Source organism: Homalodisca vitripennis, chromosome 1 (genome assembly GCF_021130785.1).
Source record: "Homalodisca vitripennis isolate AUS2020 chromosome 1, UT_GWSS_2.1, whole genome shotgun sequence".
In the NCBI taxonomy this organism is placed as follows: Eukaryota; Metazoa; Arthropoda; class Insecta; order Hemiptera; family Cicadellidae; genus Homalodisca; species Homalodisca vitripennis.
Window position 1 is genome coordinate 180,587,536 of NC_060207.1, and position 72,089 is coordinate 180,659,624.

A 72,089-nucleotide genomic window follows, 5' to 3' on the forward strand; every position below is an offset into this window, starting at 1 on the left:
AGGAAAAAAGAAGCTTAATGATGGAAAGTGGAAGTATGACATAAAAAAAAAAACACCAAGAGAAATGAAGCCCAGATGTTTATGCAAAAGTAAGAAAAACGGGCAAATACAGTGCTCTTCAATTACAGAAAATGACAGAAAACGAAATTTTGATGAGTTTTGGAGCCTAGATTGGCAAGCGAAAAAAGATTTTTGTTCAGTTCTTAACAAAAAAGACAGCAAACTGTACGACCAAGAAATAGAAAAGAAGTTGACGAGAGCAAAAGAAAGTTTTCAAGTATGTATTTTCTAAAAAAAGGAAATTCTACAGTTCGTGTTTGTAAAACACTTTTTTTAAACACTTTAGCTATTGGATCTTGGACAGCACAAAATTGGCAAAAGGCGCCTAATGAAGACTCAGAAGATGGTAACATTGATGAGCCAGAAGATGGAATCTTTTACGGCAGGGATCAAGAGAATGACCAATGTAAAAGTTTCAAGGCCAAAGAAAACAAGAAAATCGAAAGAAATTGAAAATCTGGAAGACTTCTTTTCTCAACATTGCCAAAAGTTGAGTCGCATTACTGCAGACAGTCATCTAAAAAATTATATGTCGAGGCCTAATTGGACATCAAAGAGGGAATTGTATATGTTCTACAAGAGTGATTGGTGCCAAAAGAAAAATGTAGGCCCAGTTTCTATTTGTACCTTTTCCAATAAATTTGATGATAATAATCTGGGATTATTTCGACCAAAAAAAGATTTATGTGACAGATGTGAGTTTTTTAAAACAGGAAACTTAGAGGTGACAAAATATGAAGCTCACATTATAAGAAAAGAAGAGAGTAGAATGGAAAAGGAAGAAGACAAAAAGAACAGTAAATATCTTACTTTTACCATGGACTTACAATCACTATTGATGAGTCCCAAATCAAAATGTTTCATCTTTATACTACAAAATGAAACTATCCATTCACAACCTAACCTTTTTTAATTTAGAGACAAATGATGGCTTCTGCTTCCTTTGGAATGAATCAGAAGGAAGCTTATCATCAAAATGAATTTGCAAGTATTACATCAAGCTTTGTTCTCTCGCTCCTTCCTTTGCCAGAAGGTAAAGGAGAAGATAATCCTATACAGTGACGGCTGCTCATATCAGAACCGGAGCACTAATATATCAAATGCCTTGCTCCACATTGCAGTTAAGAAGCAAATTGTCATAGAACAAAAGTACCTCGAAGTTTGGCCATACGCAAATGGAGGCTGACTCCATCCACTCTACGATCGAGCGATGGCTGACGACATAAAAACATCAACGTGCCAGCGGAGTATATTGCAGTGGTCAAGGAGGCTCGAATAGCTCAACCGTACTCCGTAGAGTACATTGAACATGGATTTTTCAAGTCCTTTGATGAACATTTGTTCTATAAAAGTGTCCGACCAGGAGTGGGCACAGGATCATCCTGTGTTACTGATATAAGAGCATTCCTGTACCTGCCAGAGGGAATTATTAAATTCAAACTCAACTTTTCTGAGGATTGGACTGAGCTTCCGCAGCGAAAAAATCTCGCAGTGTTGCCGATGGATTTTGAAAAATTACCAAGTCTCCACAAAACCAGACTCAAAATTAAAAAACGAAAGTACAACGATCTTCAGGACTTGAAAGCCATCGTACTCTCTGATTACCATCGATTTTATGATGACCTTCCTTTCATTGACAAGTAAAATCAGCTGTATATATATATATACGTCTATAATTCCTGTTCAAAGGAGTTAATTGTATATAAATAAACAATGTTTGTGTATAAAGTGTAACTTTTGTTTCCTAATATAATCCTCTAGTCCAATAGTTTAGTAAAATATGTTACAGTATGAAAACCTCCTATCTCCAATGCAAACTGTAGGAAAACCTCTTAACTCCTAGGAAATATATATAAATATTAAAAATGTATTGAAGATTAATCAGAATCAGGTTTAAATGGTTACTATTAAATAAAATTTTTTAAATAACTTTTAATAGATATATTTCCATTTACTACATTCCTGAAACAATACATTTATTGTTATACCTGTATATCTATCCATTCACTGAACGATATGCTGTTTCTTCCTCTATTCGAATACTTTTTTAATAGCAGATCCTTTCGTTCACTCGGTCATTACATCCAGTCGTTCATTTTGTTCAGTCAGCATGATGACTAGTAAAACACGCTCTAGCAGGAAGGCTTAGTAACTTCGTACTGACCGGTTCAACTAAACGGGTCGCAGCAGTGAACGATACCGACTGAGCCGGATTAGTCAGGTGATCAAATAGAGTGAGCGCCGAGCAGTGGTGGGGGTATTTGGAGGGGCGGCGGAGGAGTATTTACCCCACCCTGCATGAACTCAAATCAACCAAGGTTTTTTTGTTAGCGGTTTACCTATACCTTCCCCACTTCACTTAGAGAAGTATCCAGTTGTGCCGGTGATGGTTTTATTGTTCAGGATTTTGAGCCTAACTCCTTTTCAAGGATGTGATACATGTCGTGCCCATGGCTAACTGATATATTATTTTAAATGGTTTCTCGAAATTTTTCACTTTTGTGTGAGCGTTCATAAAATTTATTATTTTCTAAGATATATGTTGAGCAATTCTCCTCAAGCTCATCTTAGAGTAATAAAGCCTCAAAGCTGTTTGAAGTAAAACAGCATCATTACCTAAGGAAGCCAACTGTTGAGAGATGTGGTTGAACGAACCCTTGTCATCAAGAAGCTGTATCTGTGCTAATTCATTACTGTTTTTTGCTCAAACATTTTCTATATCAATATTTAATATATATTGTTATTCAAATGCAAAATTGTTTTCTTCAGATAGGTTTTTTAATAAAGATTTTGAACAAGCTATTTCTTCTGTGTTTTTTTTTTTTTTTGTTTCTTTGAAAGTTGGATCATTTTTATTCTCTGCATTAAGCAGCAAATCAATTGAAATGTTATCCTGTCATATATGTTTTTTCCTTCAAATACCATTATACAATAACTGTTGCATTTTGTTTTTATCATGAAGCTATGCCACCTTGGGTCTTGTTGAATAACAAATTTAAGTTTTGGATGATTATTAAAAAAAAAGAAAACATAGTACAACATTTTAAGAAAATTGGATAAATAATACAGACACTAGAGTGTTTTGCAGGCAATAGACTTTAAAATTTGTTCGCTGCTTGATGAGTGTTAGACTTCATTACTTCAGCCAATTTACTTCAAACAGCCAATGACTTCAAACAGCCAATATAGGCTGCTATCATTTGTTAAAAGATTACTAGTAGTGTAAGGTAGAAAACAAACTTTGGCTACATTATGTCACAAAACTTTTGATAAATGGCTGGTTTAATGTTTTTTTAATGATGATGGGAGATTTGAAAAAATAATAGTGTTTCGGAAATTTTTTAGAATTTGGAGTCCAAGCAGTTTTCAGGTATGTTTAACCGTTTTATAATTATATCCGCACCTGATGAAGAGAATCCTCGAAACATAGTGTTAAACATTTTGTAACATACAAAGATGGTTTAAAGTATTGTAATTGTTATAAAACTCACGAAATAAACATAAGAATAAAAACAAATTAAGTACAACTCTAACTGGGAAAATAACCATAAACACCTAAACATAACGCAACCATCATGTGAAATAAGGTTAAAATAACAGGACATTGGATCACTGAAGACTAAATGAGACTTACGAGATGAATGGAGAATTCTATTTTTTTTAGTAAAAATGTAATATTTATTATAAATAAATAAAAATACACATAACATTGAGTTACAATAAATAAATTAATCACAGTAAGTACTAGAAGGAAGCTGGTGCTCCATCGCCACGGGAGTCAGCCACTGCTGTAACAGTGTCTCCGAATTTGTGGATGATGTTGAGGGTGGGGTAGGGTCCTGGGGTCGAATTGACAGTGAGGTTGAGTGCTCCGAGTTCTGCTACCTGATGATCGTCCAGCCGAGGCATATGATCCTCTAGTAGAACCTGGACACACAATTCACACACTAATGCATCTGCACAACTACTTTACACTATGCAACAATAATATTTTCAAACTTATATACATCTCTTTTGACTGATTCCAGTAATCTTGACAAAAATAACACACCAGACTTCCTGGGAGTTTAAATTGAGGTATTTTTCAAATTATAAACACAATTAAAAATCTACATGAATATATTGTATAGTTTTGAACTTGTACATTAATATAAATAGTGGTTTAAAATTGCTTTTACCTTATATTAACCCAAAATGTAAATTTAACTGTTATAAACAAAAGCATTATGTCATTTTTGTGAATCCAATATGTGTTATAACTGTTAAACCATCATTTTGCTGAGAATATGGGTTTTGGTAAAGTTATACATAAATAGTTCATTAGTTTCGTTTATGTAAAACCTTATTTGGATTAGAAAAGTATGAAAGTAACAAAATATAAAGATTACATACATTTATTTATCACTAGATGTGCATGTAAATATGGTACTAATCTAGATAAACTGAATTGTTTGCTTGGTTACTGGCGAGCCTAATATAAATCCAAGCTGTACCTAAAAGTGTCCCAGCTATAGACAAACTGTCTTCACCTGAGAAGTGGCACATTTATAAACTGTCTGTTGTGTTACAGTGTTTTAGACCAACCATTCATATATTTTTCTAACTACGAGGAATTCTTCAAAAGTAACATAAAATATATTATCATTTGACACAAAAAGACACATATTTTGTTACTTCAGTACATTTACTTTGATAACATTTTGCAATGGCTCAAAAACTAAATATTAAAACACGCAACCTAGTATTATGGGATTGAATGCTGATTTTAGGAATACACTGTATTACTACATGTAAATACAGAATTTTCCATATATAAAGAAAGAAACAAAAATAAAATAAGTAATCAAAGCCTTAAAATTTATACTTTTACAAATAAGGAAAGAATGCATTCAATATAATGAAATACAATTACTCCCAAACACAAGAAAACATAGTGATTGTGTAACAAAAAAATAACTACATAGTAGTCACCAGCTGTATGCACTTCAGCTGTCAGTATTTCACAATCCATACAAGAAATTAAAATTACAAGAAATCTATTAATACCCGATGTTTGAGGGGTATGATTCTTCCCTTTTACAACCATATGAATTTTATGGCAATTTAATGATATTTACTCATTCGAGTGTTATGTAGGATGAAAGAATTTAAATGCACGATGTACGTAGTGATGCCACCTATTACAGTATACACACAGAACTTCCCATTTTCAGGATTAAGAAAACTATTTTTTATTTATTACTCAATTCCCAAAATGAGCATTGCTTTTACAATCAAAATCGAGTTTTTGACTCATCTTGAGATTTGTTACCAACATGATTTGTCTCAGAACAACTAAAATTTTCTCTAACAGTTAAAAAAGATTGCAGTGTAGGCGAAAATTCCTAATTACGTGTAAAATATGTGTACTATTATGTGTTGTTCCAATCAGTGGACCCTAGAAAAAGATAGTTTTCAAGGTAAGCATGTTGATTTTCCTGTCAACTAGTAAAAATTCTTGGCTTTCAGCCCTATTAATTCAAACCAAATTTTATATCATAGTAACTGTAAATAGATGTTCTATTAGGTAACATTTTAATTTATGTCTTAGAAAAAAAGAAAAAATACAAAAATGTTAAATAATATAAAAAAGTTTACTAAAAATGTGTTATATTTAAGTTGGTATTTCTTGTAACATAAATTCAATAATTTTTCCCCAATTAGTATGAAATCTAATCTTTGTATTGATATATACAAAATGAGTCACTGGTCATTATACAGTGAACCCAGAGGACCTCAAAATGAGTCGCAGGCAAGTAGAAGGATGAACTTGGGAGTTTGCCACAAAATATTTTAAAACATAGACAATAACACACAGTATTAAATTACAAAAACAAATCAGTCATCGTAAAATCTACCTTAGAGTGAAGTAGTCTGGCACGGGGATAGTCTGAAACTGTAGACAGCCAATTATCTGACTCAGGTTTGCCAACTGGGCGCAACAATTCCACCAGCAGCTGTGCTGCGTCTCTCATATCACTTGCCCCTGGACACCACACAATTGTTCTATATATATATATATATATATATATATATATATATATATATATATATAATTAAATACAATTTGTACATTCTATTAAGAACTGGAGCTAACATGTATGTGTGTTATAATGTTTTGTTGTTGGGGGATATAAAATAACCCTAATGAAAAGAAGGAAACATTTTTCACACAACTTTGGAAAATTAAATACTTTTAGGATTATTTTGTGTTGAAATATTGATTTAATAAGGATATTTATACAAATTTCAGGAGATTATAATACAGTACTTAACTGTTGATAACCGTATCCACCATTAGAAATTGTTGATAACAAGTCCTAAAATAACTTTTTTAGCATTATTAAAGTACAATTTTCCAGTATATTTACTAATGTTATTACTGCTAAACCACTTCTACTACTTCTCACAATTATTTGGAAACATAAAAAAACCATAACCCACATTAAATATGCCCCTGAGTTATTAACTAAATTACGTTCTTCACTGGTTGCTGCTTTTCAGGAGTATGTTATCAATATACACTTTTTGGTTCCAAATGGATTCTGGAGAAGCAAAGATAAATTAGAATAACAGACATAAAATTTGTACACATGTTAATCATGTGTAATCTGATAAAAAAAATGAAGCAACGTATTACATTTTAGTAGCTAGTTAGCAGCATAACCTTCAGTTACATTATGTTCTGCACAGGTCGAAACATGCGATCAAGAGCTTCTTTATCGGTTGTTGTCCATTAGTATTTCTCAGTCCACTGCAGACCATTACAATAGAGGTTACTGAAAGTATGTTATCATTGCTTCTGAAGAAACTGTGTCTAGTACAAAACTTATTACTAATTTTATTTTTTGTTAACTTCTAAAAAAATATTTTCAATATATTTATACATTGAGGGAGTCCGAGCTACCTCACCTCTACTTCTTTTGACTAAAATACATACTTGAATACTTTCTGGACAAATCTTATATCATACACCATCAAGAAAACTTAATGTATACCACCTGTATGTTGTGACCACCTACCCAAAACAAACAGGTTGCCACAGGCACTGCCGGTCTGGGTGGCAACTACAGGTGTGGCTAGAGTGTCAGGTCGATTCTCCTCTCTCCCACCTCTGGTAGAGCTGAATGCCATCATGTTGTTCATTACATATCATGCACCATTGAGAAAACTCTATGTGTACATTATGGTATAATGTAGGTTGTGACAAGTTGGTGTAATGTAAGTGAAATGTTATATTGATTGATATGTTATGAACACCTACCCATAACGATCCGGTTGCCACAGGCACTGCCGGTCTGGGTGGCGACTACAGGTGTGGCTAGAGTGTCAGGTCGACTCTCCTCTCTCCCACCTCTGGTAGAGCTGAATGCCATCATGTCGTTCATTACATATCCACCAGAGGTCAGCTCTAGTGAACCCAACACTGAGCCAAGTCCACTATAATAAAGTTTGATCTGATAGAAATTCATTTGTAATTTTTGTAACACATAAATATAACTGAGCAAAATGTTTACAAAAGAAGCACAATTATTCTTTTTTTTAAGAAGCTATCTTGTTAATACAATTTAATTAATTTTCTATGATGAATTGTTGTTATATGTTATTTTTAACCCATTGCGGATCGTATTGTTTTGGCGCGCGGGCACCAGCGAATTAATTTACGGTCAGCGGCCGCACGAACAGCAATGGTGCGCCACAGTATCGCTCGCTATCGTATACTAGAAAATTCAGCTGTGAAGGTATTCGTATCAGATGGGCCTGTTGGAGTATCCGTGATGTAGGAACGATAACACGCGAGCAAGGTTCCGGGGTGGCAGGGATGATGTATGAATCATAGTCTAAATAAAGCGGCTCAGGCGAAGCGATTACAACATCCAGGCAATTGTCTAAACTAAACCCGCCAACATGTACGTCTGCGTCTTTTCGTTGTGTCACTAACCTCAAAAGTATTATAATAACAACTGAGGAAAACACCCAATCAGAAGTGCTAAAAAGCAGAGAGTAAACTCATATGAATGATTTTTCAACTTCGACATACAACTGCGATCTGTAGGATATTTATAAAACTTTTGAAAACTCTAAACGTAGACCGTTGTTAAATACTCTTAGTTGACAAGTGAAGAGGATCGCCCGATCTATCAGACATTAAAAGAACTATTTTAAGGAAAATTTAAAAGCAGACCGCTTTTGCGACCTCGAGCTCGTCATCGTGCCGTTAGGCCCGGCCGCTGCGTGACGAGCCCAGCTCGTCAGTGATCCGCAATGGGTTAACTAAGTGTCCAAAATAAGCTTATATAAGTGCTAACATTCCATACATATATACTTCACAAACATTAAAAATACAGTTAATTTTGAAGACAGTACAATATTGATAAAAAATATGTACTAGATTTTAGGTGCAAAAGGCGTTATCTAAATGTGTCCAATAAATAGTCATAAAAATTACATTTACCATACAGCAGAGACATAGATGTCATTGTGATCTACTGCCACAACATTGACTCCACTAGAATATGGCTTCGATACTGCTGGTGTTTCTGGAAAAAAAAGAAAACGAATCATATTTCTCATTGGACAGTTTACCAATATACACATTAATCCCTAATAAAAAATAATAACTGTATAAATATCTTGCCATGCAGGTCTAATACACATAACCCCTACAGAAATCACATATTATAGACTTAAAAATTCTGAGGTAGGCGGTCACACTGGTTATTGCATGTGTCTTATTCTCTTTCTGTTTTGATGTATTATATATATCTTTTATTGTTGCAAAAGAGCATTTAAATTCTGCTGTGCAGCAAAGTCCATGGCAATTCGTGTACACATCACATCTCCACTTGAACTTTAGAGAATTTCACACAGTAGTGAACCTGTTCCAGTGATATCTCTCTCCCCTCCTCCGGTTCTTGTGAAAGGTGAGTAAAATAAATAAAAACTGGTTCAGTTGTATTACAAACCTTAAATAACCAGTAACTGTGTGTATATTTGCAAAATAAAAATAAAAAAATCAGTTATATAACCAAAAACTGCTGTTTAGTTTTCAACAAACACTACACTAACTGGTGGACATTGTTACAAACCTCTGAGACTGGAAGCCACGGTGAGGATTGGATTGTCACCAGCTAACGTCTGGTTGATTTTAAGCAGTAAGCTGAGAAGAGTTGGGCCGCCAGAGTTAGAACCGGCCACAGCCACCTTGTAGTGACCAATAGTTGTTTCCACGCAATTGTCCGATAACACTCTGTACTTGGCTAGATCTTCTGCATTCACAAATTGAGTCAACTGGCTAGACAGACTGCCACTGTACAGCTCTACAGACAGAGTTGCATTTTAAGAATTGCTCTTAGTTACAATTTTAAAAGTGCAGAAACCTCCAACCCTTCAGATAGCATGCAAACTCACAAAATTTAAGAGAAATTGTTAGTGTATTTCTATTGCTTATTTTAAACTCAATAAATGCTTTAAACTTATATAAAATACGTTTTGTTTATTTTCATTAAAAGTACATGATATTTTAGAACTATTTAACTCTTTTAAGACCAACTAACAATACGGTAAGTTTGTATTTTTGGTTAAAAAAGGCCAACACTGTTAATTAAACTCAATTCTAACAATCTGCATACACTTGGTCTCAATCATAGTTATAACCCTAGGAATAGATATGATATTTCTTTTAATTCCCATAAGTTAAAGCTGTAGAGTAAAAACCTAAGTATGCTAGAATAAAGTTATAATTTGCCACAATATATAAAAAATATTGAATGTTTCTACATAATTAAAAGAAAATTTAAAATTATTGTAATAAATAAAACCCTCTATTTTCTTGACGAGTTTCTAAATAATTTCTCGAATTCATAATTAAATCAACTTAAATTATTAGAAATATATGTTATTTTATTATATTTCATCACATCATTATATGTTGTAAATTATTGTTGTTATAATTTTGTTATTAATGGGCTATTGATGTTGATGCAATTCTGTGCTTTTTTTTTATAAAGTTGATTGATATTGATATTTAAAATACTATCTAAGTTTCATATACTTTTAGTGCAAATGCTGTAAAGAAAGCCTCTGATGTAAAGAGGTTCTAATTCAGAGGGAAGTATCACCAGTCCTTAATACAAACAGATCAACTATGTGAGATGAGATATCAACTTATTTATTTTTTAAATGCACACTTTTTTTATAAAAACTTTAAAGAAAGAATAAATGCTTTAACAAAGTTTTCTCTCTGTCAATATATTGAATCACTATTGTGCATGTATATACATGAAAGCATGTGTGCATGTTGCAAATGAAGTATACAGCAAAACATAAAATATTACAATAAATAAATAAAATAAAAAAATAAATAAAAACTACAATGAACTTACTACAGAGGTATGTTTTGTGGGGTTTACAACACATCTGGTCTCTAACCAGATTGTTTTCTCCAGAGTTTATTGAATTTTGTCCTTTTAAGGATAATCTACCTTTATAGGCCTACTATTACCAAATGTAATTTGAAGTAAATAGAATGCAAGAAAGGTTAGGAAGTTGCAATGACAATGCAAAAAGCTTGTGTTAAAAAAACATAAAATTTGCATTATTGAAATAATGGTTATACTGAAGTGTCTATTTATATAAATGTGTTGCATATATCACATGGAATATTGAACTTCTTACTTGTAGTAGCCTAGATTGTGTTTTAAACTAAATACATATTGCTAGAAGTGTCACTTTCAACTTGCAAAAGTCATAATGAATATGACACTTATAAACCTCAAATGGTTAACACCAAATAGTATAACACAATTGATATGTGTTTTAAAACATTATCTGTTAAGCTCTCTAAATAAAGAGTCTGGTATAAACTTGGTTGTCAGTTGCAGGTGTGTTAAACCATTATAATTGTTTATGGTTTATTTGATTTATTTGATCAGTTTCGTCAATTAATTTACCTAAACTAAGAAATTCAAAGCAATGTGTAAATATAGTATGAACTCACTGGTTTCAGTTTTTGCTATTTTTAACCTTTTGAGTGCAATAAAGAAAATTTCCAAGGTTTATTTTATTAAGCTACCATTTTTTGACCATTTCATAAAAATATTACATAAGTTAAAATTAACAAAATAAAAAAGGTAAAAAGCAACAATTTAATGAATTAAAAATTATATTTATTTATTATTTAACACAATCACAATGACAGTGTATTTCCAGACTTTTATTAGCCATAGATTTTTCAATAATAATGGCCAAAACAGTAGTTTTCTTTTTACATTAAACGTTTTAAGTACAACGAAAATAGTATGTAGGTTTATCAATTTTGCACAAAAATAGCATTGTGATGTTTTTAAATTTTTTCCATGTATCCCAAGAGATATGAAAAATATAAAAAATTCATTTACCTTAAAAATTAAGCAATCGTGTGCCCAATGGGCTACACGATTGTCCGAGGTATTTATTTAAGTGCAGGATCAAATTTAACAAACTACAAAGACCAATAAAAACGCAAGAAGGAATTTCATAGCAACGTGTATTCCATCAGGGGACCGGCGCATAACGCACTTTATGAAAGCCAAATGTGTACCCAATAGGGTACACGCCATCGTGAACGTGTTAAAATAATATTTTTGGAATGAGTTTGCATTGTAATCATTTCCTTTATTCAAGTAAATATAAAACAATACATCTTCTCAGAAATAATTTTGTTTTTTATCTTTACAGATATACAAAACTACATAACATTATGTTAATAAAATCTGCTGCAGAAATTTAAAAAATCAACTAAAACTGACATTTCAGACCTGGCACTACTTGAAATATTTAAAACAAAGTAAAAGGATAACAGTAACTTCATACAATTACAATGGACCATTAATATTATTTATGTTATGCTAGGAATTAATCTAGCTTCCGTAATAAGACGTGAGGGACAACGCTCTCATCCACTCGTTCTTCTGAAACAAGATTTTGGACAATTTTCCTCCCACAAATATCCGTAAAAAAGGTAAATGTCATGACATATCACCACAGTATTCAAGTACAGTTGGTCAACTGATGAATTAGAAAATATAATGAAAAACAGTAGTAAATATTGGTGATTAACAGGTGCTAAAAATTACGGTAAGCATTGCCTCATGAGAAAGAAAATTGGGATGGATATGGAAAATTCTGGAAACTTTAGAAAAGCACTCTGGTATTAGGATTTAACATTTCAAATGACAGACAGCAAAATAATATGTATAGAGATCTATAACTCATCAGTAATAACTATTATGAATACTACCATCTGTATTTTTAGGTTTTACAGTACAATTTACATGACTGCAACAAATTTTCTAAATACACTGGAGCAACACAGCAATAAAGACATTGTGTGAGAACAAAGTTTAAACAGTGCTACTGTGGTAACACAAGCTATTATCATTTATACATACATTGCAATATTATCCAAATCTAAATTATCTGAATCAACTATTAGCACAATAATATATCCTGTAGCATTTAGAAAAAGTACGCTGAGAATGTGAATGGCCAGGATAAAGAAGTGCTGTACATGTATGGCAACATTAGTGTTAAATTGCAATGCCACACAACTATTTCCCCATGCAATTTATAGCAGCAAGCTATGAGTCATTGCTACCCCTTCCTTTATCACCTCTGTTCTGTCAGTGTGAATAAAATTCACAATGTTTGTTTGTCACTATACAGTGTCAGAAACAAAAAAACATAAAAATGTTATCTTTTCACTAAGTGATACAGTGGAAATTATAGTTGGTTAAAAAGAAGTTCCTAGAAAGCAACTAGCAAAGAGATTTTGTAGGAGCAGATTTAATTTGTGATACTTAAACAAACAGTGCAATAATTTTAAGTCTTGTGGGTTCATTTGAAAGTAGAGATGAATGTTGAAATTTATAGAACAGGCTAAAAGCAAACAGCTTAAGAATGTTGTTTTCATGAAGTTTCTGTAACTAGTACAATAACTACTACAACATTAACACAAACTAAAGTATTAAATTAAATTCCTATTTTTATTTTTATTTCATACATTCTTTAAACATTATTATTTTTAGCAGTTTGCTTAATTCCTGTTCATTACATTTCTTTATGAATAAAATTCTGGGTTTTTTTCATTGTATGAGTATCTCTTTCGTTTGATTCCCAAACTATATCTAAATTTCTGAATATCTAAATTAGTCCAATCCTCAATTAATTTGGATAATTAGAGTACTATTGTATTGTGTTAGAAAGAAATGCAAATTATAATAATTAAGACACAACCAATGAACACCCATGTTGAACCTATGTTGAAAACAACAGCTGTGTAAAAACATCTTGGATTAAGAGAATACCTTTGGACATCATCTGAACTGTTTACGTTTAGACAGAATTTAAAATTTGTTTATTCATATAAGATAAGACATTGTAAATATATGATATTGGATTGAAATGCTGAATCACTCAATTTTATACCCAGTAAATGTATGACTGAATTATAAGCGGAAGCAAAACTAGCTGGAGATAATGTTTGGTTGAAAAATAGAGACAAATATATGGTACTTGACCTTGTCAATAATTCCAAAATGTTCTTTTGTAGGATTGTCACTTCATGTTTCTGGACAAAAGTTCTATCGTCAGGTGTATAAAAACGTGGAAGTCAAATGAAGTTAAAAACACGTAATAAAACTTACAATTCAATAAATAAAACATATACATGATAAATATTTTATGAAACACATAGATGATAGGCCTACCGTGCACAACCAATGACATGAACCGGCCGATTAGTAGCGTTTTTATACACCTTACAATGGAACTTTCGTCCCAAAACATGTAGTGACAATCCTACAAAAGAAAATTTTGGAACTGTTTACAAGGTAAAGTACCATATATTTTCCTAGAATTACAGTGTCATGGCTGTTACATGGAAAAAATAGATGTTAGTGACAGACAGAAGATATTTACAATGAAAGCTGAGCCACCACCAGCAACTACCATCGGATCCGTTGAGAGCCAACGTCTGCAGAGTGGAGACTAACTGGAAATTGTGACCACTCATCAACAAGTCCTTGAGCTCCTTCCTGTCTGCGGCCCGCGACAAGGCTGCCTGCAGACTGGCACTAACTATGAACTCCGTCCTGTAATCAGTTTGGGTAGGAAAAGTACCAAAGTAATTGTATAAGCTTCCACCTTCAACTCTTAACTTATGAGTGAACTCCAATTACAAATTAATGTTTAGAAATTGAAGGCAAAATCACTTGAGGTTGGTTGTTTATGGTTTTAAAAACTGAAAAGTTCTATACTCAATGGGCTCATGAAACACAACAAATAGCCAGTGCTGTAGACTTGTTTATGTGTTATGATAATGAATGTCTTAATAGAGTTGTAACACAAAGATGTATCACAACATTATGATATTACTTAACAAATTTACAAAATCCCTAGATTTTTCTAACAAGATCATGACAAGAGTGCTTCAAGAGACACAAAATAGATATTAATGGTAGATTGTATAGAACATGGGACAAACCATTAATTCAGAATTATAATGTGAGATGTTCAAACGTTTAAAAAGAGTATAAAAACAAAGTTGTATGGGATACTGAATTCTAGTGCAGTTTTTTGCAGCACATGATTGATCAATGAGGATGGTCTGAAAAGTTTCTGACCTCAAAGTGAAAATGGCAACAATAGAAAACAAAAGCTACTGAATTTCATTGTTCATCTATTACAGTTACACAATAAAGTTTCAGCCATTTTGGACATACAGATTTTATATAACTCAGTGAGTTGATGTAAGTTTTTTTGTGAAAATGGAGTATCGAGCTGTCATTAAATATTTGTTTTTGAAAGGTAATATGCCTTTGCAAATTAAAGATGAGCTGGACTCTGCACCATCATTTACAGGGGCTGCTGAGTATACAGTGTAAGAGCTTAGGAGACAATGAACATTCGGGACGTCCAAAAACTGCAACTCTGCAACTACCGATGAAAACATCGCCAAAGTTCAACAAATAGTGCTAGACGACCACCAAATTAAAGTGAGAGAGATAGCAGAGGTTATGAACATGCCAAAAGAATGTATTTGTCACATATTAAATCAACACTTAGACATGAGAAAGCTGTCCGCATGTTGGGTACCACGTTTGCTCAGGTTAGACCAAAAACATTTTTGAAGGAACATTTTCAACGCTCTTTTGGCGTCGTTTAAATCCAAGTTTTGGTGCCGACCATTATACCCATTATGTAAAGCAAAGCAAAGTGAGAACCTGCTCCAAAAAAAGCAAAAATTGTTTTTTTCAGCTGGCAAAGTGATGGCAACTGTTTCTTAGGATAGTTTTGAAGTTTTTTTTAATTAATTATCTTCAATATGGAAAAACTATTACAGGAGCATACAATGCATCATTACTTGACAAGCTGAAGGAAGTACTTTTGGAAAGACAGCCACAGTTGGAGAAAAAAAAACCTGTTTCACCAAGACAATGTACACCATCTCACACCTCAGCGGTTGCTATAGCGAAAATCCACGAATTACGGTTTGAACTGTTTAATCATCCGCCTTACTCACCAGATCTAGCCCCAAGCAACTTCTTTTAGTTCCCTCATCTAAAAATTGCACTGGGAGGACAACGATTTTTACACATGAAGAGACAATTACCTTTGATAACAATTATTTTGCACAGAAAAATGCTGAGTACTACTATTTGAACGGATTACAGAGATGACACTGATGGAAGCATCGCTAGGAGAAGTCTATAGAGTTACAAGGAGACTGTGTTGAAAATATTTTTTTTTATTTCAGGAAAGATGTCTTGTATCTTTGTTAGGTCGGAAACTTTTCAGACCACCCTTGTATCATTACTCAAACAAATCAAAAACTGTGTGAATCAATTCAAAAGGTACATTTCCAAGTAACTATCTTACTGACTATAATAACTGTTAAGATATACTATTAGCTTTCAATGATTGTCATGTCTTCATGCAAATATCCTTTGACTTTCATATTTAGTGATTTTGTCAACAGGGAAAGATTTCAGAACTTATACACAATTTTATCCCCCCCCCCTCAATCATTAAAGCTATCCTATAAAATCCATATCTTCTACTTATATTTACTTACAAAACAGTTATATTTTGCTTTTGTAAGTAAAAAATGTTTAAATTAATTCAACTCTATAATTATATGAATACAGACATGACAAATAATCTTAAATCATGAAACTAGAGAATCTTAAATCATGAAACTTTAGAGTAATTTAAAGTGTGTGCCTTTGAGTTACTTTCTTTAAAAAAAGAAAGTTACCTTTTTGATTAAAGTGAGAAAAAGACTTTAAAATTGTGGCATATTATTATGCAAACTGTAATTATTATTAATTACATTTATATTACAATTTATTGAAAGCTTTAAATATGTAGGCAACTTTATTTTTAATTTAAGTACAATTAAAGAAATACAACACACTTGGTCTGGTATTTTCAATTGTACTTTTCAAGTAATTTTTTTTTCATAATTAAAAATTACTAAAATGTTTCTAGAAACAACTGGTAGAGCTGACAGAAGAGTGTGAGAGCATAAGGACAAAGAGATTGGATTATTCAAGTTTATTCTAAATGCCAACTCACACAGTTACGTACTCAATTTCCTCCAAAAGTTGTTTGCATTTCAAAGGAGCTATATTCATCATATGGCCAGAGCCACCCCAAGAATTTCCTCTTAATAATGATGTTTGAAAATCTTAATACCAATATAACAAATACAATTTATAATGAAAATAAGAAAATATTTATTCCTGAACAAAACCACCAATGCAGGTTTTCTGATTTGAGATTGTCTTTTTTGTCATTTATGTTGATTTTTCTCCTTGTCAATCAATTTCTTAACATTAAAATGAGCAGCAAGTATGGACTACACAGACTATGAACATCTAATGTAAAAGACTGATTCCATGCAGAAATGCCTCTTCATAACTGATACTATATAAGGGATGAATTTAAAATAAAATAAGATCAGTTTGTGAATGAGAATGACAAGTGATTAGAACAGTGCACATAATTTTCTGCTTCCAGCATGCTTTGTTCATTTGTAGTATTGTACGCTGTGTGTTTATAATGTTTAGAAGTTTTTAATGTTTAAGGCAATTAGTTACCTGCTGACTCAATACAATAAGGAAGGAGTCGACCATATTATGCAGAAAGTTTTGGTGTCCCATATGACACCGTAGTTCAAAAAGATTGAAAGCAATGGTGACACACACTGTTGCCAACCAGAGTGAAAACCAATTCAGAATATCAGCAAGGAATATGAAATGATTCTGTCATTGAATGTTAAGCCGAGCACAAAAACCAATTGTATGTTCTTGGGAGAAACTCTTGCGTGCCATTGAAGACAAGCAGTTTAGCCTATTATCTTCTTGTGTGATGTTACTCTATGACAAGATAAGACCACATACATATTCTACACAAACACAAGGTCTATTCTAATATTTTGAGTGGAGATAATTCAATCATCCAATTTACAGTGATGTTATCCAGTGATTTTCACTTGTTTTGATCCTTAACCCTCTAAGTGGCAAGCGACGTCTGAGATGTTCTATTTACGCCTCCGTGACGTGGCAAGCGACGTCTTAGAAGTCGCTTCACATTGCCGCTTATTGCTAGGCAACCGATAATTATTTTTACGCCTAGTTTGCACAGTTGCGTTCACCACTAAATTTCAAATACATTTCATATAGTATCATCAACATCACGATGAAATAATCAATGGTACTAACTGAAATAATCCGGTACTTTGGGATTATACCGACCACACCCAGACATGAATCGTTATTTGACATTTTGCTTCTACTGATTACTAGATTAGCGTAAAACAATATTTCGTCAATATAAAACAGGAATTGTCTTATCGCAAACCCCTCCCCATCCTCAGACAGAGGTCAAAGTCGAGCGGTCTAGTAGGTAACGTGATTGCAGAGTCGCGTCTCTTTGTTGTACTTCCGTGTTTTACCTCTACATTTCTCCAAACACTAAAATTCAACAAAAACAAACATTACCAAACTAAAACTAAACTCTTTATTGAAAAAACACTCAAAACTTGTTTTTATTCTTGATCACATTCCGTCACCCAAAATGGTGCTGCCCCGCGCTGATGTCAACGAAAGAAAAACATCCCTCGAGATAGTACCTATCAGTAAAATATCAAATTCTAGAGGGGCTGATCAGAAATATAAATTGAATTGTAATGGAAAGGCAATTATGTACCGTGCAAATCATGTGATGCCGCGCGGCCTGCCGTAATCGGGATTCTCGAGAAAGATAAGATAACAGAGACAACAATTTACCGATTACAATACCTGGAAATGCTTGTAAGTTTTTAATTTTGTAATTAAAGAGTTGTTTTTTTGTTCTATCATGTTTGTTTCTATAAATTTATATTTTTGTGTTCTTCATACTGGTGTGGTCGGTATAATCCCAAAGTACCAATAATCCTAAGTTTTCTCCCGCCAGTTTTTTTTTTACTGAGGGAAAGGGAGGAAAAGGCAAGCAACTTCTAGCGATTCTGACTAGAAAAAGTGTTTTTTCTAGATTCAGTTTTTCCCATATAACTTTTACAGTGTTGTAAATTGAAAAAATATTATTGAAGGTTTTTTGTTTAGAATTAAATTGTGAATAAAGGTTGCATTTAACATAATCTCCTAGGAATGACATTTTTAAAGTTACAGAACGTAAAAATGAAAAGTTTGGTGGAGAAAAAAACGTTTTTTTGAACATTTGTGTGGATATCATAAAAAAAGGTTAAGGTATGTAAAAAATAACTATACTATGTTATTCTGTAGTTTATTACGAAAAAATTGATATATAACAAGCATTGCTCATATTAGAATTTGCATTTTATTTTTAAATTATAAGATAGTCCTGCTTGACACTGAAAATTAGCCCGCCATTCCAGCAACATATTACTGCCACTTAGAGGGTTAAAGGAGCTCCTTGTAGGTTATTGTTCAAGAACAATGAAGAAGTGACACTGCTAGTGATGGATTGGCTATCCATATTCACTAACTGACGCAAGCCCAAAATTTAATAAATATAAAATGACAGAAATAAACCTAAATGAGAAACACTTGTGGTTCATGCGATTTTATTAAAGTTAACTCTCATTCATTAACTCACCCTGCCATTTCAATAGCAGCATTGAGGAGAGAGGACCAAGGTAGTTTCCCAAATGACTTGTGTGCCTGGTAGAGTCCAGCTACAAAGCCTGGGACTCCGATACTTGAGTTTGAGTTCCCTAGAGAAGCTTGGAAGTCAAGACAACCCACAATGGATCTCTTTCGCTGGTCATACACGAGCATATATCCTCCCCTATAATAGAAATGTACAGGAGTTAATATTAAATGGAATACTAGTATTTATATTACGTTCAGTTTTATTCTTAATCTGATCCAAGTAATAAAATAAAACATCTTTTCATTCTCAGCAGTATCATTGCCATTTCAAAAATATATGCTTGTTGTATAAACAGCTGATATCGCTTTAGAAGACAGTTCATGTTCTAACTCAATTTTATAGATTATTTACTTCTAGTATGGGTTCTAATGACGTGACTGGTTCATGTCTTTCAAATGGATCTTTAGCCCCATATTTTGGCTTTGCTTGTAATTATTTAAACATAGAGGAGATTCCCCATGTAGAATGACATAAAAAGTTCTTATGGAAGCCTATTATTCTGAGTAAGGAGTCGCAAATTTATGCTCAATGGTCACCTTATCAAAAACGGTGAATGGTCAAAGCTTCATAGCAGTATTATTTGAATGCATCTATTTATTCTGATATGCTATACAAGGCAGTTATAATACAGTAGTGCATGGAATTGGAGAACTTTAAATTGTTTAAAAACAGTTTATACAACAATAGTCTACCTGGGATAAAAATATCTTCTCAAACATTTTAACAATAACCTACATTATTAAAATGAAAACTTGGAATGCTACCATATAAATTATATAGAAGGGTCAAAATTTTTTCACCTACTCTTGAGAATGAGCTATGTGTGTGTAGGCTGCTGATACTGTGTTATTTAATGCTTCTTCAGAAATCAGACTTGTTTCTTGTACAATTTGTTACCTCAGTTTTCTACATCTTAAGACTTAATTTTATAAACATAACTTTTCAATTATGATCCTGTTTTAAAATTGGTCATATTTTTAATCTTTAAAATTTTATAGAAAGTTGATTCCTGAGACAAAAGAGGTATTTATTATATGCTGTAGTAATCTAATTAACTGAATCCTAGTGTGTTAATTAAAACAGGAGATTAGGTTGGCTTATTTTAACAATGGTACATTTAGTATTAAAACAATGATACATATCACATATATTGGCTATCATATATATAATATATATATATATATATCACAGATTTTCTGTCTACTATATTATCTAGAATTATTTTTTTATCAAGACGTCTTACTGCATAAATGAAAATTATGTTCGGACTGCATATTTTGGCAACTTTCAGTCAATTGTGAGATATGGATTAATACTGTGGGCAAATAGTGCTAGAGTTCAGGAAATACTGGTGCTTCAAAAGACTTTTAATGATTGTTTCAAGATGGACAATTAATGTCTTATATTATTATATACATAATATTTGTGTATTATACTTATTCAATATTATTTGGAGGCAATGCTATCTAGTCTGTAGTTTAATTATACTTTGTCAACGCATGTAACATGTTTTACAACAAATAAAAGAATTATTATTATACTATAATTTTAAGTTATTCTACGACAATCATGTTAAAAAATATATAATTCAATTAAATCGTCCATAATAAAGATTTTACATACTCTTCCTCATTGGAATTTGAAAAACAAAATGGCCAATTTTTTTGCATACATGAACTGAAGTTATTTGCATACAAGTAAATAAATTGATAGACACAATGGGTACAGACCCGCCTATCCCGACAAGGTGAGGTGAAACAACACTTAGACAGAAGAGGGTAGATATGACAGCATCTACAGCACTGCCGCCCTTCTTCATCACAGCCACACCGGCAGCAGAACATTCACTATTGTCACTGACCACACTCCCATGGGGCACAACCTAATTTCCAACACAATAGATCTTACTAAAAATGCAACATTTTAAACTCTAGAATACTAAAACATATATTTCACTGTTGCAGGAATATATGATTTTAACATGTATTGTGTAACTTTGGCTACATTTTTCTAAATGTGGTATTTATTTGGTTCTTGCTTTTACTTATTATGTGCTTCTGTTTATTTGAACTGAACATTACATTTTTTTTTAACTAAATCCTAACTTTTAACAATATACCAAACTACAAGTTAATAAACATCTTTATATTTAGTTAAAGTAGTAATATGTTAGTAAGAATATAGTGTAATACCCATAACTCAATAAAGTTATAATAAAATTACACTACCTACAGCTATTTTAGATTTTTAAAGGAGAAGCTAATTTCCTTTTTAGCCTTAATATGTCTACAAAGCACCCTTGTTTATATGTAAATATAAAACCTATAATTCTTCTTTTGGCCATCAGTGACTTTAAACCTCCTAAAGTAAGAAAATTGTTTCCAGCCTAAAACATTGGCTCAGGTGATCTCTAGAGGTAAATAGCTTATAAGTACAAGAGACAATAATGAATATAATAACATCAAGTTACAAGTAACATCCATGAATCCCTCTTAAGTTAAAAATTTAACATTACATATCTAAAAAAAAAATGGAATAATCCCAACTCAGAAAACACAAAGAATGGATGTTTTTATTTACAAAGACATCAAGACATACCAAATTAATTTAGGACATTGACATGAATATAACACATAAAGTGAATTTTCAAGAATAACTACCTAAAAGATTAAAAGAAAATATGCTGTATTTACCAAAGTGTAACTTGGACAATGGACACTGATATCACTTAACTAACTCGCAAAAGAGTTGCAAATCAGGGACACCAGCTATCATGCAAATAAGTCTACTGTTGTCTGAGAATGTTGACCAGAGAAGTGCTAACTGCACAATCAGCAGGGACACCAACTATCACGTAAAAATAAGTGTAAATTAAGTTCTAAGTTTGGCACTACTAAATTAGAAGATGTTACAAAATTAAAGGACATGGCGTCCATGAGGCATGAGAGTTGAACTGTCGTCAGTGTGTAAATGCACCTAAATCTGAGGACTAGTTACCAGCCTGCCCCTCTTTTTGTTAATCAATAACTAATTATATTTTTGTAGAAGTGCTTATTACTTTTTTTTTACTTTAAAAATGAGGAATGATTCATATTTCTGTATAAAAACACAAAGACAAAGTAAAATGGATCACTATACTAAACTAGATTTTGGGTTGCAGCATGAAGTGACTTGTACAAAAATAACAGGATTTCAAACATTTCCCATTGTTATAAATTACAAAAATGGATCACTATGTTTTGAGGATTAAAATCTATCCTCTCCTTCAGCTGTCAAAAATATCTTCAAACATAAGGTCCACATTTGGTTCTGATTAATTTGGCATCTAACTATCCGCAGGGCCGTACTGTTGGGCATTGCAGAGAAGTGCTAGTTCTGTCCGATCACTTGTCATGTAAAGGACTAGATATCAAACCTGTAATCACCTGATAGTCCCCACGATGCAGTTGTGTCATCAACGCCATTGAAACCAACACAGTAAACACAGTCAGGCAACTGATGACTATTCGTAAGCCCCTTGTGTCCTGTTGGGCATTGCAGAGAGGTGCTAGTTCTGTCCGATCACTCGTCAGGTAAGGGGCTGGATATCAAACAAATGTCAACTTACTAAGAGCAGTAAAATATCAATATTCCTTTGCTAAAGATATAAAAAAATGGAGTTGACAAATAAAAATTAAAAGAGGCACATCAATATACAACGTCTTAAAAAATGTATTCACATTTTGAATTGTCGTATTATATGAAAGAAAGCATTCAGAATCATGACAATTATAGAGCAATGTACAAAAGCCTTTTGATGTTTATAACAACCATGGTAAACTATTTATGGGATTTTCAAACTACTTTAAAGACGAGTGGGGCTTAGCCCAGAGCGATTTCCTAAATGAGAATAGGCCTATATTCATCCCAGGGGCAATAAGAATGTCCATGTCAAATTTCAGCACAATCGGTTGAATTGTTGATGCTTAAAAGGAAAACAAACAAACAAAGGAACTTTCGCTTATATATTATTAGGAATTGTGGATACAGTTTTGAGTAATTGTAAAAAAAACAAGATCATCTGTTGTGACAGTTCTAATATGTAAGGTAAGACAAAAAGTCAAGCTAATTTTACAAACACACAATCATTCAGTTATGTTATGTTTTTATTTATACAATAATTAAAATTACTTTATGATGGTCATTACTGCTCATATTTATAAATTGAATTATGGACGAATTTAATTTTTGGTAGGCTGTGGTGTCCTGCGAACCACAACAAAATTATAAAATGACACATGCTACGTGTACAATCATGTACTTTATTATAAAGTGGTCCAACACTCAAGCTTTAAGTTCAACCTGAAATTTATTTTAGAGACAAATATACACCATAAATTAGTGCCTACAAATAGTGTTTGGCTATTTAATCTACGTAAGTGCAATATATAATGTACAAGCGCTTAGAAAACTTTTCTTTTAAATTTATTTTGTAACTGCTTAAATTTTCAAAATTTAAAAAGACATTTAATTGCACTTTGGTAATGGGTATCATAGCAACTCTTTAGTAACAACATTTAATAGAAAGAGAACTAGGTCTATTATTGGCCAATGAATTCTGAACAAATGCAATATAAGAGACATCTGTTGTAAAACAGTTGTATAACCTAAAATTAAGAAATTAATGTTTCATTTATACCTGAATTAGTAGAATTGATTGCAGTTGAGTTAAGTGATGTAGACATGTTATTAATATTGTTGGTCTATAGGTAAATTTTAACTACTGCATAAATTGACAATCATAGTAGTTGTTCCGACCAAACACAAAATAAAAGTTATATCAATAAACAACACAAATTATAAACAAACCTAAATCGATCAATCGATGGACTGACGAAAAGAGAACAACCGAAAAAGTCGATACTACCGATAACTCGGTTAACTGATTGACACATTCTTGGTAGCCATAATGTTACATATTTGTGAATGTGTCTGTGAAGGGAGATCGCACACCTTTATTATCTCCCAAAAGCAGAGGATCGTGCTGCCCAATAACGTGGATAGGGTTAGCTTTTGTCACAGAGGTGGATGTGGATTACGGCGATCTATATTTTAAAGGCCAAGCATTCCTGTGATGTTTATGGAGTAGTGTGGCTTCCTGGGCAGTATTTCGTCTCAATTTAAACACTCTTTATCGGAAGTATTAACTTTTATTTTGAAAATAGGCATTGTCAGAGAGCTTTGAAACACGCTAAGATCATGTTTTAATGTAAAAGAAAGGCAATTCACAGTCTCAGGACGTCTCTCCACGTTGCTTTTCTGGATTAACGTGATACCATTTGTAAAGAACAGTTCTAACAGCGGAGCTTGAATGGTTTACAGACGGCTCTAAAACAAAAAGCGGCACAGGCGCTGGAATTGTGGGGGTGAGACTATACAGGGAGCTGGTGGTCCCTATGAGTCCTTATCCTACAGTTTTCAGGCGGAGGTCAGCCATTATGAATGTGCTCGTGAGAATCTTCGTCTGCGTTATAGGAGTAAGACGAGCAATATTTTCACGAATAGTCAGTCAGCACTGATGGCGCTGGACTCTTGTGTGTTCAAATCCAAACTTGTCTGGGATTGCTATTACGTAGTTTCTTCCCTTTACAGAATCAACAATGTGACTGTTTGTTGGGTTCCTGGTCATAAGAGGATCCCTGGGAATGAAAGAGCTGATGCCCTGGCCAACCGGGGCTCAGCTTCAATTATGACAGGCCCTCAACTGTTCTGCGGTATTCCAAGGTGTGAATCCTTTGGGGTTGTCTCGAAATGGGTTCGCGCTGAACATGAGAGAAGGTGGAGGTTGCATCCGGGCATGAGAATGAGCAGAATGGTACTACAGCCGCCTTCCTCCAGAGTGGCGTCTGACCATTCTCTCACTAAGTAGATTAATGTCTTCTCTGGTTATAGATCTGATCACAGGACATGGTCACCTAAGGAAGCATCTTCACAGAGTTGGCATCCTTCAGGAGGATCCGCTCTGTATAATGTGTGATGAGCAGAATGAAACTGCCGAACACTTGCTCTTTGATTGTCCTAAAATAGGAAGGAAGCGGTATGCCATCTTTGGTAGTTTGGACAAGGGTAGTGAATTTCCCCAAGAGGACCTGATAGGTTGTTTTCGGCGATTTGTGGAACTGCTGAAATCATAGACTGGTAGGCCTCATAGTGTGCTTCCGGGGTTCCCCCCCCCCCACCCCCCCCCCCCCCCACCCCCCCCCCCCCCCACCCCCCCCCCCCCCCACCCCCCCCCCCCCCCACCCCCCCCCCCCCCCACCCCCCCACTTAATTTTCAAAATTTTCATCCCAGCGGCCCATCATGAAACTCATCAACAGAATAAAATGCCTTTGATACCAGGAGGTGTTTTAGATGAGCTTTGAATTTTTTTGGATCATCGAGTTGTTTGATAACTTCAGGGAGCCTATTGATTATTCTGACACCAACTTGTGACGGCAAGTGTTCAATAGCAATTGTTCTGTGTTGGTCGATTCTAAAGTTGTCCCTGCCTCGTCCCTACTCTCGTACTGATGGACATCCCTATCCTGCAGCAACTCACATTTGAGTCTACAGTACAGGGCGACATCAAGAATATAGAGGCAGGGTAAAGTCAGCAATCCAAGCTCCCTAAAGGAATCTTTACACGACTCTCTGGGGTTCAATTTTGAAAGAATTCTGACAGCTTTCTTTTGAGTTCTAAATACTCTTTCGAATTTGTATTTAGAACAGCTGCCCCACAGTCTCAAGCCGTAAGTCAAATGTGGATGTATCAGGCCAAAATATGCCGTTTTCAATACATCCAAAGAACAAAATTTTGCAAGATTGCTCAGGACAAAAATGCCCGAGGCAACCTTGGAGCAAACCTTTTCAATGTGATCGTCCCATGTCAGTCCTCGGTCAAGGTGCATTCCAAGGAACTTAATGGATTCAGCTTCATCAAGAAGAACATCATCCACCATCACTGCAGGCCGTAGTTCTTGGTCTTGTTGCTGCCGGAGGCAAAAATTTATGACGTTTGATTTTGAGCTGTTTGTTTTCAGATTGAGTTTTGAGAAATGCTCGATGCATGAATTCAACTCAATAAATGCCTTCACTTCGAGATCGTGTTTTGATTTTGATCTGATGCAGAGAGTCGTGTCGTCAGCGTATTGAATCACCTTTCCATTCTGGATTGATGACGTCAACCTATTGACGTAAATTATGAAAAGGGACTGGCCCTAATATTGATCCCTGAGGGACACCATAGGGCATTTTCACTTTGCTTGACATGGCATTCGCGATCTGTACGCACTGCTCTCTATCCTGAAGATAAGACGAGAGCCAGTCGTGCGGCAGACCTCGAATACCACTTGTCCACAACTGGTGCATCAGTTTTGCATAATGCACACAGTCAAAAGCTTTGGAAAGGTCGAGGAATATGCTTAGCACATGTTCTCTCCTTTCCAGGCCATCGACAACATTGTGAATGAGATCCGTTACAGCATCGATTGTCGATTTGTTTTTTTCCTGAACCCGAATTGTTCAGGACAAAGAATTTCGTAACGGTTCAAAAATTTTTCGAATTGTTTAAGAAATGCTATTTTCAAAAATTTTGCTGAAAACAGGGAGGATGGAAATCGGACGATAATTGCTTGAGATGCAAGGATCGTCTTTCTTGAAAATTGGAATGACTTTGGCTGTTTTCAATGCAGAGGGGAAAACGCCTTGTGCAAAAGAGAGATCAATCAATTTTGTGATTGGTGTCAAAAAGTGCTTGAAGCACCTTTTGATTAACCATACAGACATTCCGTTGATGTCGCAAGACTTTTTTGGTCTCAGATCTTGCACGATAAGGGCCACCTCAACCTCACCTACAGGAAAAAGAACCATAGATGAGACCGGTCCCGTCAATGGCTCTTCGCGAGAGCTGTCCAAGATAAACGAGTTATCTGGTTCAGCTACGGTCGAGAAAAATGTGTTAAATTCACTTGCCACTTTAAAGGGATCGTCAATTGTGTCATTTATTGTTTTTAGTGTCGGAAACCGAGAATTTGGAAAATTGTGGTTGATTTTTGCTGCTATTAATGATGTTCCACGCGCTTTTTGAAAAGTTTTCTGATTGTTGTAATTGGTCTTCGACGTCTCGTGCCTTGGCTTTCTTTATTTCTTTTCGATAATTTTGTTTGTAATTGCGAAAAAAGTTTTTGAACTCTTCATTTTCAGTCTTGACATATATCGAATGGTAAAACATGAGCCTTTCTCTTAGTTCAAGAATATCCTGGGTAATCCAGGTACTCTTGCCCTCTTTGATACGCTCTTTGAAATTTTTGAACGGGCAAGTGATGTTTAAAATGAAAATTACTTTGCCAAGAAACGCGTTGAAGGCGTCCTCTACTCGGTCAAAAGAATCCAAGAAAGACCATGATTCTTTCTCGAGATATTTTTTGAAAAGATTTACATTTGCAGCTTTTAAATCTCGTTTTGTTTTCATGGCGGGAGGTTCAGATTTTTCTTTGGATTTTGTGAAAATGGCTTCCTGCGCGAAGTGGTCAGAGATGGCCGCGTTCATCACAGAGACCGAAACATCAGGAACATTTGTGATGACGTTGTCGATGGCTGTGCTCGATGTGGCGGTCACTCTTGTTGGTGAGTTCACGGACCAGTTTAAACCGAAAGAAGCAAGAATATCGCGAAACCGCTGGGTCAGGGGGTTGGTGCGATCCATCGCGTCGATATTGAAGTCACCAACGATAATGAACTTCAATGATTTTGAACTGAACAAATTTAGGAGGATTTCAAGGTTTTCAAAAAAGGTTGTGCTGCACCCATCTGGGGATCTGTATAAGCCAATTACTACAATTTTTCCAACGGAATTTTGATCAATTTTTATTCCAGCCACTTCAAAGTTAAGATCACAGCTATAATCCACCCTGAAGGGCTGGAAATTCAATTGAGGATTGACAAATATTGCCACACCACCCCCTTTGAAATTTGTTCGATGAAAAGAGTTAGCCAATTCGTAATTGTTGATTCTGAACATAGCGACAGTGTCAGCCGTGAAGCCATGTTCAGAAACAACGAATATGTCGGGGTGCAGCTCTTCTGCCATGAGTGTCAGCTCGTCTATTTTATTTGTGGCAGACTGCGCATTCTGGTGCACAACTGAAAAAACAAGGGTTGAATTTTGAATTTTGTGATTGATTGATTTGTGATTCCCTAGTTCTGATAAATAATTTATGTTATTTGCACAAGACTTGAGGATGGACAGTTTTTTTGTGGACTTTTCACCGGAGACGAGTTTGGCAGGCCGCTTTTAACCGCCCCCGCGAATGAGTCGAAGGGCAAGACGTGGGGCTGGGCTGCGGCTGTCAAGGTGGCAGGGTGGGTGGAGAGTGGTGGCGCAGATGCAGTCTTCTGAGGTCCGGTTGACGGCGCCCCAGCAGCGCTGGCTGCAGGCGGTTGGGATGATGGCGCTCTGAGGACAGAGGGGTTCATCCTCCGCAGACCATCCACCACCACCTCCGCCAGCAGGTGCTTACTACCAGACCGCAGGTGCATGCCGTGTTGTGTGAAAGCACGTGTGTTGAATGAAATTAACCACTACTTTGCTGGCTTGGGCGGCGATAACAGTGTGAACCCGGAAAGGCTTGGTTTTTATAAGCACGCTACTTGCGAAAAGGTGCAAGATAAATTTCAGTTTGGGCAGGTGAGCGAGAGTGAGGTAAAAAATATTATCAACAGTATCTCCACAGCGGCTTTTGGCATTGACGGAATTTCAATCATCATGGTCAGAGCAGTTAGTCCTTTCTGTATCGGGGCTATCACCCATATCATTAATCTCTCTCTCTCCTCTGGCCGATTCCCCTCTGGATGGAAAAAAAGCCTGGTCATCCCTCTTCCCAAAAATAGTAATCCTACTAGTGTGTCCGAGCTTAGGCCCATTTCCATTTTACCAGTTCTGTCTAAGGTATTGAAAAGAATTGTGACAAATCAGTTGGTTTCCTTCCTGGAGTGCAGCGGTGTTTTGCCCGATAGTCAGTCTGGTTTCAGGAAGGGTTTCAGTACGACATCTGCTCTACTAAGTTTGACAAGCCAACTGTTTTCCGCCAGGGATAAGAATTTATGTAGTAGTTTAGCTGCTCTTGATTTCTCACATGCATTCGATTCAGTGAATTTTGATATGTTTTTGGCTAAGCTGCATTACTACGGTTTTGATCAGGTTTCAACAATGTGGTTTCGCTCTTATCTGATCGACAGAACCCAGGTAACCAGGGTGAATGATCGTCTTTCAGGGATTGCTCTCAAGGAGTCAGGGGTTCCTCAGGGTAGCTGCTTAGGTCCTATTATGTTTCTATTGTATACTGCGGATCTTAATCTTGAGTTATCATTCTGTTCCCTTTACTCCTACGCTGATGACACTCAGCTTGTGTTGTCATATCCTCCATTACAGTCTTCCTTGGCAATGCAGCGGATTAATGCTGATTTGTCGAGGGTCAGGCTCTGGGCTGACGATCACGGGCTTCATTTGAATCCAAGAAAGTGTTCACTTGTTAATTTTTACCCCTCTTCAAATGCAGTCTTTCTTGGCAATGGACCCTTGGGAGTTTCCTTGGAAGGTGTTCCTTTGCAGGTTTCGGACACAGTAAAAATCCTTGGCGTTACTTTTGACAAGCAGTTAACCTTCTTGAACCATGTTCAAAATATCAATCGTGGTGTAATGAATAGGTTAAGAGTGTTGTTTAGGTTTAAGGGGTTACTCCAGGAGGAAGTGAAACTGAAGATTGTCAAAGCTGTGGTTTTCCCAGTTATTGTTTATGCTCTTCCTGTATTTGGGGGATGATTGACCCTTGAGGGTGCGGTCCTGATTGATAGGTTACAGAACTCTGCTGTAAGATTTGTGTACGGCCTGAGAAAATTTGATCACGTTAGCCAGTATCGCCGTACAGCAAGGATCCTCCCGATAAAGTGCATTTACAAACTTCAGGTGGCTTGCCTTGTTCACAAGGTGTTTCTGACGGGAAAACCCTCTTACCTCAGGGGGATGCTACAGACCCGGGCTGAGATTAGGGACTGTCACACTCGGAAGGACGCCATGCTGGAGGTGCCCAGGGTCAGGCTGGAAATGGGGAGGAATGGATTTCGATACTTTGGCCCCCAGATATACAACAGTGTCCCTCACAGTCTAAAGGCTTGTGGATATTCCTCGTTTAAGGACAATCTCAGACTGGCTTTGGAGGAGGAGTGTTTCACCCCTAAATAGCTGTTTAATGTATTAGAGGTTAGATTAGTTTAATTTTGTATTTCTCGGATGATGATATAGATTTGTATGTGCCTTGATTAAAAATGTATGACTTGAGTTATTTTGAAAAACAACAATGAAATGTTGAAAATCGCTTCAAATAAAGACGTTATTATTATTATGGGCGGCTCTGATGTTGAAACGATGTAATGGGTCGTTTTGAAGAATCTTCGTCGCCGTCGTTTTGAGACTTTCTTTGGATCTCTTTAGCCTAACATGACTCCAGATTCCAGGAGTGAAGTTTGAGACAACGTCAGATTCCAAACGCTGCAATAAAAAGAGGCGAACTGAAGCAAAATTCAACATTCAAATTTAATCAACCCTTCGTACCATAACTACATTATGCATATATTTTGTCTTGCTGCTATTAAAACCTGTTGCTGAAACATTACGATTAATTCTTTTATGAATTCCGTAATTTTTGTGGTGCAACCCATCTTTGAGTGCACAAACAGTTTAAAAACGAACTATTTACGTGTTTTAAATGTATTTTTTATATTGCGCCCACAACTGCCTACCTTTCAATAGTAAGTAACAAGCCACCTTATCAGATTGTATATGTTAAAACAAGAAACAAAGCCATAGAGTTGGTTTTACGCACACAAAACTGAAATTATTGTATTTTAAATGATATTAACAAGAAACATATAACGTTTCTCACATGTGAATAACTAACGCGTTGTTCTTGTTTAAATAATTACAGTGATTAAAACTAAGGTTGCACCCACAAGTGCCAACTTTTGTTACTTTTCGATGAACTTTTAACAGCAACACAATGTTTGAGGTACATTGACGAATGTAGAACTTTTAACCACATCTGTATGAAACTGGCCTTGCATAAATGAAAACATTAAAACAATTCCAAGGACATTGCTTTGCTCAATTAAGCCTACTTTAGCTTAATCAACACACAATTCCTGGCGTGATAATTATTCGCTTCTCCTCCATTAAAAGAATATTTAAATCTAATATCACAAAGTATATCTGCTGGGCACAACTCCCGTGGGTGTTAGTGTTGCACTGCACGCACTGTAACACAGATAAAGACCTCCACTACACCACAAGGGCGTGACCGTGGCATCAGATTCTATTAAGGTAATGGAGCTCACGCAGCTCACACCGCAATCCAAACAAGATGTCCGACTACTTTGCAGTAACAGATCTGCTACTGCAGAATCTGTGATTTGTTTTCTGCAAACATAGCCTTCAAAATTATTGTCGGCTTCTGCAAATTTGTTACGATTTCAGATACGTTGCTTTCTCTCCAACACGTGTAATTGATATTGGTTATTTTGGTTTACTTTATGTAAAAAAATGCTGAACACCTCATACTTTCGAAAATACTTATTTTACGAAGAAGCTATTTTTTATACGGCACCTCTATCAATTCCCAGTTCGTAATTTTTGTAATTTATTCAAGTTGAACACTATGTTTTCATTTTTATTCTAATTTTAATCAAATAGAACTACATAATCTAAAGAAGTATCTACACTGATAATGTTTCTATTTAGAGTATTTTTCGTTATATTTTTTAAGAATCAGTGGACTTTTTGTGGAATTTATGATTTTCAAGGTTTTACGACCTTCAGTTTTGATGGAAATTTTATGATGACAGAACATAAACAATTTTAACTTCTTAACAATGCAATGCCAAGAGTATCTTCATGATTTGGGAAATTTATTTAAGAATTCTGAGCTTTAAAACGTCCAAAAGAGGTTTTTTTTTCGATTTTTCGATTTTTTAATTTATTTTTAATTTTATGAAATTACAAATATTTGTAAAAGATCTTCAAATTAATCGACAACTAAACGATATATTTCACTTTATGTTTTAAATTTCAGTGGTATTTAATGGCACCATATTGTTTTATATCACATCTGTGGTCTCTAATAGATTTTTTATGCTATCGAAGCTTGCAGATCGAGCTATTTACGTCCCACGAGCGCAACTCTCGGCTGACTACGCACGCCTGGAACTGATGAGACAGTAAACAACACCAAGCAACCAGTAATCAGGTTACTCAACCTCTCGTTTTCAAACACGCTACGTGGAAACAGCACTGTAAAAGCTTGTTTTGACGTAATTACATTTTAATACTTTACAGTGTCAGCATTACTAAGTAAACATGTAGTTTACTTTCTTTCATTATCTGTACATTTGACTATAGTCTGTGAGAAAATAATTCATCCAATGCTAAAATATGTTGCCATTTAAAAGACTCTCGTTTTGCGCTAGGTAGGCTAATGGCTAATGGAAGCAATAGTTATTGTGTAAACTCTAGCATCTTTTTAAGTAAACATGAATCGTTAAATGTGTTCCTAGGCGCCAATTTCGAAAACAGCTGGGCAAATTCGGGTAATTATTTTTTTCAATATTCGTTGAATTCCGAGATAGGTTTGTTTAGAAAGAAAAATCGAAAAATATTCCCAGAATATTTTAGATCTCGGGAACAAATATTATAATATTTACGAAATATAATTCAAATTTAACTGACAGTAAACAGCCGTTTATAGTTTCAGGCAAAGTTTGCCAAAGAGGCAAAAATATTTTTCACATTTAAATTTTAGAAAGTATAAAAAATACAGTGCTCTTGATCAGTTGTGTAATGTAGATTGCAAAGACGAAATTACTATATAATTTCTACGACGATTGTACCAGTGACGAATTAATATCATATTATGCATTTACACGTAGGCTACTGGTTAAGCGCTGTTATAAAAGCCGAGACCTAAATGAACAAGGCTGTGAATGTTTGCACACAAGGTACTCGAACTGGCTCCCTAGACACAAGAACGTAGCCAGGAACACATTTTGGGGGGAGGGGTTCAGACAAGTGATATTTTCCCGTAGTGGACAGAGAGTAAGGTCACATTATGTTCTTAACCCGCTTTTTTGTTGAGAACGATCTTTCAGCAGTACATGTCAGTAATACTAAATTATTAAAATAATAATAATCATTTACTAAAAAGTAAGTGAACAAATGAAAATTTTGAGGATACGTCCATGCCTTGACATTGTATTTGTTGTTGTGTTGTTCATTATGTTGACTACGGTCCTACTGAGATTACAGACTACAGTCTGGGACTTCTAAACACAAAACTTATTGTACAGGATTATTTTGAAACGATGAATAGACTTTGTTTCAAGGATTTTCCACTCTTTGCGAAAGAAGCATATGCTTTTTGACCGAACTAGTTTTAGCTTACGTATGCATATATTTTCTTTATCGGTGGTAAAAAATAACTTACAGCACCAGAAACTTCTAGAACGGAAATAGACGCTTTTAATCTAAGTTGGATTTCAGAACCCACATATGTGTTTATTTTCTTAGTTCAGTGCAACATCATAAACAACAACACTATTCTCTTGGTGTGTTTTAGTCAACTGTGGAACCGTAAATAAATAGACCTGGAGTGAATTTAAACGTCCGGAACTGACACTTTCTCACATCAATACTTTACAGTCCGTAAGTATACTTATTTTCTTTATCGGGACAATAAAGCAAACTCTAATTATAGCACGAAATATCTTACACCGGAAGTAGATAAGAGGATAAGGGCTGGTAGTATATGATGTTTGACACAAGTAAGTCTTGGAAACTAACATAAATATTTTCTTGATCAGGGCAATAAGGCAAACTTATTTATAAAACCATAAATGACTGAAAGTGAACGTTAAAGGCCGAAACTGACACTTTTTTACCCCAGTAACGTTTTCGTGGTACGATATATTTTCTTCACTGGGGCAAAAGCTAAACTCTAAGTTTGGAACATGAATATTTGAAACCGGAGGTAGACTACAAGTGCTGTTAGTAGACACTTTTTGACTAAAGTATTTTTTGAAAACCAACATAGGTTTATGAAAGATTCATTCACACTCACCTTCTTAATATCTCGGAAAAGGTTGGATCATTGCAATTTATAGCCGAAATCTACACAAACATGGTATTTGTATTTACGTTTAAAACCACCATTAAAACATGTTTAAACCACCAAATGGTTTATATTAAAGTATCTAAGGAAATTTATATTTCAATTTTTAAAATATCTCTTGTAGTTTTCAAGTAACGGCGGATACATTTCATTGAATCACCCTGTTTACTCCTATACTTTGGTGTGATGCCGTACACAAGGAGTTGTGGAATGTTTTTGAGATTGAGTCTTTTGATTTTTGAGTCTTTACATTTGACGTAACATTAATGCAATAGCTATAATTTTGAGTCCTACTATTATTTTTATTTCTGGTACTAGTTTGCGATACCGATAAGAAAATTATGTGTAGACAATTTGATCGCTGTGACCTAAATTATTAATAGATCAGAATCAGAAACTTTTTATTGCACATTACAGTATACATAATAAAAGTTGTATTACATATATCCGCACTAACTATGCACCTAGATTTTGGAGATATGAAAAACATTTATTTGACTGAACAAAATTTAGAAAACTATGTACAAAATTACTAATTTATGAATTTGAAACTAAAACTACGTTTTCATAAGCATTTGACACCCTTATTCATCTGTGAAATACACTTAGTGTTCAAGGTACAATTATAAAAATCATCAGCAGAGAATTAAGTAACATTCAATGAGTATGGATTTTAAAAAGAAAGCCGGGAAAATCTTCTGTTTTCCTTATAAGTAAGTTATATTAACATGACTTTCAAATAGAGTAAGATTGATATAATAGTATCAATAACCAAATATCACACGGTTTTTATAACCAATGTACAGTGTGGGTTACCTACGCAGTTGGTCGACCACTATAATTGTAGTTAAGCCGCACTTTGTAGAGTCGCGACCGCCCCTGGGGGTTTGCTCCCTATAAAATCTCGACCGGTGCCCCAGACAGTTGTGTTGTATGTTTGATCAGCCCTTGACGAATGGACAAACCTACCTCGCCATTGGCCTCATGCAACATTGAGTGTTGTGATTGTGGTTGCCGCAAAACTCGACCTATCTGCACACATCGACCTGCTTACCTCCCTTTCCTTTCCGTTCCTTTCAACTGTTTGTGACTCTTGTAATATTTAATTCTATCCCAACAACCGTGTAGACATCTAGAGTTCCCGTGGGTTGCGACTAAATCATTATTGATTGAGCTTTAGTGAAGTATATCACCCAATAGACAGGTAAAACTTCTTGCCTGCCTTTCTGTTCGATATCTCGACAACGCATTGAGCTATAAAACTTGGAAATCTGGCATGACCTAGAGAAGGCAGATTTTGATGACCACCGTGCATGCCCCTCCACGGCATTCGGCTGAACGTCCGTAAGATATTTTGAAAACATATTGAGTTACACACCTTTAAGTTTTGCATCAAACTTAATTTTAACATAAGAGTTCGGGGATGTTATATCTCCCTTTGTGGAATTTGTGCAGACCATTAGTGAATTTCACACGAAAATTTATTTTACGTAGTATCAATGACTTCAATCAATGCTGATGCGTGCATGGCCTTCCATAGGGTGTGGCTGAGCTTAGTGAAGCGGGATGTAACATTTTGTCCACGAAATAAATATTAGTCAATTTCACATTGGTTTATGACAAAGGAAACTGGAGAATTGTCCGTTCTGCATGTCTCAGGGATATTTCAATGACAAATTTTAGTATTAAATGTAAATTTTTACGTGCATTTAATCGAAACCTGTTATCATTGGCACCTTATTGGACTTCTTAAGCTTGAAGGCCTAACCAGGAAATACTGAAAGCAGGACTTAGTATTTCTTTTTTCTCTGGCCATGATTGGCCTTAAGGATACTTGGGACACAATCTAAAAGGAAGTTGCATAAGATGCAATGTTTCAGCAGGATAAGGCAAGACGCAGGATAAACTTAATAAAAGCATTTATTTAATATGAGTCCAAGATCCTGGAAATTTTCGACTAGAAAATATATTTAGCCAAACCAAAAAATAAATTCCTAGAAAATTAAAAAAATAACCTTTAAATTTATATTTTGTTATATTTTCTGAAAGAGTAGACTATTTTGAACGTAACTCATCAAGGATATTGCAAACTTGATCTTCTCTACTCATTAAGCTGACGTCTTACAATACTACGCACATGACATAAATTTTAAGGGATACATTTTGGGTCATTATCTTTCTAAAGCCTTTATTTTTCGTCTTAAATGAAAATAAATAAAAACTTGTGACTAAAATTCTATGTTTAGGGTTATTTTATTCTATACTTACAAGAAATGGGAGAAGGAATAATATTAGTTTGGGTAATTAGAGAAATTTAATTGGAATTAAAAATAAGCAAGCTATTATAGCTTGATATACCTGTAAAAGTAATAAAAAAGGTCAATACTTAGTTTTCATGTTTCTGAAAAGACGCAAGGATCTGTTATTATAGCAAACCACTGCCAACCGAGTCCAGGAGTGCCTTGTCCATAAAACATCAATAATCCCTCTCAGACCTTCCGCTGCCAAATCATACAAACAATGTGTGAATTAATCCATTGGTTAGTTCTGAAAATTCAGGACCGAAGTTCCAACAATTCCCGTATACATGCTTAGAATCAGCAAATGTGACACGGAGCTTTTTTCTTCATGGCCCACACTTCACACAGACCCTCGCTGTTGGACCGGTTGGACATAATGACTGATGAAAATTCTCACTGTATAACGTGATATCAGATGGAAGTAGCAAATGGTAAACGTGTTGCTGCTGAACACCTGTATTGCTGGACACATTCGCTGGTTAACATGATCTTAGAAGAACGAAGTAATTGGTAGACGTGATCGTTACTGAACATTTGTATTGCTGGACACGATCGCTGGTTAACATGATCTTAGAAGAACGAAGTAATTGGTAGACGTGATCGTTACTGAACACCTGTATTGCTGGACACGATCGCTGGTTAACATGATCTTAGAAGAACGAAGTAATTGGTAGACGTGATCGTTACTGAACACCTGTATTGCTGGACACGATCGTTGGTTAACATGATCTTAGAAGAACGAAGTAATTGGTAGACGTGATCGTTACTGAACACCTGTATTGCTGGACACGATCGTGATCTCAGATGAACGGGGTGATTGATAGACGTGATTGATAGCTACTAAACACAATTACTATTAGACATAATCGCTGTTTATTGTGATCGCAGATTGACGTGGTACTTGACAAATGTGATCGTTGCTAGACACCATTTCTGGACACGATGGATGGTTAACGTGATCGCAGATGGAGGTGAATGAAGACTAGAATGATGAAATTCTTGGATTAGGAGTTAATCCGGGTTACGTATAAATCAGGTAATTAGTTAACAAGTAACTCAAACTAACCTATCAATCTTGAAATTCCAAACTGATATTTTCTCATATAACTTATATAAGAAAATACACGTAAGAAAACTAGGGATTTATATTATATAAATCTTGATAAGTATTAATTAAAACCGACTCATTTAAATAAGATTAGACAACAATATAAACTTGGATAGTTAGTCCTTTAGTGACACACTAATACACGTACCTATGGTGGGTAGGGTTGGTTCAATGTGAATCCTGAGTTTTGATCCAATTCACCTTTCTCTAAATGCAGCGCCTGAAATCGTGTACAATTGTGCACCTGATGAGACAATGAGAATGCCTCTTCACTATATTTGAACAACAAGTTATATGATAGATGTATGAAGTATACTAAAAAGTTTTTTTTTATTAATTTATACAAATTCACATCTTACAGTAGAAAATCCAATACATTAGAAAAAGAAAAAGTACATGAATCAGCTGGCAGAATCAGATTAGAAGAATGTTTCCTAAGAAAAAAATCTATTGCTATCCACTCTTATTTTAACGGAGGTCAAAATGGTAAGCTATCAAAAAAATTAAAAACATATAACGATAATTTTTCTCAGAATATATTTTTTTCTAGTTTCATATACTAAGAATTGGCTGTCAGGCACGTAAATAATAGCTCTATCACCGTCAGGTAGCTGGATAAAGAGACTGATTGAAAGAAAGTTGCCAGTTTGAGGAGACATATACGGTTAGCAGAAATGATTAACATTTATTTACATGTCTGGCGGTTGTTTGTGTGTCTAGCTAAGAAAAACATGGATGAGAAAAATGTTTATGTTAAATCTGCGTCTGTTTACATACTCATCTAGTGTATCATTTTATTACTGTAATGTAATCCATGTAGAAATTAATAATGGAATTCCTACCCTTGTTTCCATTGTGTAAATCAATAGGTAAGACTACATCTCTCTTTTGTTTCCACACTGGAAAACAGTTATTTTGAAAATCTGAAGGACTGCGTGATCAGATAATATTCCCTCAACTGAAGTTTTATCGCTTTTGTTATGCTTACGTTATGCAATTTGATTCTAATAAAAATAAGAAAAGCGTCCACAAACAGAGTCGTAAAGATTCGGTTGGCATGAGTGTGAAGATAATTTACGTTGGTGGAACATTATATCTCCCTGATGTTTTCTAAATTCTAAACACCAAAACATAATGGTGTCATAAACAATACTAGTATTATTACTTGAGTAAAACACTATACTACTCAACTATGAATATTTATTTAATATTATAAAAATTACTTATTCAATTTACACTCAAATCTTAATTACTCACGTGTGAAAAATAAATTGAATTGCATTTAGTTCCATAATCATTCATAAATAATGATATTTTGTTTCATTAGAAACAACATTCTTTAATCAAGATATTAACACTATACTGCTTAATTCGGTCACAGAAAATCGCAAACTTCATTTTAAAAGACGCATCTAAATCTTATTTTCATCAATTGATTTTATTTTTATTATTTAAACAGTTTTTCGAAATTTAAATTCAAGTGCACTATGTATTGAAAAAAAGTTGTAGAACATAACAGACTCTAGTTAGTAAATTATCGTCGTTAAATTAGTGAATAATTATTTTAGATTTCCCTCTTTTGTTTTTACGGTGTGTTATAGATCCAAATGTATTTTATTTCTTACTTAAAATGTGGTGTAATAACATGAAATGGCTATAACTCGATAGTTTGTAATAAAAAACTAATGTTTTACGAATTGGCAACAAAATGTGATATTTTACACTTTGTTTCAGTCTCTAACGTAGGTACAATATACTATAGTATAACTCCTAACACCCCTCTACTTGCAACATATTGCTGTCTCCAGCATCAAAACCACATTAGGCCCTTATCGAAGGATGGATTCACCCTTAGGCAAATATTTATCGCATTTTAAGCGACCTGTGCACACCTACCCGTTATAACCGGCTGTTTGTCTTCAGTGTGGAATTTATTATTAATTCTTAAACTTACCTTACCTGACATTAACGAAAGTAGAATTTTAAATGAGTTTTGTTTAAAGGACAAAAAAACTGTACTGGAGCATTTATGATCTTTCCATTACACAAAAAATTGAAACTGTTGGTGTAACACAGAAGATTTTTAAACAGAATTTTAATGTTCTGTGTTTTCTTTTGCAATGCATAACGACAGAAAATGTAAGCATTATGTGATTCTGTTTTTTTTTATTTGGCAAATGGCCGGCTACTACCTAAGAAGCCTCAAGGTACACTGCTTATTGGAAGTGTATTGTTAATACATTTATTTATTAGACAGCGTAATTACAATAGGTGGGTACTGAAAGATATCCGATCTCCTGATACATTTTATATTTAATTTTAAAGAGCAGTGTTTTTGGATGCAGTGAAGTCGGAGAGAGAAACAGTTTTTATAATCACCTGTCAGATAATAAGAACTTCTCTCAATATTCCATTATTATTGATTCGATAGCTACAACGATTTCAGTAACAGTTGGGATATTTTAAGTGATTGTGAAGGAATCTTCATGTCGAACTCCTTCTGTTTTTCAGCTAATACATTTATGATGTTATAAATGGTAGGGCTCTATGCAGTTTTGGAACGGAAGTAGGCATATTATGGGTACATATAATTACAATGCAATGTTCATAGTTAAGCTTCAGGTGTTAGGCAAAATCGCGAATGGTTTTCATTTTTGGCTTTGCTCATGTGCACTTCTGATTCGCATGAATTATATTTTCGAAAATATATAAATACACATGTCTGAGAAGTCTACTTAGGTTAATAAAGCGTTTACTTTCGGCCATTGTAACGTACTTCCGGTATAAGACATTTCCGGTGTCATAGTTGAGTTTGCTGTAATGCCCCGATCATGAAATTATATACATACCAATTCTAAGAAGGCTACTTCTGTCAAAAAAACAACTAAGATTAGTTTTATAACACTCTTAAAATCTGAAGTAAAGTTAAACATTAGCTTTGTTTTTTTATATCTCCATTATACTACTGACCAATTACTGCATACGTAATGGTTATACGGTTAAAAGTAATTTTTATTAAAACTTCCAATTTTATTATCTGGAGAAAAGGTTGAATTCATTATGAAACGTTGCTTTTAAGCTTAATCTAATCTTAAAACCATAGTCTTAATCTATGGTTTTAAGACTATAATAATGGAAACACATTTAAAATTGGAATTAAATTAATTAAACACGTGATCGTTTTGTCGCAATACATTGTTTACATAGAACGGTTTTTTACATTTACCAGACTCTTTCAATGAATTAATAACATGTGATTATAGAAATGGGTAATTGTCACAACTGTTGAGACCAGTGGGGCGTACCCCGGAGAGATTTTTGAAATAAGAATAGGCCTAAATTAATCTCAGCGACCCCAAAAATGTCCATGTAAAGTTTCAATAGGCTACAATCGGTTGAATAGTTTACACGCGAAAGCGTAACAAACTCACTTTCTCATTTATAATATTATAGGATGTTACGAGTATATGAACATGCCAACCATTAGATTAGTTACACCATTGGTGTTGTACAAAGTACTTTCTAAACTAATTATTCATAATACCCAGCAGGAATCACTTCTGACTGGTTTATACCTTCCAGTTGAACCTACCATAGGGCACATAAAAAACCGATGTGTCACTTAAATCTGGGCAACGCTATGGGTGCCCAGGAGCGGCACATCACTAACAGCAAATGTCTAGGGTGCAAGTTCAGTTCGATAGGTCTAGTCTACTGCGGGAGATGACTGTTGGAGTTTGGTGGGATTCGTTCCCTAACTATCAAAGATTCTTGCTAGCCTTAACAAGGGTGTGCCACCTCCTGCCTGCTTTGACTGGAGAGGCTGGTTCAGAGCTGGCCTTCCTCTTCTTCCGGGGGGACATGTCTTTGAAATTAGTGCCCTTATTCTTCCTCATGGATCTCGATAGGAGGCGGTCCCTACCCCCCTAACCATACCCATCCTGAATATCCTGTCATTCCGGAAGCAGCGCCAAGGTTATTACAGGATAAAATGCAATTTATAAGCTTCTTGTCCTAAGAGAACAAAAAGAAATATTCATAAACATTTCGAATGTCCATGTTGCAGTCCATGTGTTCGGCCACGAAAGAATAAAAAAATGTATGCCACGATTTATTACTTGTTTTGTACTAATTGGTACTGAGAATGAGAATTGTAAAATTACCCACCCGCCAATGTTGGAATTTTGAGCTTTTGGTGGTATTTCATGGGAATAATGATGCTGATATTTAGTACTAATTTGGTATTAATTTGTACAGAGTTATCAAAATGTAACAAAGTTAAACGTTATTAACAAAAAAACATAGCCTCTAGCATAGATTTCTAGCATCATTTTGAGGTGTCAGGTACACATAAAATCTACCTTTCTTTCGATTAAATTGGAAGGTATTTTTTTATCTACCGCAGATTTTTGGAATCTAATGCTATTAATGTTCGTTGTGTGTCAAATTGAAGATGTTTAAAGGGTTGAAAAGTTATATTAGTCACTTTTAAGATAACGAATTATAAAAATTATTCATAAAGAAATTATATAATAAACTATATATAGAAAACTATAATATTTTGCAGTGAAACTCCCAAAGATTTTTTGCCTTGTGGATTTAGCCAATTAATGACATTGTCTGAGGTAATTCAGAAAGAGAGGCCGGGGTCAAATTTAAAGAAAATTTGTGAAAGTCTTATTCCAAACATACGGGCTAATATTCAACAAAAACATGCTATAAGATAGGATTGGTAGTTTATATTCTATCCCACTGAACTTATGTTGCTACAACGATAAACGTAACGTTATTAGCTCGTTTTCACTGTTAAAATTTACCAAAATTAGTTTAGTCATTTATTATTTATAACTTTATAGCATTGTAGGTGGTAACATTTACAAATACATATTAAGTATTAGTGTTTTTTTTTAATTTTGGTGATAGTTCTTTTTGTTTCAGGAATGGTAACTCTCAACCCCCTCGTCTATTCACCCTTTCTGTTGGCCTTTCAAATTGGTAAGTAACGCGAGGTATAAAGGGAAAGTAAATAAACTAGTTCCACTAAAACGTTTAGGTTTACTGTTTGTCTGATGTCACATTAATACACTGACTGGGTAAAGTTCAGGAGTCCAGAGTTTGTTGTAGCTATGCAGACTAGTTTGGACGAATAACACCATCCTATAATTGAGTCATAATAGGCAAACGTACTCACACATCACATACATTACAAATAAGATCCATAATACAGAGTTGAAGTAAGGAGATTTTAACAGCCACTTTACTGTATTAGATTAACTGTAGGGTAAGATACTATTACTAAGGGTAGGAAGTCTACTTAAAGTTCGGGTTTTTTTTTAAATTATGGGGTACAATTTATAAAGTATAAACCCATTTCTAACGCGTATACAGGGTGACAATTAAGTCTGGAACCTCTTTTTTAATTTTTGAACCTCAATACAAAGAAATACCAAAGTTCACACGTGCTTACTGGTGATAGTAACGCACACATCTGCCCAATTACCAACCGGATAATCCCTTTGGGGGACGGTCCACAAGTAGTCAAACAAAATTCTTAAATAGCAGCATAGGTCAAGTTTGGTATCAAATTAAAGGTCTTACTTAGCAGAGTACAATACCGCAAACCGGACTTCAAAAGGTGGATTCATTCAGTAGTTATAGCTATTTGAGATTTAAACAATTGAACAATGTAAATTATTAAGTTTTACAAGTAAACACCAATTTTTAAGTACCACTGATCAAAGTAACTGTTCAAAATGTTCCCCTCCCATCATCTGAAAATGTAGTAATCAAAGCCAGGAATCAATAATAATTACCAATAACACAACTACTGTTAGAATGTGAAAGTGGCAGATTGAGTCATACACAGCAGCATCCACAGAAACTTAACGTTTGGGCAGGTATTATAGGAAATCAAATTATCAGCCCATTATTTATCAATGGTAATTTAAATGGTGACTCGTATCTAGCAATGCTCCAAAATGAGATAATTCCTGCACTACAAGCTGCTCTTGGTCGGCAATTTCAAAGAATTTATTTCCAAGAAGATGGCGCGCCACCACACTTTTGCTCTCCTTTTTAGAGAATACTTGGATACAATATTCCTTCACAGATGGATTGGAAGACGTGGTGCAGTAGAGTGGCCTGCTCGTTCCCCTGATTTATCTCCGATGGATTTTTTTTTCTTTGGGGATACCTCAAAGATAAAGTTTATCGTACTAAGCCTCGAGATTTGGCGCACCTAAGAAATCTCATAGTCCAAGAAGCTCAAGATATTCCTAGTGACTACCTTCAAAATGAAGTGGATGGCTTTTACAACCACCTAGACATTGCCAGACGATGGGAGGGGAACATTTTGAACACTTACTTTGATCACAGGTACTTAAAAATTGGTGTTTACTTGTAAAACTTAATAATTTACATTGTTCAATTGTTTTAAATCTCAAATAGCTATAACTACTGAATGAATCCACCTTTTGAAGTCCGGTTTGCAGCATTGTACTCTGCTAAGTAAGACCTTTAATTTGATACCAAACTTGACCTATGCTGCTATTTAAGAATTTTGTCTGACTCATTGTGGACCGCCCCCCAAAGGGATTATCTGGTCGGTAATTGGGCAGATGTGTGCGTTACTATCACCAGTAAGCACGTGTGAACTTTGGTATTTCTTTGTATTGTGGTTCAAAAATTAAAAAAGAGGTTCCAGACTTAATTGTCACCCTGTATACCTACAATAGTAAAAGAGAGTTTACAATGGGCTGCCAAGTGTCTGGCGTTTTCTCCTTAATTCCTTGAATAGGCTACATTTTGAACAAATCATGTACACTGATAGTTTTGAGATTAAGTGGAAGAGTCCTAACCTCTAGTAAATCGAAGTTTCTCTACATTTCATTTTCGCCTCTTCCCTGTGCGATCCACTAACGTCATAGCAGAGATGGCCAGTAGAAGGATGGCCAGATGATGACGTCACACTTATGCCCCCTAGCCACAGCTCTCAAAGAACCCTTGAGTACAGTGTGCCCTCACAGTCGGCCCAATTAACAGTCTTGCCACTGCCACGGCTCTAATTTGAGTTGACTCCCGTTAGTATAAGCCGCTTTTACATTGTATGACTTAATTTGTAATAAATATTTTGTAAACAGTCGATTTTAATCTATTCCATGAAATGAATTTTTTATAACAGTTACGAAAGCAACACTTATTTAAATAAATTATACTTTCTTCCGCTAACAAAAGTTCATTTCTGCAATACTTTAGTTGTCTAAGAAAATAAAATATAACTTTAAAATTGGAACTCTGCAACATAAAAAAATAAACTGCGTAAAATCAATGAATAGGCTTAATCAAAGTTCTACTTTTATAGTTATTTGTTGTCTTGTTTTTAGAAACTTTAGTAATGTACAACTTCTACATGACAAAGGATAATATATATGTCTGTGAAGTATCTTTTGTGGTGATGGGTAACGGGCAAAGATGGGAGAGAAATTTGAGGTTATGTGCCGATATAATCAGCTGGTAATTTAGCGCCTCAACTCATCACCAACTTCATCCCGCGCCATCAATGATGCAGCTGCAACTAGATAGCCAGATCCACCTTATCTCCTCCCTAAATTGTTTCTGTTACCTGCCAGGAGCAATAAATCAAGGCTCTCCGTAGTTATGTATATATAACTCAAAGATTCAGCTGGTTCATAAACAATATGTACGTAAGTAGTCGTACATTAACAAACATATTTAATCAATTCCTTGAGTCTGCGGAAAACCATTACCATACATTAAAATGTGAACTTTTTTTCAAATAAATCTAATTATATTTCCGTTCCCATTATAAAAGTAATCTCTGTTTACATCTGTTTCTTATAAACTTATACTAAGGAATTAGCTTCACCAGATAATATAAAGTGAGAGGTTCATAAAATGTAAAATTTTGCAATTCCGGCTGCATAATGATTTTATTACGGTGTCGAAGCAGGCAATTTTTGTAATGGAGTTAATGGAGGACAAATGCTGACCTGCCGCATAATCCTTAAGGAACTCTAAATCAGGGCATCCAGAGTGGCGAGAGGCTTAATTATGTTGTGAGGTATTTTTATAGAATAAGGAGTGTGGAAGAGAAACTGTTTTGTTAATTTTATAATTGGTTCAATTTATTTAAAAAGGTAAAGAAAATTGTATTCAGTAGGTAATTTTAGCCTAACCCCAAGCCATTGCTGAATAAAATGCTAGCTCTATATTTTAATTAGTGATAATTTTATTACCTCAATTTATGTGTATTTATAGGAGTTATTGTGGGTATAGGGTGATGCAGTCAATAATTAGTTAAGTTAACAATTTTAATTTTATAGTTTTAGCCTTTTATTAAGACAACTTCTCTAAAAAAAATACAGAAAAGGTTTTATGAAAATTCTTGGAGCAATTGGAAAAATTGTAATTTGATACATCTGATGTTGATCACACAATTTTATAATATTACTTTTTTATTATGTGCGAAGCGTTTTTAAATCAACGATTTCATCTTCAGACAGCTTCAGGCAACGAAGATTTTTGTTGATTTCAACAGGCCTTGAGCGAAATAAAATTGGAAAATTGTGTGATCATTATTAATTGTATCAAATATAAAATGTTTTGTCGAAAACTCCACGACGAATAGACACTTAAAATAATAACAGAATAATATGTACCGGGAACATGGTTTATTGATTTGTGGCATACATATTAAGTAGACTATAATTTAAGAAAATTACATGTTAAAAAATATTACTTAAGAAAATTAAATACTTTAAAAGTTACAAAAAACATGTCACTCCCTTCAACAAACTTTTATATACAAAGCCTACAAATTTCATATCACTCTATTAGTAAGCCCAATTACAAGATACTCCAAATACTTGTTATATTGTCTACTGATCTTCTTGTAATTAGCAAAACTTTTTTCTATTCACCTATTTTCAAGAAATATCTGTGGCTGTAACTAAAACAAGTCTTCAAAACTTTCAAAACATTAATTCATCCAAACACCGATTAAATCATCCTAACAAAATTTGGGATGGCCTAATTTGGGAAGTGAAAACCTTTCCATTGTGTCACTTACTATACAGTTTGAAATTCACTTGCAGAATGAAGCCATTGCCATTAAAGTATTCTTTAGTACTAATACTCTAGTATAAAATGGATACACTTTGTTTAGTTTTGATATTTTTATTCCTGTATTTCTAAATAATCTCAATTACTATTTTTTTAGTATACATAATTTGAAAATACTTTGTTTAGTTGTGATATTCTTACTCTTGTATTTCTAAATATTCTCAATACCAATATTGTAGTGTACAATATTTGGAAATACTTTGTTTGGTTGTGATATTCTTATTCATGTATTTCTGTTTTGTCGCAGTCAGTGCTTCCATAGACTGTTTCAAATGCGTGTCACTCAACTTCGACAATCCTGCTTGTGATGATCCCTTCCACAACAACTACACGAAAGACATCCTAGAGTCCCCCTGCATGGGCGGTCGTAAGGGGCGCAATGGTCTATTCCCAGCCACTGCTTGCATCAAGCTGACAGGAGTATACGGTAGGCTGGCTCAGCATTGACGATCTACTGGGACATTCTCTTGAACTTGTCCTACAAAGATCTAATCCTTCTCAGTTACTGGCCTATTATAAGCTCTTGTACACCCGCATAGTGAGGCTGTTTTATGTCTGCATTGAGTTACTTTATTTCGTGAATACTGTTTGACAAAAATGTTATTGAGGTCTTTGGAAAATTTCTCTGGATTCAATGGTACGATATTATAAAATATGAATGTATTACTCGATATAACTGTTTCATGTTAATTATATATAAATATGTATTGTTGGGTAACAATCACAATACAACTGCCAACCAGGTAGGGGCATAACAAAAGTTTTTCGGTAGTTAGTGCTTGGATTGCAAATATCAACAAACTATTATTTATAGACATTTCTAAAGAGAGGACAAAATAATTAAAAACTACAAACATAAAATTCAAATTTTTTGACATCTAAGAACAAATCTGCTAGTAGAAATTATTATTTTAAAATATTTTCTGATGATTTAATGAGATGAAATCTAAATAACCAATTGAAAAAAACGAGTGCCATGTATTAAACGGACATATTAAAAGATTTTTTTAAGTAGAAAAGGAAGAAGACAGTTGAATTCGAACACAATTAGGCCAAATTGTATAGAATTGCCACAAATATACATAGGCTATTTGGCATTTTTGAATATGTTTTCAAGCATGTAGGTCTATATTACAAAACAATTTACAATGTTTTAAAACATTTAATTTTTAACTCTTCAACAAATCAAAATGGGCTACAAATTAGATTATGAGTTTGTATTCGAAGTCCAGCAATAACTAGTGTTTGAAGCTCAAATATATAACAATTAGTATCAGCTACCATCACAGAGCTGTGGACAAACCCCAACGAGCAAATCTACATGTTGAGCAATAGTATTTCGGGTCTTTTTCGTTTAAGGGCCAGCACAAAAGACCCTAGCTTGCCTATTCAAAACTCAGATCACGCGATGCTTGCCAGCTGCGCAGCGCTTTGCGCTGCTTGCTCTTTTAGAAAAAAATTAACTCGAACTTGCAAAGTCCAAGCCCAGATCAACTCACCACGCTTTATTGAACACAAAACTCAGACAGAACTAACGCATGTTTCATTACAGGCAAAAGATAAGCGGCGCGTGTTTATCACTGATAAGATAAGACGAGTTTATACTAGAAGTAGTACCTGGACTACTGCCCTACGAACTAATAAAAAAAAAAAAAAAAACAAAAAAAAAAAAAACCGATTAAATGCACTGTCAGTCAGGTATAGTATGTTTGTAAGGTGCTGGCCCTTAAACGAAAAAGACCCAGTATTTCTTCTGAATTTCAGGTAAATATATCTCCCCATTTTATTTTTTATAGTTTTTATACTAATTAGTTTTTATGAATGAAACGATTATAGACTGCTATTGTACATATTTTTTCAAGAAAAAGGTACACGCTTAGTAACTAATCATGAATTAAACACGTATAGTACTATGTAGTACATATATTGTAGTTTAGAGTTCAATAATTATTATTTATTATAACCAAATTTCGATTAATTATTGGGTACATGGAACAATTTCAAGATTTTGATTCACTTACAATATTTTGCAGTGCATGTGAACTTAGGTAGAATTTGTAGAACTTATGAACTTTATATTAAATCATAGAACAGAGTAGTATCGAAAGAATTCGGCAGAACGTAACAAAAGTCCTGCTAATTAATCCAACAAAGTAACTTCTTCATAGATGTTACTGCGTCACATGATAAAACTTTAGACAGTACTTTGTCACAAATTTGAAATTTTGTTATTCTGCAATTTTCTCTTTGCCATCTTGGTATAGTCCAGGAACCTACACCCACTTTGCATCGTATAAGCACACAGCTTGATAAACGTTACCTAAGAATGAAACCCACTATAAGCCGCGCTGGCTTAGGTGGAGGTCGAAATAGGTGAGTATCAAAAGGGTTTCCTCACATTAGGGTGTTTCTTAACTTGACACCCTTCAAACTAATCATCGAATATGTAAATAAATTTCAAATCAATATTATATAACTATAATTTATTTTTGTGTCTGGCGGCCCGTTTAAAGTGTACTCGTATGAAACTATAAAAGTTATAATTTGAGAAAAGGTTTATCATTTAATATTCTTAGCTTATCAATACCTTCCTATTTTGACCTCCGCCAAAACTAGAGTGTCTGACGATCTATTTTACGCTTAGACAAATCTGTTCTATGGATTTCTAGAATAACTTGGTTGTGTCCTTATATTTGCACTCTATTGGCTCTTGGCTCCTAGACACACATCCAAATAATGTAGAAATGTTCGAATTCTATTTCACATTTTATTTGGATTTTTTTTACTGAAAAATCAATAGAGCTCTTCTTTGTACCAAGAGAAAAGCACCATGTTCCAAGTTCATAGTACCTTTAAGTTTCAAGTTCTTAGTACCTTTAAGCTCCAAGTCCATAGTACCTTTAATTTTCAAGTGTATAGTACCTTTAAGTTTCAAGTTCTTAGTAAATTTAAGTTTCAAGTTCTTAGTACCTTTACATACCAAGTTTATAATACCTTTAAGTTTCAAGTTCTTAGTACCTTTAAGTTTCAAGTTCTTAGTACCTTTAAGTTCCAAGTTCATAGTACCTTTAAGTTTCAAGTTCTTAGTACCTTTAAATACCAAGTTTATAATACCTTTAAGTTTCAAGTGTATAGTACATTTAAGTTCCAAGTTTATAGTACTTTTAAGTTCCAAGTTTATAGTACCTTTAAGTTTCAAGTGTATAGTACCTTTCTATCAAGGGTCATCACACGAATGGACAGACGGACAGACAGACTACCAATGACTGGTTTTTAATAACCATTCTCTATTTTTATATTCTGGTTGCTTGTCCCAGACGACACGGGAGACCATATCATGGTGCGGGGCTGTGCTCTCGACAGCGGCACTCTCACCACGGACACCGAGATCATCAGGATGTCTCACTGTGGCGGCTTCTACTTCAACGATAGGTGAGGGCTTCCGGAGCCAAAGCTAACATCGAACTTTACGTGAGATTTATCCTGCAGAAAAAGGTATATCAAGTTGAGGTACAACTCCTCAATTTGACGAAAATAACGAGAAATCCCAACGTAAACTATGCCAATAGTATCATGGAAATAAAACATTACTGTAACCTGCATGAAAGTAGTCCGATGACATTTTAGGCGATGTTGCCATATCGCTGCTCACCACCAGCTGTTCCCGCTATGACGTGGCTATAGTCACAACTGTCTGTTTGCTTTATATGTTGTCTACTAAACAAATAAACGAAATCAAGTGTACGCACATTTGTTCACGGTAACTGGTGATGATATTTGCTTTCTAAAGGAGGTGACAGTGCGTCTTCCTATCTAACCGAAGGGCATCTCGAGAATGAAATGAGCTGTAAATTTGAAATTTGCAAACAACCTCAAGCGAAGCCTGTTACGCCATACCCATGCCTTGTATATGGACAGATCAACTTTAGCCCTATTGACGTGTATATATTTCTTCAAAGGGTGCTCTAATAACCCACAAATCTTGCCTCTTTTCTCGCTAGTTTAACGCCATTGATTTATTCACCCATCTTTACCATTTTTTTTCTGTTCTGAATCAGATCATTCTGGCATCAGTATTTACATCACCTCATTTGTAACATGTAATTGCAGTATTTCACTGAAATGAGTGACATTGTTTAATAAATCATGAAAGCAAAAAGTGAAAATATTCCTAAGATATATTAGTGTAGGAGACAAGAGCAAATTTGCACTGCATAAGCCCCACACAGAATGTTCTTGAATACGATAAGGAATTTTTGCTAGGTATTAATCGTCGCCAACTAGTTTTTGAGGAGGTCAATAAGGGAGAGTATGAAAAGGTTGACAATTAAAACAATAATTTTTGTTTTCTCTTTTACGTGATACAGTAAAACCGACTGTCAAACATGTAAATAATAGTTATATCACCGTGTATTTTATACAATCTAGCATTTAAATTTCGAAAAATTAAATATTTGTTGAAGAAATAACAATGAAATGTATGAATATAACTAAGTTTAAGAAAAGCATATGTTGCGATTTTATGCGACCAAACTAAGGCAGTTGTAGCGTTACCAGCTTCATGAGAGAATTTTGCGTTTTATCAAAATAAAATAGTATTATAAATGATTATTAGACTACGTGCAATGTTATATATTTTCACACGTTAGAAATCAAGGTCTGAGTATAAAATAAATAATCTATTTCATAACATAAATTTTCATAGTTGAGAATAATGCTTTGCTAGAATAACTATGAATTTGATCAAATCTCAAAATGAATGAATCTTGTTTTTGATGTGTTATGTTGCTGTGTTTACAATTTATAAAACATCAGAGAGGGATAATGTTCCACAAACGTGAATTATCTTCACACTCATGCCAACCGAATCTTTACGACTCTGTTTGTAAACGTCTTTCTCACTTTTATTAGAGTTAAATTACATAACATAAGCATAACAAAAGGAATAAAACTTAGGCAGAGGGAATATTTATGACAACCCAGTTCTTCAGATTTTCAAAAACAGTCTTGTCAATTCTTCAATGGAAACAAGGGTAGAAATTCTATTATTAGTTTTACATTAATTACAATATTGAAATGTTAACACTAGAGGAGTATATAATCAGAGAGAGATTTCATTTAAACATTTCGCCAATTCTTATTTTTCCTGGCTAGATACACTTAAAAAACAACCAAACATGTAAATAAATTAATGTTAAATGAGTTTCTGCTAGAACTGTAAAGTAGAAAATTTCAGTATCTTTACCTAGTTGTCTGAGAGTGATATAACGTGTCTGCTGGTTGATTTTTTTAGTTGTTTCTAGCTAAAAAAAGTAAGATCAGGGAACATTTTTATGTCTTATTAATCCTTTTGATCCCCCCCCCAATTCTCCCACCACCAAAACCTGCGTGGCTAACGTCTGATATTTAAAAAGAAATTTCTTCACCAATTAAAAAAAACCTGGTTGTATACTTATGCAATGCAAATGGGCTCTTAGCTCTTAGACTGTATACACTGTTAAAATATAAAATTAACTGTACAGTAGTTTCATTCAATAAAGTGTATGTATATTAATCAAATTATAATAAATTTAGTTGTACTAGCTGTAGCTTGCATAAAACATGTACCAAATTCCTATTTCTATGGGCTAACTTATTCTAAAACTCTTCACACCTTTCAACAAAATGTCATTCTCTTTGTTTGAAATTTATAATTTACGAGGTATGATACGAATGATAACAGGATTACGGAAACTTTCCATCATTATAATTGACGAAATGAGATTACGAAGTGAAATAGTTTGTGCTTCTGAATACCGTTATGAACTATCAAGCATGGGCGTAGATAGGGGAGATCAGAGATCCGCCCGCCCCAAATTTTTTAAGGCAAACGTTAAAATCGCACCCCTTAATTTGTTTTAAGCTAAAACATTTAAGAGGTCCTAAAGCTCAAGAATTTTACGGGAAAAGATTCCCGGATCCCTTTTTAGAGGGTACTTCAAAACTCTTATACCACCCAGTGTACCATATCCTTACGAAATATTTTCTATATACACCACTGCTACCATGTATACTCGTATGCTTGATTTGATATTGCAACTTGTTCTGTTGTCAATTTTTACTTAGGAAATTCATCGCAACACATTGAATTGTTTAAATTTTTATATATGTTAAACCTTATGTCTTCAACATTACCACGAAAGAAAGAAAAAAGAAAAACGAAAAAAAAAGTAAGTAGAAAAAGAGTATAAGTATCAGTTCCCGCAACGTAGAGTAGTATTTTTGTTACATACAACTGCAGAAATGCCCAACATCCTGATATTCTTTCAAACTACATGTACTTATGTACTTATAAATGCCTAAGAAAAACTAATCCATTAAGACTACTATCCCCCTCTTATCCAGGTACGTCCGTGGATGTCTGCAGAGCTGTGATAACGGTGATGCTTGTAACAACGCTCCTGCAGTCCTCTCCGCACTCAGATACACGCTCGTCCTATCACTACTGGCGGTGGGTCTGCTAACCTCGTAGCAATACTTCACTAGTGTAGAGCCTCCCCTGGCAACATTCACCACCGTCTGCTTGCACGTCACACGACAAGTTACCAGTGAATACTACCTACAATCCCACTGCCCTCTAGGTGTATACATAGATGTCTGCAGAGCTGTGATAACGGTGATGATTGTAACAACGCTCCTGCAGTCCTCTCCGCACTCAGATACACGCTCGTCCTATCACTACTGGCGGTGGGTCTGCTAACCTCGTAGCAATACTTCACTAGTGTAGAGCCTCCCCTGGCAACATTCACCACCGTCTGCCTTGCACGTCACACGACAAGTTACCAGTGAATACTGCCTACAATCCCACTGCCCTCTAGGTGTATACATAGATGTCTGCAGAGCTGTGATAACGGTGATGATTGTAACAACGCTCCTGCAGTCCTCTCCGCACTCAGATACACGCTCGTCCTATCACTACTGGCGGTGGGTCTGCTAACCTCGTAGCAATACTTAACTAGAGTAGAGTCTTCCCTGGCAACATTCACTACAGTCTGCCTTGCACTTCACACATCAAGTTACCAGTGAATATCGACTACTAACTCCCTGTTCCCCATGTATGTCTATGGATGTCTGCAGAGCTGTGATGATGGAGACGCTTGTGACAACGCCTCTGCAGTCCTCTCCAAACTCAGATACACCTTCGTTCTTTCACTACTGGCGGTTAATCTTGTAGCAATACTTCACTAGAGTAGAGCATCCCCTGGTAACGTTCACCACCGTCTGCTTGCACGTCACATGTCAATTTAGTAGTGAATATTGACTACTAACCCTCTGTTCTCCAGGTATGTCCATGGATGTCTGCAGAGCTGTGATGATGGGGATGCTTGTAACAACTCTCCTGCAGTCTTCTCCGCCCTCAGATACACGTTCGTCCTATCACTTCTGGCGGTGGGCCTTCTAGCCTCGTAGCAATACTACACTAGGGTAGAGCCTCCCTTGGCAACATTCACCACCGTCTGCCTTGCACTTTACACGTCAAGTTACCAGTGCACATGGATGTAATCGTTGTCAACGCAATGTACAATACGCATACATGTTTATATTATAATTGAATGTACCAATACTCCATACAACTCTTTTACAAAAACAAATTAAACTATGTTTTTAAGTTTAAAAATCTTATGATTTCATTCATTTTAACACCTTATACCATAAATAGATTAATAATAAATAAAAGTTAAACAAATCTTAGATTTTATAAATATCCTTACCGGTGGTTCATCCTGGTGTAATCGACAAATTAGTATTAAACAGTCAGCCTCGAAGATAACAAGATATTTTGCTCGAACTCCTTGTGATTCATTCCTATTGGTCACAATCGTAGTTACCTAATAGAATCGCGTTTTTTATATGATAGAGCTTAATCATTGTATTTAGCTTTTCTAATTTTACGACATTTTTATTTTTTAGGGTGGGGCGAAGATAATGATTACATGTCTTATAATTCTCAAACTCTTTCTCAGCGGTCTTTTAAAACTGGAACACAAATCCCTTTTATACAGATATCGGGAAATTTAAACATTAGTATTTTGATGTTCGTATATTTTATTTTTGGTTGCAAAATGTTTTTCACACATTCTCTACTTTCGGTTTCGAAACTGTTACACTGCTCTGTTTTTTACAAAAGCAGAGATACGTAGAATTCAAAAAGAGAAGCACTACCGGTTAGCATCTCCATTTCCGATTGTTCTTCTAAATGTTTGAAATTACCTTTTTTGGTCAAGTACCCAATAAAATTACTTTTTTGAATTTGAAAAAGTGGCAATTTACATTTATTGAGTGCAGTTTTTAGTTATTTAATTTTTCACAAATTCTGAGCTTGGCACTCTCTAAGTATACCAAAACAATATTTATACATTTTGTATTTTCAAGTTTTATATATTCCATTGTAAATTGTTATGAATTGAAAACTCATTTTTAAGTACTTAATACGTGTTATTTTAAAATATACCACTTTTTGTTTTCTTTTAACATAAAAATACATTGAACCTGATGTATCCCAAGAGTATCTCTGAGAACCAATACTGGGAAACCTACCTCACTAGTGTACTACTACTTAGGTACGATTTAGATGTAATTAATATCTATCTTGCGATTAAACCTGTATATTGTAAAATTAAAGGCTTAGGTATTCTCCCAATTATACCAAGCCAGTAATTTCTAATTTATATTTTGGTGTTTTTTATCCGAAAAAATCTGGACTCCTATCCATTTTTGGGATTTCTTTGAATGTTCCAGATATATGTGTAAACAATATTTTACTTTTTTGTAAAGGTTTTCATTTTTTAACTCCGCAACGGAAAAATTAAAAGAAATTATATTGGAATGGCCTATATAATTCTATTGGCTGATCTTTAGTTAACTTGAAGAGGGAAACCGGTTGCCCGTAAGTTTAAAATCATCCAAGTAATTTAGTTTTAACTATGAGAATGAAATCACCAAGCGGTTCAAAAACCTTTCCTTTTAAGTAAGCCAGGAGGTTACGTTTACTTGTTATAAATGCTATCAGGGATTAGTTAAGTAGTTAATTAATTTTACGGCAGATGAAGAAAGATTACCTTGAGGATGCAACTATTCCTTACAAAATATCATCGAAATAAAAATCTTTGAAATGAATATGTAACCTATTCTAAATGGAACGAAGAACATAATTAATTAACTATGCACTCTAATTTAATACGATTTCGGTATGAAAATAGTCAGAAACCAAATACAGTAAACACAAGTAAAAAGCTTTCTGGTGACTTCTTCCGTGGGCGGTTTCCGATTTCGTTTTCAGCATTAAACAATAAACTGGAATTCCTCTAAAAATCGTGACAGGTAACAATGACAGAAGAGACCACGATAAGATAACCCACTAAAAACTCAAACACTTTCATCTTTACGCCAGAGATCAAATGACAATGGACCAAGAACAGCTAAAAGATAAAGAGTTTCAGACACCAATTAAAACGTTAACATATTTAATTGCACTGGTTAAGGAATAACGACAAGATAAAGAGCTTAAGAAATCCGGACAACCATTAAGGAGCAATTAATATTAAAAACAATCTACCATTTGCATACAACCATTTAATGAATTTGGTGATCGTCAATTAAATTAACTTATTAGTCTATACGTTAGACATTTTTGTAGGCTTTTAGAAAAGATGATAATTTGGGAATGTTGATAATGACTTCGTTTTTTTACCAGAAATTTTCAAACCGTCAAAGGACATGATAAATAAAAAATATGATTTTTCATTCGTACATTAAGATTTTTTAAATTGAATCATTCTTTTTAATTTTCTTAGAATCTAATCATTGAGGAAATCCGATATTTCATATTCTCATGAAGGCTGTGCCATCAGTAACCATGATTAAAAATGTATCTACAACCGATGAATGAATCAATTACAATTATGTTTAATTTAAGATCGTATGCTATATTTGGGTTACACTGTAGATGTTAATTAAAATATATTTTGGATCATATTGAAAGGGTTTAGCGACCTATAAAATAAGTTGTCTTAAAATTTACGTTTTAACTCCTACATTTTATGAGATATCTATTATCTATTTATTTGACATAGTGAAAAATAAAATACTACATTAAGTAAGGAACTAGAGTTAGAACAAAATTTTGTATTAGCTTGCTTGGCCACTACAGAAACAGTACTTTTATAATTAGATACATCGTGTATGTTATATAGATAGTATTTAAATAATGATATATATATATATATATATATATATATATATATATATATATATACTAATGTATATGCCAATCGGATTTTCTTTATATGTTTTAATAGATTTTAGTTGATTATTTTACTTATACAAAATATAAACTTACAATTTACATATGATTTACTTCAATTTCTTTGTTTTTATTAATCAATACATTTTAAAAATACTATTAACATTAGTATATTATATTATATATTGATATGGCACTCCAAAAAAAATACATTAGATCGCTTAGGATTAAACATTAGACTAGTTATTTAGTGTAACTTCAAAAGTTTTATTTCCATTCATTATTTAAAGTTATTAGTAACATTGAAGGCCGTGTATCCTACAACCGCTTGTTAAAGATCAATGGATGTCGTATTCAAGTACTTGCTATTGAACATGATTGATGGTGTGGATATATTCTTGATGACAATATCTGATGGTCAGTATTTTTACAGGTTGTAACCTTAAAATAGCTGTAGGTTGGCTAGTTTACAGGTTGTAAGCTAGCGATGGAAATATTATATCTAAAAATATACATATTTTGGTCAACATTACATTCCAACAAAAAGAACTTACGCTGAACCAATGTAACTCAATTACAAGATAACGTTATGTAAAAAAAATCGAAACGTAATGTTACTCTTTTAGTAACAACCGTGAACACCTGGCGACATGTAACCTTCAACTCCTTTAATCGATCAATCTTTATTTTATTAGACAACAATGTTGTATGTAACATAGTAAAAAATATATATATATATATATATATATATATATATATATATATATATAAAACGTCATAACAGTAAAATTAACTAAATCTATACAATATGATTTGACTAGAGCCGATCACAAAGCCCTCATTCAAGCGAATACATTGGGTAAAGTGAATAAAGCTGAGCAAATGCTCTTTCCTCCAAAAAATGAGTACGTACTCTAGTTTCATGTGAATAAAAAGAACTTGCTCAGTGGAGGCTCGGAGCACTTTCTCATGTTGACGACTAGACAATTGACTTGGAGTATCTACTCACCTTTTTAGGTGAATAAAACTAGGCACTTGCTCCAAAATGTGAGCAGGTACTCCAGAAATTACCGATCTACTCTTTAGTAGATACAACTTTCTCAAGTAAAGACGTTCAATCTTGTAATGGCAGAATTTTTAACCTTTTCGTGCTGTAAAACTTTACAGAGTGCGTCGGGAATCTCTAGAGCAAGACTACCGAGCTCTTTATCGTTTTAATAAAATGAATTTTTGAGTGGATTAGTGATAATTTTCTTGGGGAAAACTTTGAAAGGCGTGGTGGTGCGTTGCCCAATTTGGACAGAATGCGTACTTTTCTTCGATATGTTGGTGATCTTGGGTTTCAGAGTGGTGTTTGCCGAAGATGTTGGTATCGACAGAAATACAGTCACAAAAACCATTTCAGATGTAATGGCAGCTATATTACAGAAGAAAAACGTATGGATAAAATTTTCTTCTACAAGAGAAGAAATGGAAACAAAAAAAGCCAATTGGCAAGAAAAATACAGATTTCCTTCAGCCATTGGAGCTGTTGACTGCACTCAAATACCTATACGCAAGCCTTCTGACCATGGCGATGAATATAGTAAATAGAAAGAGGGTTACCAAGTATAAATGTGCAGGCAACTTGTAATTTTGCTGAAGAGTTCACAAGCGTAGATGCTTCTTGGCCAGGTTCAGTGCATGATGCATGAATTTGGAGAAATTCAGATATGTACAGAATTATGGAATTCAATCAAGCAAATGCACTCCTAATTGGAGATTTCGGGTTACGGGATAGCTCCTTGGCTTATGACGCCCTATGAAAATCCAATAACTGCTAAAGAAAGGGCATACAATCTGTGTCTGGCACAAGAAAGAGTAACAATTGAACGTTGTTTTGGTCAGTTGAAACAACGTTTCCCAATTATGCACAACAAAATTAGGATTAAAATGTTCCATCGATGATTGCTTGTTGCTTTATTCTTAATAATGTAGCAAAAAGACTAAGTGATGAAGACTTTTTACTTTAACATTGAGGAAAGGGCAAAAACAATTAAGTTGGCAGAGAGAATCGTAACGAAAGAGACATCCGCAATAGAGGACAACAGAGAAGAACAGAAATTACTCGGCTGATACATGGAGCTTAACAGCTTAAAAAAGAATGTACTGTGTAAATAAATGTTCTGGTAAAAGAATAAAAAATACCTACCTACTTCCAATTCCTAAAAAAACACACAAAAACAATACCAAAAATATCTAAACTCTGGGGTCGTAATGACCGTGTTTCCGTGCGCACGACTTTCAATAGAGCCAGTCTTACAGCCGTAAAGCCAGTGTCTGGGACAGTCGCTCAAGGGTCTTATGTAGGCACGGCCACAAGCCTTGTTGTAACACACCTAACCTTGGCTTGTGGCCGTGTTGATACGCGGTTGTTACACACTACCTACATAAGACCCTTGAGCGACTGTCCCAGACACTGGCTTTACGGCTGTAAGACTGGCTCTATTGAAAGTCGTACGCACGTAAACACGGTCATTACGACCCCAGAGTTTAGATATTTTTGGTATTATTTTTGTTTTTGTGTGTTTTTTTTAGGAGTTGGAGGTAGATAGGTATTTTTATCCTAGGATCAGGATGAGAATTTATTTTACATTATTATACATTTATTACGGAGTAGTGAACTTCAATCCAATCACAGTAAGTTGTTGAATAAGAAGTTCCAATCATAGCTTGTAGTTCCTCTGTTGAAATTCCGTTTTGCTCAGATGGTGCTGTTGATTGTGGCTGATCGATTTCCTTAGATTCTTCTCGTTTCAAATTGTATATCAACCAATTTTCAGCTTTTTTAAGTACTCAAGCTGCTTAAGTAACACCAAACGTTGTAGCTCAGGCAAGGTCAAATCTTTAGTTTCCTCAGTTTTCAATTAATTTAAGTTTTTTCTTTGCTTGTTTAACGTTTGGTCCTGTTACTTTTAGTTGTTCAGCAGTTGAAAATCTTGCGTTTTTTCCTTGTCGATTCTCAGTTGTTTTGTCCGAGCTAGTTTCAAAGTTGGTGGAATCCGCCGAAGTCAAAAGTCAAAAGAAACACTGTTTTTCATTCTGAGTCTCTTCAGTCCCCGCCAGTAACAGTACCTGAAAACGTAAAGTTCTTTATTACAAGCGTTAGTTCTGAAAAAAATTAACACAAAGTATACCAGTACAACATGAAGAAAAAATGAGAGTTTATTTATCATGCCAACAAGATTAAATAACTTTTATAAAAAGCAAAATTATTTTTTAGAAGTTTTAACTGAACTTACCTTTTAAACGCACAATAGCCGGGTTTGTCGGTGTCACCTTCAATAAAATTAAGTAACTCCTCTTCCCATGGTTTCAAGATAACCTTCTTGTTGCCAGTCTTGTTAGTATCTGCCTTTGACTTCACTCTACTCTTCATATTATTGAATTTTTCCAAATTTGGCTTGAGTCGAGATGCAATCCCAATTCAATATCGATTCGATTTTGAATCTCTTCAATGGCTCTGTTTCTTTTGTTTTTTGATATTTGGTATATTATTCTTTTCCAAAATAACTGGATATATTCCTTCATAATCGAAATAAAAGAAGCCTGGTTTTCAGTTGTGGGTTATTCCCTTGTATCACAAGCAGCCATCACTTGTTTTGTTGTAACTCGTGAGACAACTAAAACAACAATGCGAATGTGGACGCTGAATATTTAGTGTTATCTTCTCGATATCTGGACAAGTTGCAACACGTCTGTCTAGCACAAGATAGGGAAGGAACTGTGAGCACTTGCTCCATTTGCCTGAGCAAGTCCTCCTGGCCCAATATTGACTTTTTATTCACATCGAATCATAGAGCACTTACTCGTGTTAGAAGGAGTTTACTCCTCACTACCTGAGCATCTGCTACGGGGCATGTACTCCAACATTATTCACTTCACCAAATATTCTTTTATCATAAGTTATTGCGTAAGTCTAGTTTTGAAACATGCATGCTTGCATAGCTTTCTGGTGATCTGACATTTGCAGGAAGAACATTAAAGATTTGAAAACAAAGGTTCACAATGCTTTTTGAAGATTATTGTTATGAATACGAACAATAAGTTAACTCTTTTATTTGTTTAATAATTGTTCAAATCATAGAAAATACATGCAGGGAAAACTACATACTTCAATGAAGAAAGAACAATGAAGTCTAGTTTTGAAACATGCATGCTTGCATAGCTTTCTGGTGATCTGACATTTGCAGGAAGAACATTAAAGATTTGAAAACAAAGGTACACAATGCTTTTTGAAGATTATTGTTATGAATACGAACAATAAGTTAACTCTTTTATTTGTTTAATAATTGTTCAAATCATAGAAAATACATGCAGGGAAAACTACATACTTCAATGAAGAAAGGATGTCATATATACCGTCAGGGTTAATTTTTTGAAAAATCATAATTGGGGTGGAGTTATTAGACTCTGAATACTTAAGAAATTAAATAATTTATCGTGGAAAAGAAGTTCAAAGATTTTGCTAATTGTTGACAATTCAAAAATCTGTCTTTAGTTATTATGAGAATACTCGTATTTAAAGCCTTTTTTGAAGATAGGAGTTACTTCTGAATAGTTTATAGCCGATGGAAATTATCCTCGAGAAATTAAATTGTTGATATGACTTTAACAAGGTTCGACAGAGATGACGCTACCTCCTTGATCATCAACGCAAACAGTCATGTAAATCTACTGCATAACTGCTTTTAAAATGAGAAATATCATTAAACACATCTTTCTGAGAGATATCGGAGCGAAGAGGACGCTAGATTGTGAATGGGAGAAGAGGAAGGAAAGTGCAGGCTGTGTACTACTTTTGACTTGGTCGATAAAAAACCTCGTTGCATATTGAAGCGATTTGGAGTGGTTGATGGTTGACTATGTTATTTTTCTTGTCAGTTTTTTTTTGGATGAGCGTGATGTTTTACATCTATTTTATTTTTACAAGAAATCAGATCACCCTCCATTCAGCTTTACACGCGTAACGCCTGTTTCTAATTTGGTTTTCATCAAAAGAGGATTTTGCAAAAACAAATTAATTTCTTGTTTTTACAGACAGCTGGCGACTGATTTGGCCGGGAGTCACGTTGCAGGAGGTATAGGTGCTTAAGATATTCTTTTAGCTTTCAAAGATGGAACAATTTCATTTCTGTCTTTCTGCCTGTCTCTCTGTCTATGAGTATGTTTGACCACTCGATATCTCGAAAACGAACTGAACTGTAGACTTGAAATTTTGCATGAAGCTTTATTTATATATAGATAATAAGGAGATCGAAGATGGAACATGTCACTTCATGGGGTTTGGCTGAGCTTTAGCGAATATTCTTAAATTGGCGCCAAGATTTGACGACCAAAATGGCAATGAAAAAATAGCAGAATAAATACATTTGTAAAACACTGAGTACAAACACTAAATATACAATTTTTAGTTATAGAATCAAAAGATAAATATAAATAATAACGGTGAGGATTTAATATTAAAAGCCGGTGACAAGATTTGATTTTAGGACGATGTTGCGTTGTAGTACCAGCCACAACTAACCAGAGCTTTCAGTAATTTAACACTGTTATGCTAACTTAATGAACAAAAATTTGAATGTATCAAGTGGCAAGATATCTCGAGAAAGACTTCATCTGTAGACTTTAAATTTTGCATGAAATTTCAATTTTTCATAGACAAGGATGAGTTCTTTGATGGTCCATATCCAACCATGGAATTTGACTAAGCGTTATTGAAGCCTATTACTTAGTAGGCTGACTCAATTTTTCTTTTGTCTACCGGGGTCATTTAAAAACGTATTTTATGTATGGTTATTCATCTGTCCACAGGACTTCTCGAAAATGAAATTAGCTATTGATTTGAAATTTTACTTGCAACCTCAGCCTGTTACGCGACACGTGGTATGGCGTACTCCTACCATGTTGTATTATAATTTGTGAACGGTTAATATAGATTTAAAACATGATTGTTCACACTTGGGCACTATTGGCGAGCCAAATTATATATATATATATATATATATATATATATATATATATATATATATATATATATATATATATATATATATATAAAACATTTTTTAATATAATTTTTCTACATAATTTTTAATTTTATATAGAAGCCCTCTAGATTATCTGGAATGGCTGAAGATCTTAAGATGCACATGGACTTCCTTTCAGTACAAATTAAACAATGTTATAATGCTGCTTCCCTCATTAAAAGAATTTGACTATCTTCCTTTTCTATTTGAAGTGATATATTTTTGATTCAATCAAACTGGGTTTGTTCAAGGTTTGTTGACTATCCTTATGTGAAAGAAAAAATCACATCCAGAAATCATATTGACATTTTTATATTATAATAAAACTGAAGCAGTGTCCTTTTACATTGATAATGTTCATATTTTAACTAATATCGCCGTTTTCTCTTCATTATTATATTTCTACGGTTAGCAAGAAATATGATAGAATGCAGGACGTAATAATTTATACATTACGTATAATAAAACAAGTTATTTGTTGGCTGTATACTACTCCTACTCTTGCCGAAACCCATTGTCAACGTTTATTTATGTCCATGTGTTCATTATAAATTTGGGAATTGACCGTCTGTTAAGCTGTCATCGTCATCCTTCCACTTCTCTCTTCTGTCATTAGTTAGTGTCTATTAATATTGTAAGGCCAGCCACAATGGCCCAGTGTTAAATTAAATCGATCAAACGATGTGACGTTTCAATTTTTAAATATAGTCTCAGTTATGCAGCTGTATTGTTAGTCTTCTTTTGTTAAAGGTAAGACATCTTTATAGTTTTTCATTTTTTAGTATTTTAAGACATGTGAACTGTGGTCGTTTGAGGTTATGCAATGAAGTTATTTTAATGTTTTGATACTCAAGAAGGGTTTTGAATCAATAAAACTAAATTAAAATATCCTTATTCATTTTATTTTATACTCGTTATATCCCGTTATAATAGTTTTCAGAAGCCTATATTTTTTCATAGGATCCACGTAGGGTCTTCAGATGTTTCTAATTAGGCTAACTTAATTCCTATTTTCCAAGGGCTCAGAGTAGATATAAAAATAAGGGGCCTAGATTTACATACTTGGTAATGATTAGTAAAACTGAATAGAGCCAACATTATTTTACTCAACTTATGTTAACTTATGTTACTCAACATTATGTAAGTACAAATTATAATGACAAATATTATAGAATCTGAATTATAGGGATCTGAGATGTAGAAGTTTTTATAAGTACAAATTTGTGTAAAGCAAAATGAAACTGGTCCCTACAGAAACATGTGGTTTATTCAATCTTGTTAATGAGTGAATATTAATTAGTAAGGGTAGGATATGTTGATACATGGTTCTATATGGATTAGTAGGATATTAATAATAATACACCTTATTGATTAGTTAAAATTTTACTCTTTCACTTCCTGTCTAAATAAGTGATCTCTTCTTGCCATGTTACGAAGCCTTCGTATCTGCATTTGTGTCAAAAATTCCTTTCAATTGAGCAATATAACCATAATGGTACTTCCAGATACCATCCTTTACATTTAGGCCTACTTCCGGAGATGATTTGATTGCAACGTGATTCGTAATATAGGATGTTTGCTTCACAAGCATTTTTTTTCAGCTCTGTATAAGGTGTCAGTATTCAAATTTAATGTTTGTTATTAGCTTTATTTAAATTGAGTACTATGGTTTAAAATAAGCACATAAGTCCCATCACTTTGCACGTGCAGTAGCCTAATGAAAAAATACAACATGTGCTCTGTGCTAGGATTAGTTTATTTCATCCATACCCCAGTATGGTTTAATACCACTTTAATTAAAAGAAGTTTTCTAAAGACAAACAAAAATCCTATAAATAAAAAATTAAACATCCTAAATCTTGTGTTATATTTGCAGTTTTAATGTCAGGGGCATCTGGACAGTAGTCCTACGATTCATTTGTTTATTTATGAATTAATATAACCATTTTTATACAGTATGTATGATAATTACAGTATTACAACACTATGTCGTAATAAAACAGCATTAATAGATCCTAAAGATTATTTAAATTCAAAAGGATGAAGACTAGTTCAGATTAGTTAATATGTTAATAGTTAGCCTATTCAATATGATATATAATTAAATTCAGTATAGGCCCTAATAGTTATGTAACATTGACAATAGTCATGTTGTTATATTAATATACAAAAAAAATATGAATAAAAGATCAAATAAATAAATCACAGTGCAGTGAAACACTAACTAATAAAATAAGAGACAAACCCATTCTTTAGTTACATTTGACTAGAGTTAGTTTCAATTAAAGAGAGAAGGGTGTAATAGTCAATGCACCCAAATAAAATGTTTTATAACAATATTGAGTATAAATCTTCTCACAGATAATGGGAGTAAATACGAAATCAATTATCAATAGCAGTACTGTCGTGTCGTAGCTCTGTTTGATAGTCGCCAACACGAGAAACACCCCTGAACTACATTCAGTCGTATCAATGTGGATAAGCTAGTAAGGAAGCCAGGATACACTTCAGTAGCCTACTTAGTTGGTTGAATATCAAATCTTGGCACTCAAAGTTTAAAAATAAATATTAAGATTAATTTTAATCTGTCAGAATTTCTATTCTATTTAAATCAAGATCATTTTATTATATTCATGGCTAGTTGGTCAGTAACAATATGTTTTACGTATTTATACTGTATATTATTGTTTACACTGTAAATTGATGCTTTTCGAATCAGTAAAAGGTATCTTGGTCTGTACATTGTAAATAAGATAGTCTAATACTTTATTATTTTTTCATTTAAGAATAAATGTTTCTGATTAAACTATTGAATTCATGTTATTCCTTTCATGAAATATGATTTTAATGTATACACGTGTATACTATAAGTGTATACTGAAATGTATACACTTTATAAATTATGTTAAGTAACCTATTCTGTGTCAAAGAAGTTATTGAGTATCTATAGGAAGTATTTCAAAATGTTTGATAGGTTTGATAATGGGGTAATGCTATTCCAAGTTAGACTAATTTTTTTGATAAAAACTTGTTTTTTTTTTACTTTTTTGATACCGAGACACAGAAAAACTACACACATACAGAAACTCACAAAGAGGAATAAACCTCATAGAACTGTTATATGGAAATGAAGTTTCGTGCCAAATTTAAAGTTTAGCTATGAATCTTTCCCAAGATATCTCACTACATGATACATTTACATTTTTGCTCATTAAGTTATGTTTCATAGCAGTGTTCAAATAATAAAAGTTTCAGTGAGCTAGGAAGCGTACTACAATGCAAGAGTGCGCTGAAATCAAATCTTGTCACTAATTTATAGCATTAACCTCCATTTCTAATGTTTTTTTACCTCTAATAATGCAAATGCCACATGTTGACACCTTGTATGATTGCATTCAGTTTGTTAAAAAATGTATTTATTCTTGTATTACCCATGAAACTAATTTATTCTGGGTTACCCATGAAACTAATGTAAAAATATTCACTAACACTCAGCCAAATCCCATGGAGTGACATGCACCATCATCAAATTCAGTGTTGCTCGTTTAAAAATGAATCTTCATGCAAACTTTCAAGTCTGTAGGTTAGTTTGTCTTCGAGATATCATGGGGACAGAAAGAAGTATTTCCAGTCTCTCGAGTGACAGACTTCGCTAATGACCAGCCAATTATTATTATAATAAATTATAAGCTATTTCATTCAGTTGAGTGTCGTTTTATAAATCCCTGTTTAATGATGAGTGTAGAGCTTGGGAGTTGCCTCATAACTAATATAAGGTGAATGTTTCTTGATTTTGATTATTCAGTTATATTAAATGTATAGTATAATCTGTTGAAACAAATTTTCTACAACAAAAGTTTTAACAGATTGAAGTAATTGGCTTTGCTACAATAGTGTTTCTTAGTTTTATTAGTTTGTTTTAGGAAAAGTCTAAAAAATGGCAGCTGCAGATAGTAACGCAATGAAGAAATGCTATGAAAATTACATTCTTATCGACACAGGAACGAATTTAACGAATAAGAAATTTGGAAGAGACCTCGAATCTGTTGTGAAAAGAGCCACAGATGCAGGCAAGTACATCAAATGAATTGTTTACAATGTTATTTTTCGATCAACGAGTTGAGAGGATTTGTTAGTGAAAAGGGAATACTCATTTTATTGCTACACATTTTGCTACATTCTATATAACATATACCATGTCGTTTCTATTTTCTTTGTTTACATGGTAATAGTTTTTGTTTACCCTTTATATTAACAGTTAACAAATTCAATACTCAATTATATTACAAATGAGCTTCATCTGAAAATTATTTTAATGTGTCTCTCCTATTGAAATAAATTAATGATTGTAGATGTAGTTCATCCATTTTAATAATCCTGAAATTAACTGCTAAATTTGATATATAAATTAATATTGAGAGGAATGATGTAACTAGTAAGAGGTTTGCTATTTGAAATATCAGTCACAGTTTTATTAGCTTGAAACTTTGATCCTTTGTTGCAAGATCACCCTTGTGCTGTTGGCTGTTTTTGATAAGAGAAAAAAAAACTACATAACTAATAAGTTTGCAGTTTATTTATGTTATTGATATGAACATAATTTCTGTATGCGTTTAATTATTGTTAATGCAATCATATATTTTGAGTTGGAGTTACCTAATTTACTTTAAAAAAATGTGGTTCATCATATCATAATACTGTCCTTTAAAAAAAAAACAATGAAATTCCAGTCTTAGTTTTAATTTGTTACTATGATATATACTATTGCACAGGTTTTTGCTAGTCTTGTAAAAATTACAAATTCTAAAGTAATTTTTAATTATTTTAGTTTGTTTTGTAATTTTTGTTCCCAGAATTTAGTTTATTTGTTTTAAATATGCTACTATTTACATACAGGTTTAGTTACAGAAGTAATTCTGATTCCTTATTCTTGATGCTTCTTTGTCTTATGATGTATCAGTGTTGATTTATTCAGTAACTTACATTATTGCTTGTGGATCTTGACATTACACTGTACTAACAAGTTACTTTCAGGTGTTCAAAAAATGGTGGTTAGCGGAAACTCGATCAAATCAAGTAGAGAAGCGTTACGGCTGGCTCACATCTATCCTGGCACTCTTTACTCAACTGCTGGTAAATATATTTTACTCAATTGTTCAAAATACTTTAATTTGGGGAATTCAGGTTTAGGGCAATCCAAATCAACTAATGTATTCAGTTTAGATTAAGATTATAATTTTACAACAACAAATTACGTAATATGAAGTTATTAGTTATAGCACCTTGTGACCAGCGTCTTTTGATTATATAAAGAGTTTAACAGAAAAATCCAAAACTCAAGTTTTGCAAACTGAAATTTCAAAAGTTTGTAGAAAATAGAAAAGTTGTAAATGACTTATAAATAATTTTTACCCTATTAGTGTAAATGGAAACAGTTTTAAAATTAATTTTACTAATTCCCTTAAAAATCACTGCTTTTTAAATTACATGAAAGTTGAAAAAATTTACACTGTAACACAAAAGTACATGTTAAATTTTAGAAGAAACACAATATATTTCAAAAATGTTATCATATGTTAAACATAATTTTCACTACTGTCATTATAATTAATATATGGGAGATTGCAAGTGCATCTTTTGGTGCATTTGTCATTGCATTGTAAAAAGCTGCACCATTTGGTTTATTTATAGACTATGTTCCTTTTTAAGGCCAAAACCATATATCTGAGTCAAAATCTATATATAATATATAAATGTGTATGGACTGATGTAGTTGTGCCAATGTATAATAATGAAAAATTTACATTTAGGAGTAAAGTTTAGAAACTTCTGTATATGATAAAACAAAGCTCACTTTGTCATCTACTATATGTTGGTTTTTACTGATATTATAGAAAACTACTGGTACTTTTCCTTACAAGAGAGAAAACTTTCTCACTTAGCACAATTTGTTTTGGTTATTATAATTTTAGGCTTAATTCAATTGGACCCTATTATTGTTAAAAAATACTTTATGAAGAACAAATCTCACTGTTAGGAATCCGGATTCATTGTAAACACCACCAGTATCAAAATATTTAACTTTGATGATGAGGAAGTATGTGTACTCTGGTAGCTTGGGCTTGGCCCTGACCTTATCAAGATTCATTAAGCCTATTGAACAAATATTTAGTAATAGATATCAGTTGTTTGATGTGTGACAAATGCATGGGAGTCTGGTCTATAAATAAGTACTGCACTTTGGAAATGCTTATCTCATCAAATTGGTAAACAGAATAGTTTGTTTGTCTGAACAAATTACTACATATTTACTATGACTAAATCAATTGTGAGTTTGATTGTGAATTCAATTCAGTCATCTGTTATTTATTTATTTTGTTTTTTGTACGTTTTTCACTTGTCTTGTTTTGTGCTCTCATTTTAAAATAACCAAAGTAACTTTATTGATTTTTAGGTAGTAATTATTGCAAAATCAATGGATTCCAAGTTAATAAAACATTCTTAACTCGGAATTTGGTGGGGTTTTTTTCTAATTGTTTAAAATAGACCTAACTTAAACTTACTGATTGTAGCATCTTGATTTTTTTTCATGAGTAAGCATTTTGAGTCAGGTTACTTTTCCATATTTTAGCGGATAAAAATATTTTTGTACTAAGTGGAGATTGTATCGTGGATGCTTAAATCTCTGGTATAATTTGACCATGTGATATCAGTTTCCCTTCAACCATTTGTTGTTCTTGTAACTCAGCATTAACATAAGAATATCAAAGTTTCATTAGTATTCAAAATTCTATCCAGTAGGTCTCTTTCCAAATCAAATAAAAAGAAGTCAATAGAAACAATAATTCATTGTATTTTGTAATTATTTTCAGTGAACAGTTTTGGATTGTAACAAATATGAGAGATGTTGAATGATGCAAATACTAGATTCTATGAATGTTTAACAATTTTTCTTGAACAGTTCATTGTTTACCTTTAATGCGTGACAAACCTTCTCTTTCATCACCGTAATACACATTTCTCTGTCCACTCATAAACAAACGTCACTTGAGAACAAAACACAAATATCACAATGTTAGCAGCTTAAAATTGATGGACAGTAAAAACTCAATTACTAAATGGACCATTAAAATTTCCCTGGTAGCAAGGCTACTGTAAACAAACAATTATTGGTATTACCTCCCTATCACTGCAATTCCACCCTCATCCCACTACTTGTAATGCTACATTAAAATGGAGATTTTTTTGTGAACAATCTTCATATTGTTTGTGCAGTATGAATGAGTGACATAACTTTACAAGGAATCTGAACCATGGGGTTCATAACTGTGGTTGATTCAAGTGGATTGTTGAAATCAAGCTTCTAAAATAAAATTCATTTCATCATCGACCAAGAGTGACGAGGACACCTTTATAAAGCTGTCATCAAAGGGGCTTGTGCAGATATCAGATGATAGAAAACAGACATCCAATCCTAATGTACCATATCATCAAACAATCTTCAATATTAACATCCAAGTAGGTGTAGTACAGGACATCACCACCAGTTTCTTTACTCTGTTATATAAAAAATATCTGCATATGATATCGAATTCACCTATATCGCTCTTTGCTAAGATTATATAAACACAGTGTGTCACAAATGTTGTAATATGACACATACATTTCTTTATTTTTTTTCACATTTTATAGTATACTAACGTTCCAAAAACTTGGCCTAACTTCTCTTTCATTCTTAATAAAAACTTATTTTTATTGCAAAATAAATCAAGACTATAGAGAAGTGTTGGTAGAAAGTGATTTTCTTGTAAAATAAATTTATATTGTAGCCAAGAAATGGAAGTGACCGATGGCTACAGGAACCACACCAGTCACAACGTTATTGGTGGTGAAGTGGAAAGTCTAAGGCGTTGGTCTTTGGATCTATGCTAGAGATAGCGCAGGTTCAAATATTGTCTGTGATGTGATTGTAGCACTTTTTATCAGTACCATCGACCTTTTACTATATTGACTCTCCTTATTCTGTTTGATAAGATCCTCACACAGACCAGTGGCCCATGAGGATGGGCAGAATAAGGCTTAAAAGGGGAATAAGTATTGTAATTTAAGTGTGTTAAATTTAGTATCCTTCTGTACAAATGTAGCTGACGTTTACAGGAGTACATCCTCACGACGCCAAGTCCTGGACCGAAGAGACCCTGGCAGAACTGAGAGAGTTGGCAGCATGCAGTGAATGTGTGGCAGTGGGCGAGTGTGGCCTAGATTATAACAGGGACTTTTCTCCAGCCGATGTGCAGCAGCAGGTTTTTGAATTACAGGTGAGCTTGTAAACTGTTGCCTGGGTGAAATAAAGTTTGGTTCAGTAATATGACTACCTTTACCTGGAAAGTAATCCGAAACAATTTTTGTAACCCAATCTGTAAGATAGGAAAACTTCAAGATATTTAGGTTTAATTTGTTTCCCTTGCAGTCCATAAAGTTATATGTTAGATAAATTTGCCTTATTGAAATGAAGGTACCTACATTTTCCCACCCTGTCCCATTCTTTAGTTTAAATATGTAAAGCTGGCTTAAACTTGTATAGTGTTGGACTATTTATGATGAACCAGAGTTTTCCACATTTTCCTTATAGTATAGTAGGT

The 72,089-nt window shown here is 33.9% G+C and overlaps 3 protein-coding genes across 6 annotated transcripts in view; 2 read left to right on the top strand and 1 right to left on the bottom strand.

Moving 5' to 3' along the window:
• Positions 1-3,718: 3,718 nt before the first annotated feature.
• On the bottom strand, positions 3,719-24,197 carry LOC124352810 (glutathione hydrolase 7-like). Of its 2 annotated transcripts, XM_046802497.1 has the most exons (10): positions 23,996-24,196; positions 22,743-22,897; positions 21,048-21,199; positions 19,261-19,452; positions 14,089-14,231; positions 9,189-9,419; positions 8,555-8,639; positions 7,364-7,539; positions 5,958-6,085; positions 3,719-3,987 (listed from the first exon to the last, which is right to left on the bottom strand). In XM_046802497.1, the coding sequence occupies exons 1-10, from the start codon at positions 24,039-24,041 to the stop codon at positions 3,805-3,807; spliced, it is 1,491 nt and encodes a 496-aa protein (XP_046658453.1). In that variant the 5' UTR covers positions 24,042-24,196; the 3' UTR covers positions 3,719-3,804. The 2 variants fall into 2 exon arrangements, with proteins under 2 accessions (XP_046658453.1, XP_046658454.1); XM_046802498.1 differs by lacking the exons at positions 3,719-3,987; positions 5,958-6,085 and adding an exon at positions 7,107-7,222 and having other exon boundaries at positions 23,996-24,197.
• Positions 24,198-42,828: 18,631 nt separating this feature from the next.
• On the top strand, positions 42,829-54,756 carry LOC124352811. 2 transcript variants are annotated; one of them, XM_046802499.1, is made up of 5 exons: positions 42,829-42,951; positions 47,345-47,524; positions 50,415-50,529; positions 53,482-53,587; positions 54,420-54,756. In XM_046802499.1, the coding sequence occupies exons 1-5, from the start codon at positions 42,897-42,899 to the stop codon at positions 54,447-54,449; spliced, it is 486 nt and encodes a 161-aa protein (XP_046658455.1). In that variant the 5' UTR covers positions 42,829-42,896; the 3' UTR covers positions 54,450-54,756. The 2 variants fall into 2 exon arrangements, with proteins under 2 accessions (XP_046658455.1, XP_046658456.1); XM_046802500.1 differs by lacking the exon at positions 53,482-53,587.
• A 9,265-nt stretch (positions 54,757-64,021) lies between these two features.
• LOC124352812 (3'-5' ssDNA/RNA exonuclease TatD) overlaps positions 64,022-72,089 on the top strand; it is a 12,978-nt gene continuing 4,910 nt past the window's right edge. Inside the window, exons 1-4 of one of the 2 annotated variants that reach the window (XM_046802502.1) lie at positions 64,022-64,197; positions 67,371-67,517; positions 68,482-68,580; positions 71,605-71,765. In XM_046802502.1, the coding sequence (XP_046658458.1) occupies positions 67,385-67,517; positions 68,482-68,580; positions 71,605-71,765 (393 nt within the window). In that variant the 5' untranslated portion in view covers positions 64,022-64,197; positions 67,371-67,384. Of the gene's footprint in view, positions 64,198-67,360; positions 67,518-68,481; positions 68,581-71,604; positions 71,766-72,089 lie in introns of both variants that reach the window. The other variant, XM_046802501.1, reaches the window with a different exon arrangement.

What these genes read in the sequence shown, in the direction of transcription:
- LOC124352811 (XM_046802499.1), top strand. Translation starts at nt 42,897, where the DNA reads ATGGTAACTCTCAACCCCCTCGTCTATTCACCCTTTCTGTTGGCCTTT. An exon ending in GGCTTCTACTTCAACGATAG is followed by an intron (nt 50,530 to 53,481) that starts GTGAGGGCTTCC and finishes CCTCTTATCCAG; the next exon opens with GTACGTCCGTGGATGTCTGC. An exon ending in TCGTCCTATCACTACTGGCG is followed by an intron (nt 53,588 to 54,419) that starts GTGGGTCTGCTA and finishes TCTGTTCTCCAG; the next exon opens with GTATGTCCATGGATGTCTGC.
- LOC124352810 (XM_046802497.1), bottom strand. Translation starts at nt 24,041, where the DNA reads ATGTCTACATCACTTAACTCAACTGCAATCAATTCTACTAATTCAG. An exon ending in CACCTTGTCGGGATAGGCGG is followed by an intron (nt 19,453 to 21,047) that starts GTCTGTACCCAT and finishes TTTCTATTATAG; the next exon opens with GGGAGGATATATGCTCGTGT. An exon ending in GGCTCTCAACGGATCCGATG is followed by an intron (nt 9,420 to 14,088) that starts GTAGTTGCTGGT and finishes CTCTGTCTGTAG; the next exon opens with AGCTGTACAGTGGCAGTCTG.